Source organism: Magnolia sinica, chromosome 13, assembly GCF_029962835.1.
Source record: "Magnolia sinica isolate HGM2019 chromosome 13, MsV1, whole genome shotgun sequence".
Classification (NCBI taxonomy): Eukaryota; Viridiplantae; Streptophyta; class Magnoliopsida; order Magnoliales; family Magnoliaceae; genus Magnolia; species Magnolia sinica.
In genome coordinates this window covers 21,232,111-21,304,199 of record NC_080585.1, presented here as the reverse complement: position 1 = coordinate 21,304,199, position 72,089 = coordinate 21,232,111, and the positions used below count along the sequence as shown (strand labels likewise).

The window sequence follows — 72,089 nt, the reverse complement described above, 5'->3', positions numbered from 1 at the left end:
TATTTTCAAGTTTGCAAGTCAAAGCCCACATTTTTTGGATTTAGAAAAGAAGGCTTATTATATTCTGGAGACGGGTTTGCAATAACCCTATTATAAACTGGTTTAATCACCAGTTGAATGCAAATATTGTCTTAAGGATATTGACATTGTAACATGCCTTAAACCTATCTTTAAATATGTTTTCTTTATTTTCACCTTTTCGATATGCCTCCAATCTTTCAACAACTCCTACTACCTTGTTAAAATGATTTTGGCTTGAACAATATATGTTCGTGTTAGAAAGAAATAAATGTTGTATATTCTATTTACAGTGCTCCCTCAAGACACCATACTGTTTTCTTAATAAAATAGGTTAGGGACATCATTAGCTCCATAGCTATCAATTTTCCTAAATTCCCTTCTCATGCTCAAATTCACATTAACAGTTTGGAATAGGAGAGGTGTACAGTCTATATTGCTTCAATGCACTTCTTCAATTCCATCGAAGAAGATAAATAATGTATTCAATGGCTTAGATTCATTTGGGCTCAAGAACAGTAAAAAAAAAATATATCCCAAGTTTCTAGATTAACATAAGATCCCACTGAGAAAACAGGATAGCTATTAGCCGCAACGAACAACAGAGAACTGTTGTAGATATGAGTGGACCATTGATCATCCCTACAATGACATTAGCTTTTAATGACAAAGGATTTCTCAAAATGTGATCCAAGGAAATAAAGGAGGAAAATGCCATAACCTGAGGAGGAATTTCCAACAAGGGGAGTTTGATCCGCGTCATGCTAAAGGGATTGAATGAGAACACAAAATGAGATGGTGCGACGTTTGAAGATTTGTGATATTTGCTGTCATAGCGAGCAAGAGTCCATAAATTGGACAGATAGCATCAATATCATTACTGAGCCATGGGCCATTATTGGGGTTAGCATGTATTGCCAGGTCACCTCAATATGGCCACTGGTTCTAGAATAGCATAAATTCTTCTTGAACAACTCTTGGCAAAAACAAAGATAGAAGAACACAGGATCAAGGAATATAGCCCAAGGTACATTGAAATTGAGAAGTATTTACAGCGAACTAGATCCAAGTTGCTTGTCACACAACTCACTAAGAGGTCATTTGGATTCCTGAAAATTCTTTAAAGGGTTTACAAGTAAAGACATCTCAGGGGCTGTTTGGATGCATGTAATTGCCTATAAACCCTTTACAAACTATAAACACTTTACAGGTTATATGAACTTTTAGAATCCTAACATTTTGGTTTGTTTCAGATTATAGATAACACGATTGTAGGACCAACAATCTTTTTTTAAAAAAAAATTCTTCAAGAGAGGTAAACAGTTTCAGGTGTAAAGTGTTTACAACAACTTAAAATTTTACAGGCATCCAATCAATCCCTAAGCTGTGGCATCTCATCGAACATACATCCAAGGATAAACCATTGAGACTGTCATGGGAAGAAAATCCCTGAAAAGAGATTTCTCATATCATGTTTGGATGAGTGGGAAGATAGTTCATGTTTGGATGACAAGTTTCTATAACTCTTCTAAAAATAACCAGCATGCACAAGAGGAAATATTGAAAGGGAGAATCATGGCAACTGTGTCAACATGGCATCAGTGTGCAAGATACTAAGACACTCATCAGGAGGGGCCCAGGTGAGAAAGGAATGAATAGGAGAGGAGAGAGCTATCGGAAGGAGGATGTGTTGGAGAGAAGCGCAACTTGGAAGGGGCTTCAAAACCCCAAAAATGAGTTGTTGGGGAGGAGTCACTTCCTTGGAATGTGCATCCTTTCAGCAATGAAAGCAAAAAAGAAGGCTAAAAATGCAGAAAGAGAAGACAGGGAAACGCAATCTACAGCTTTCAGCACTGCCAAACAAGATACAGATGCAGAAACTAAGATAATTAAATTAGTGAATTGCATTTTCAGGCAAATCCACAGTTATGATCATCAAGTTGGTGGCCATTAAATAGTTGGTAAAAAAATGGTCAACTTGCCTAATTCAATGGGGCAAGCAGATAACTAAGATCATGAAATTAGTGAAACTTTCAAGCTATGATCCATTCCCAATGGGCACACAGTGGCATGCATCCATTCCTCATGTACGGTGGATAACTTGCCACCAATTACTACGTTAAGAGTATTGTGACAAATGTGTGGAAAATCAATAGAAATGCTCAACTCTCTATTATGCAAGGAAAGAAAAGAAAGCTGGAGGGCTAACCTAATATTTATGGGTCTGAATGCTTCTCAGGCAAGCTGCACCCCACATAAGGTGCAGCAATTCATTCACCGTACATGTAGTATACACACACATCCTTTCTAGATAGTCTATATTGTGGGCCCAACAAAGTGTTTACAACCGCCTAAAAACGAACTGATTGGATGATCTAAACCATCTGATTTCATCTGTTAAATTTGTACAAAGCCTTAAAGATGCAAATGAATCTCTTTCACATATGCAACCATAACCATGTTGTGCACCAGCATCTAAGTACAAATGCACATACATACATACATACTTCAAAGGCACTTAATGTCTCAATCTTACTCTCACAACATTAGCAATTCTTCACAGTTATCACTGCTGTTTCCTCTCAACTAAAGATAATAACAGAGGGAAGGTCAGGAATGAGGGTGATTTTGGCCTTGAACTTCCCACTCCTTGGAGCTGTCAAGGATGTGTGACAGGCAGATTGCTACCTTGGACATGTCCGGTCGCTGGTTCCGATCGTCATCCACGCAGTCCTTGGCTAAGAGAGCCATCTTTTTTTTTACAAGAAAGTCAAAGAAGTTAGGGAAAGAAGAAGAATGCCGAATTTGAAATTTACATGCTCAAAATCTTATTCCTTTTCTCTTGAGAAAAAAGTGCTTTTGGAGGTAGGTAAGCAAAGGCAACATTTACAAATCATATTGACAGATGTTTACCTACCAAATGAACAGTCCATATCACAGGTGAGCTCACTAAAATGAGCAAATCACAAACTATTCTCATGGAATCTGATGCAGGATGCATGCATGTGGATTAACAGTGAAGTAAAATCAATTGAAAAATTAAATTAAATAATCAAAATCACAAATCACGCCAAAATTATCAAATATCTCAAGAATCCAATATGAAACTATGAATAGTTTAGAACACAATCAAGAAACTACACCATGCATGATCATTAAATACTAGAAATTAGGATCTAATGGATGTAAGAACACCCAATTACCATATGAATAAGTCTATTTCAAAAGGGAATGGCCATTACTACCTAGGGTTTGCTCGATAAGAATGTAGGCTAACCTAGGGTTTGAGGAATTTGGGGGAAAAAGGTAAAATTAGGGTTTAAACGGTTTATATGACTAAGGGATTTTGGGGCATGTGTATTACTTGAGGGAAATTAAGGATTTAAGTGGTTGGAGGTTTGAGTGATTTTCTAGGGTTTGGGAATTTGGAATTAGGGTTTCTAGAGATTAGGAAAAATATAAAATTGGGGATATAGGATTTATGGTAGGGTAAGGGATGAGGAATCAAGGGGCTTTGATGGGGAAATCAAGGGATTGAGGGGTTGTTCGTATGGTCAGCCTAAGGGCTAGCACGTGTGGCTGTACGGTCACACATGTGGGGTCATCGGCTAGGGTTTTGGGGTCCTCAATGGTTGGGTTCGGTTGGGGTTGAAGTTGGATGATTAAAAGTAGAAGAAAAAGATTATTTGGATGGGAAGGGAAGAAAAAGATGAAGTTTTGAGAAAATATCTCTTTTGGATAGAAAGAAAGAGAGAATGAAAATGATAAATGGGAAGCCTCGCACCTCCGTTGAATGGGGAATGGAATCACACCACACCCAAGCTCCAAATCACATTAAGAAGAGAAAACACAAAGCTTTTTTTTGGGTCCTTAGTCTTGCCCGGGTGGCAGACTCACAAGAGTTTCAACACCAGGTCACGGGTTTGAGTACCCATAGGTGGTGAAATCCCACTACGGCATGCGTGTGTGTGGGAAAAAAGTTCTTTTTTCGAAATAATGGCATTAGGGCTCTAACCAACCACCCCCCCCCCCCCCCCCCCCCAACCCTCTCGGTCTTTTTTGTCTCAAAAAGAGACTTTTAGAAAGAAAAAAAAAACCTCTCAAGAAAAAATTCTAATTTAAAAAAACTTTATCTCAAGTAAAATATAAAATAGTCTAAATATAATAAAATAAATGACAAAAACTGCTCAAAACAAATAAATCTAAAGTATGTGTCGCCAATGGGGTGGTCCAAAGGCCCATTGTGCACGATCCAACAGTCCGATCAATGTGAGCACTCAATCCAATGGTCCAAGACTCCTCAAGAATGCAGCCCACATGCATTTCCTTAGTGTAGGGTCTTCGAAGATGTATCAAATGCATGTTGGGTCTTCAAAACAAGCCACTCGGGTCCACATAGTGGTCATCCATCCAAAGGAAAACTAGTAATGATCTCCTCCTCCTCTGGTAGACCATGAATGGTACTCTGATGTCCTCATCAAAATCATTCCACTAACTTAAAATGTTTCAGCTTTTGGCAAATTAGAAAATACATATGAATATATCTCCCCTAGAATGAAGAAAAAACCCTGAAATTTTTCATATTATCAGCAAACATAACTTTTCAAACAAATGTGGGTGTTTCATTTTGGGTCCTTTATTTGGGGCTGTTTTTACATTATTTTTCAAGAAGAATGTGAATCTTTAGTGAGAAGTTACATCTAAAAACAACGGTGTTTAGTGCCCAAGAAAGTTGAGGAGATTCAACTTGTCTTAAGAAATGCCAAAAGGGGAATTTTAGTTACAAGAAAAAGAAAGAGAAATCAATAAGAGCACACGAGAAATCAAGTACTCAAAAACTTGATCTTGTCTTTGAAAGTTGAGAAAATCAGATCGTATAAAAGCTTTCAAAACTCAATAAATTCGATCAAGGACTCAAAATGACTTGAAGAAAGAGATATAATAAGATTGTCAAACCAGAAAGTCAATTGAGCATGCAGAAACTTGGAATTTTATGTTATTAACCTTAGCAGTCTAGTTGTATCAGAACATGGTCACTTTGGACTTCTGCTCCCATCAAGTCCGTGATGAAAGACTAATTATCTTTGTCATAAATATTGTATCAGAAAATTTTTTTAAAGCAAACAAAGATGTTCCATGACTCAAATAGTGTTTCTTCAATCAAGATTTGAAACAGGAATTCTCATGACTGCTTGACAAAACTTCAGGCCAGCTACCTACATGACATCAACCCTCCTTTTACCTGGTCCAGGTACCGGCTGGCGCCTTGCACCAGGCATATTTATTTGAACAGTGAATCTGTACAATTCATGTGACATCGGTTCTTAAAAACAATTTTATTACCATCCTTTTATGGATTTCCTTCGGTGGGCCCCACCTGAGTTTTGAATCAGCCTGATTTTTGGGGTGTCTTACCCTCATGATGGGTCACACCTGATGCATGGTTTGGATGCCATGCCCACAAATAGCTTGACATGCTGGCATGCGCATGAGCTACTGTTTCCAAGGTATTTGGTATTGGGCTGCGAGTCTAATAAAATGAGGGTGAACACTGAACAGCGGCAGAGTTATTTGATACTCTGGTAGAGTATGACGCTGAACGCGCAGCCACCCCGAAATCATACATACGGCATATCCAGTCTTGTTTTTTTTTTTTTTTTGGGTTAGCTTGTTAGTGCACACCCATGTCGGTACACACACTCCATGTTAGCCACCCCCACTAGGGATCGATACCAAGACCTCAAGGGTTGAAACGAGGTATCCACACTCAGTCTACCAGTTGAGCTATGGATCTGGGTGTAGCATATCCAGTCTTGTTGAGTCACAGTCCCAAAATTGGATTGGTTGAAGAATTCTAACCTCTGATACAAGAATACTTCTTTGTTGAAATAGGACTATTGGATACATGTGATTCGTCGTTCTCATATATGGCACTCACATACACCCATCAGAACCATCCAAATTTGTGGGACACATTGTGGATGGAGCATATTTCTAGGATCACAATGACCAAGAAATGCTAACCATCTAAGTTGGAGGTTAAGAGCCCAGATGGATCGTATCGGCCTGTATCAATACACATCTGTTTTTGTGGTGTGACTGATACAGTACACCAAAAGCGATTTTTAATCCTAGCTTTCATACTGTGCAAGGAAAACGGATCTTACTAGAAACAATATCATAATACATTATCAGATATTACTGTAGAGTACTTGATGACTACTATTATAATATATCACCACATTGATCATCTAAAAAAAAGAAGTGAAGAGAACACTTAGTACCTGAACAAGAGAATTTTTATGGTAGTGAGTGAGATTGGGGTCAATGCATTGCAACAACTTGGCCGCTGGATCTTCGTTGTCTTCTAAAGCAGATAGCATCTGAAGAAAATCAGGTCCTGTTGAGCATGAAGCATAATAAAAGCAGTACGATTTATTTGGTATACAGTATTATTTCATCTAGAAACTGCAATAGATACTAAGGCCCCGTTTAGTTAACACCTAAAAATGGGCTCATCTCATTTTTCTTAACAGTAATTATGTATTAGAGATCTTATATTCTCATTATGTCTCAGAGATCAAGATCTCTAATATGTGATTACTGTTAACAAAAATGAGATTAACTCATTTTAGTTGTCTACCAAACAGGGCCTAAGAGAATCACTCTAGCAAAGTTTAAAAAATAGAACCAAGCTTGGACTTGGTGAACACCTGATGCCAAATTGAAGCAAAACTTGACTGACCACTTTATCTGGTTCTTCAAGTGCGAAAAAAGCTCGATTTTCAAGGGCTTGAAATATTGGAATACTGAAGCATTTTCCGGGTTTTAAGTAAGTGGAAATATACAAGTTCAACCGAGCATTTTGCCAACAAGGCTCACCTTTTGGTGATCCAAATTGTTCAAATGTTTAACCCCCATAATGGATGGAAAATACCTCAGAAAGCTTCCTCATCAGACGATCCTAACCATTCGATTGAGTCCGCACTAAAATGTGGGGCATTGTTTGTAATTCTACAGTTTCATCATATGGTGGGGACTAACTGATGGGAGAGAGTGGAGCATGGCTCATCCCATGATGGTATTGGTACCTACAAAACAATGGCCTATGCTACTGAAAGGTGGGCACGACATTCACCAGTACGGGTTCGGACAACAAAACTATGTTTCTATCAGTCAAGCAATCTGAAATACCATTCAAGAAAACTACTCCCAACTCAACCTGAGTAGAGCATGGAATCAGAAGTTTTTTTTTTTTTTTCAGTAATGAATTATGTTTCTAAATACAAAGCAGATGTGTCTAAATTAATTTATTCATTTGTATGCTAAAGTTTATCACTTTAATACGTAATGCTTTTATAGATTGAGAATATGACAATTACAAAGTCCATGGATACTTACAAAACCTATGACAGATCGATGTTCAGAATATAAATTATTTTCAGTACATAAGCTTCTACTAAGTGCCGGCCTGCCAGTGATAAGCTCCATAAGAACTACTCCATAAGCATAAACATCGCTCTTTGTCGTCACGCATCCATCTCGAACATACCTGATTGCCAAGGTAAAAATCATAAAACTGGCAGGGTGGGAAGAACATAATCATGGAATTGCCTAGCAGTGTCAGAGTGTGATTCATCCAAGGACCAAAGCCAGTATGATTCATTCCAACTAGACCAATAGTAGACTCAACTGAGTCAGCTCAATATCGAACAATGCGTAAAACCATGAAGATAAAATAGACAAACATAGCACAAGATGCGGGATTTGATGCTAGCACTGCTATTCTAAATCGAAAAGATACTGAACAAAAATAATGAACTTTTCCCACTCACTCTGGAGCAAGATAACCAAATGTTCCAACAATTTTAGATGTTGCAGTTCCAATTTCTGGTGAATGCTCAAGTAATTTAACCAGCCCAAAATCTGCAATCTGCAGACACAAATTTGGAATTAATAATAATAGTCGCCATTGCCATGTTCAAGTAATTTCCTATGGCTTTAGGAATAAAATAAATGTTTTTTTATAAGGCTCGGATGGTGCAATAAATAGCCCTCACAAAATCAACACCATAATCAATAAAAAATAGCCCTCACGAGAATACAGTGCTGGGGAAAATTGGATTGTTCATGCATATTATACACCCCACAAGTGTGGCAAAATTGAGGAAATTAGAACTCCAGCTGTAAAATCTCCAATGCATACAAAAGTAACAAAACATGCACAAAAATCCCTTTACTCAATGTAATCATAAAAAAGATACTAATCAAATTGGTTGATCTGTTATACATGAGTAAAGGTGTAGATGTATTGTATAGTCAGGTTGGTGATTTGTCTCAAATACATTTGCATTTGTTAATTTCCAAGATACTGTCCTTTTCTAGAGGTTTTCTGGCCCCACATGCAGCACGCACCCCAACCTCACAAGTGTGTGTAACATCTTAGAAGTGCATAAGGTGGCCCCACAGTGAAGATGACATACACACAAATCAGGCCAGTCTACTGAATATGGACGGCTATGTATTTCTTAAAATTGTCCATTCTTTTTGTAAAGGGATGGAGCAGCCTATTTTTGTATATTGTCCTCTTCATGGTAGGAGCTCCCTTATGCACCAGTCATCCCACAAAGCTGGCTGCATGTAAATGTGGTGGTACTAGGAAACCTTTCTTTTATTGATGCATTTCTCTATATTTCAGGCTTAAATAATTAATATTTACATAATAGTATTCTTTCAAGAAAATATAGAATTGCACATACATCATATTGTCAGATCATTAGGGATGTTACAACCAATACACTATGTTGTAGTGCCTAACTTAAATAGGATGCATACCTTTGCTCGAAAACTAGAATCTAAGAGAATATTGCTCGTCTTCACATCTCTGTGGACATAATATGGTTTTGTGTGCACATGTATATACTCAAGACCTTTCGCTGCATCAAGAGCGATCTGAACTCTGGCAGTCCATGAAAGAGGCGCATGCCCTGTAATAGTATTTTGACCCACAATGTAAGCCATAAGTGGCCGTAATTTTGCACAGAATCATGGTTGGCAATTGGCATATCAAATAAGAGATTCCAGCAATATCAAGTAACTGATATCCTGAATCCCAATTTAGCAATAAACAAGAATTTTCTAAATAAGGAAATCAAGATAAGAGAAGGAACCTGACAACCCTATCAATTGAAGATTCTAGAAATCCATACCTTTTATAGAAGGGCAATGCAAATGCTCACTTAGTGCACCATTTTCCGCAAATTCATATACAAGAAACAGATAATCCCCGCCAGCCGCATATCCAATGAGCTCAATCTATGTAAATAAAAGGAAATGCATTTAATAGATTGAGAGAATTTAAATTTAAGGGATATTTGCCACATAATGCCTGATTTAAGGGAACCATCCAATACTCAAGTGTTCCATCCTCAGAGCCATAAATGCAGGCAATTTCAAATACCAACACCTCTAAACAACTATATGATAAAAGGGGAAATTTTGTTTTGTATATTAATACCAGTCGTAAAAGCATGAAATGGCATGAAACATTCCTAGATAAATAGAGATACAATAATACCATTAAATGTTCCAAAAAAAAAAAAAAAAACTAAGACGTGTTGTGTTTCTTACATGAACCCAACCCAGAAATTTTTTTTAAGTGGATTGTCCTTGTACTTAGAGCTGGAGATGATTAAAGGACAGTGATCCATGAGGAGTACTTAATGGTATAGAAAACAGTACATTTTGCAATAGGCAGATGCTAAATCATTTTCCTTACATTTACAATGCATGCCATGCAAGTCTCATTAATTTAGACATTGAGGTTCCTAACTCGATTTAAGTCAATAAAATCATAGATCCTCGCATTTATGAACCAAACATTGAACCATGGATTGTAAGCAAACAGGATTGATTTGATTGGTTCCTCAAATTATATGCAACTAGAAGAATACCGGTTCCAAGCACGGGATTATTCCCCTAACTACACAAGATATTGCCAAACATCTGTAGCGAGACATTCCTTTGTGTTTCTAACTGAGACAAACTGGTCCATACAGACAATGATGCTATTTTACTTCTTTAGTTGGCATCGGGCAATGATTTTTGAAATGACGGTGTTTCCTCATTGAAATGGATATGGATAGAATCCTATTTTTAAGTAAGAATTTCTATATAAGAGGATCACCTGAAGTGGATAAAAGTAAAAAGATCATCTGCTACTAGAAAACAAAACCATACCAAGTTCTTATGATGAACTTTACAGAGGATGTTCAGCTCTGCCAAGAACTCTTTTGACTTCGTATTCTTCATCTGCTTGACAGCCACTTCCTACATAAATATAAAGACACATCATCATCACCATCATTATCATCATATCCTCACAACTATTTGGGGTTGGCTTTACCATTCCTGTTTCACTAATCAATACTATGTAAGGCCCTATAAGTGGCAAATATACACAAACACGAACATACATATATATATTGAACACATTAAATGAAAATATACTATGATGCAGAATGAATCAATGACAGAAAAATAACCAGCGTACTTACAGTGCCTTTTAATCTTCCAAGATAGACAGACCCATAGGATCCCTGACCAAGCTTGCGTGATGCACTAAAGTTTGAAGTGGCATCACAAACTTCATAGTATTGAAAAACAGTTGCTTTATCTGAACTGAACATGCTAATGGCACTAGTTCCAGATTCTGTAAAGGAAAAAAAAAAAACTTGAAAATTCATTTACAATGTAAAGAAATTATAGGGCCTGAGAATAAATCTGGAAATCAAGCTCTGGTTTGTTAACTAAGAAATAAGAAGCATCAAAATGCAATGAACCTTTGGATGAAGAATGAAGATCTTGCAGAGAAATGCTTGCACTTGTGTTGAAAATGGAAGAAGCAAAGAAAAATGGCGAGCATTTGATTCCACCAGCAGATGCATCCGATCGTCCAGTTTCCTTCCTCTTATAGCAGTATAGCCAGACAAGTAATGCAGTTAATGCAGTTAAGACAAACATGATTGCCACAACAGCTCCAATGATTACCACAACCAAATGGCTATGAGGTTTTAATGTTTTGCTGAATTTTGGATCTGGCAGTTGGGAAAAAAAAAAAATCCATTATGCCAGTATAGCCATAGGACACCAAGTAAAAGGGCTTTGCAAGAAAACGGAACCATACAACATAATGGGACCATTGACATAAAAAAATAATCAATTAGAGGAATGCCCAGTACATCTCTGCACCACCATATTCATCCTACCGGACATGTTAATGGTCTGATTGTCATACTGGACCATCCAATCGATAGCACCTTAGATTGCTCATGGCCAAAAAACAATGATGATCAGATCAGACAAATCCTAAACGTACAAAATAGAATTTATGGACTTTATATCTTTCTTTCAGGATCTTGATTGCATAGTCGTGAATTTATGATCATCTGAATAAGTCATTTTTGGACCCCGAGTAATCCATGACTGACCCACTAGGTGGACATTCCAGTGGCATCATATCCTGCCTGTGCAAGCAATTTCAGACTTCCACTAAGATGATCTTATGATGCAACTAGTTCTTCAACCTCTACGATCACTACTCTGCATACCATATAACTAAACTATTGTGTATTGCATTCTCCTGTCAAATGGAACTGCAACAAAATTACGGTCAAACACAAACCCAAAAACAAAGAGGTGATTATGTAGTTTCAGTGTTTCACTCTAGTCCTAGAGAAGGCAATTCCTTTTGGTCATCTGTCTATTGAAATGTCCAACAATGCTCCTTCCATCTAGATGTAATAATCATTATGTTTGAAGGAAAAAATAAAGGTGCACCAACGCCATGGCTTTTTGGGTGTACAAAAGGAATGTCTAAAACCCACTCCCCTTTCATGCGCACCCACCATGGGTTTTTCAGATTTTATGCATGGACGTGTGAAAAGAATGTCTTAAACTACCCCCTTCCCAACACATGGGCATGTGCACAGACACGCACGGTCTAGTTGGTAAACAACCCGTATGATTTTAGGGACTACATGCAAAATCCTGGAGATTTAGACAAATCTTATTGAAGTTGCAATTATTAATACAATGCCCCCGTCTCACATATCTAATGGCATCCACTAGTGAAATGGCATAAATCAAATGTCTACTGATAAAAGCCTATACTAAATCTTTTATGGCAACAGGAATATAGTATGACAATCAGATTGCAACAGATATGGTGTCTAATGAAATAACACTCACAACTCACAAGTTTCCTACCATTCAAGAGAGAAGGTTTGATTGGCATCATGAAGGCATTCTACCATGACCAAGAAAAATTGTTCTGCTACTGATCAGTAAACAAAGGTCCCATATTTCTAGTAGCTAGTGGAGAACAATAAGCATTCTTTGGCTTGAGGGGGATACATACAGTTGGATCTGTAAATTTCTCCCCATCTTTCAAATCACTTGCAACTTGCAAGCAACATGGCTAATAATAATTACAATTTATTGTGTTCAGCATGGTCATTTACGTATAGGACTCTTTGTAATATTATCAGAGTTCTTTCTTTCAGTCAAACATGCAGTTAAATTGAACATTGCCACTTGCATGTTTTTTACTTTGGGAATCATGGTTCCAATCATGTATTGATAATTAGCAAAAAGAATTTTCGATCAAGCAAAAGTCCCACTTGAAAGAAACAACTGAATGCAAAGACAAAGTTCTATGAGATGGTTACATTACATGTCCAAGGTTAAAATTATCTGGAAGAATCGTGGAAAGAGAAGATGATGAAAGGAATGGTTGGACTGACCTTTATCATCGAGAAGAATGTGTCCAAGGTCTTCATGAATACATTATTTGCATGCAAAATAGAAAAGAAAATTATTAGCATAGAGAATTTACACCTTTAAAGTTTCAATAGCTACAAATTCATAATCAATATCAGAACTGTGTATATGGCCTCAGTGATGAAACTACAACAGTTACTACAATCAAACATTCACAAAAATAACACATAATACTTCAAAGTGACTAAGGGTATGACAAAAGTTGAATTTTGCAAAGAAATGCAGAAGGCAGAGATTATGTTATTAGTTTCAGTGGACTGACTAAAACATTAGTTTAAGCAAATAAAGCTCGAAGGGAGGGAACAAAGGAAGGAAGAAGAAGAAGAAGAAGAAGAAGCAGTTTCTTGGTTTCATCTTGAAAGGCAGTCACTAAGACACCCAAGATACACAAGAACCACCCTCTCATGGATAAATTCTAAAACAAGCTTGCCCCCCATGTAAATTCAAATCTGGGAAGCACAAACAATAGCACCTAGTAGAAACTAATTGAGATTGATGAATACATGCTAGAAGATGGAAGCCAATAATATAAACCAAGCCTAGTACAAGGCATCTCATAGGGAGGTAAAGAGAAGAACGTGAACTATACAATGTTCGACTAGACTAAACAGCATTTGTTTTGACAAGCAACCATACAGGCAGACTGATCTTTCTACAATCCAGGATGCTTATCAAATATGACTCATCTTGAATGAGCATATCCCAAATATCCCATCCATCATGGGAAGCAAAAAAAAAAAAACTTATCCATATGCTAGATAGTTTTTTTTTTCTTTTTCTTTTTCTTTTTTTTTTTTGGTCATTGAAGGTGAACCATTAGCTGAACCACCATTTCCATGTCACTAATTAGACTTCCAAAGCATCGTCTATCAATGATGGGCCCAACAAATGAACTTTCTAGATCACCATAAGGGCCCCACCCATATAGTTTCTTGGCCGAGCAAAAAAAAAGTTGTGTTCAATGGGGCATCATATCATACCTTCAAAAATATATCCAACAATAGTAGCTTGGATCCTCAACTAGCATCTTTTGGATAGAATATTAAAAAACTGTACATGGAATACCCTAAGGAATCGTCAGCAAATGGAAAACTGCGGAATCCAACAGTAAATTCATTGTTTTGTTTGGAGTGTAGTTTTCTATGGAAATTTTAAAAGATCAATAGTTAAAGGGAGAGAGTCTGTCATCATCATCTAAACCTTATCACAACTAACTGGGGTTGGCTACATAATCCTACTCCACCATTCCACTCTATTGAGGGTCAGACCTTTAGTTAGACCATAAGTCATGGAGTCTTTTCATACTACCTCCATCCAAGTCCTTATTAGGTCTTCCCCTTGCCCTTTTAGAGCCTTCAACTTGTACCAATCACTCCTAAGTGGTGTGGTTCTTGGTCTCTGGTGCACATGGCCAAACCATCTAAGTCTGTTTTCCCTCATCTTATTACCTATTGGTCCAATGGTACTACTTCTAAGTTCCCTTGAATGCATTCATTTCTAATCCTAGCCTTCCTCATCTTGCCACTCATCCATCTCAACATGCTCATTTCAGCTACACTCATCCCTATGAACATGTTGTTCTTTAACTGCCAACACTCTGTCCCATATAGCATGGCTGCTTATAGCTATACTATAAAATTTCCCTTTTAGTTGGAGTCAAGGTATTCCATAATGGTAATGGTGGCCATAAGTCGTAACAACCTTTTTTATTAAAAAAAAAAAAAAATTAAATAAAAAAAAAACTTTTTTTCAGCCTTGTAATGAACTATTACGGGCCATTATGGGTCATTTTTCACGTAACGGCCACGGCCCCATAACGGTTACCACCATTGCCGTACGTAACGGCCATCACAACCATTACATAAACGCCCTAGAATACCTTGTTTTGAGTAGTACATGACAATTACATGAAACTCCAAAGGCATAGCCGTATTTCTTCCACTTGGCTTGAATTCTATGGGCAACATCCTTTTCAATCTCTCCACTCTCATGAATTATTAACCCAAGGTATCGAGAAAGTGATCATTTTGGAAAACTTCTTAGTCAACAATCTTAACTAATTCCTTCTTTTCACTCCTATTATTACTAAAATTGCACTTCATGTACTCTAGGTTAGTCCGATTAACTTTAAATTCTTTAGATTCTAAAGCATCCCTCCATATATCTAGCTTTGTGTCAAAGGGAGAGAGTTTTGTCTTGTAAATCGACATTTAACATGTTTTCTAGAGAAACCAGTATCCATGTTTTTTGAGTAAAACCTTGGAAATGGAAATTGATTTCCATTACCTACTCTTTTCTTTCACAAACAGCAGAAAAATAAAATTCCATGGAAATTGAATTCATTTCTAGAGTAATCAACAGATGCAAAGGCACTTAGGAAAACAGCAGTAAATCCCTACCTGTGGTTGGGATGAAAAGTATGTCTCCAACATGGATAAGTGCAGAATCATCCACCTTATTCAGCATTTTTGTCTTCTCCACATCGCATCCAAAATTGTTACATATTGTAAAGAGCGTATCCCCCGCTTCAACCACATATGTCACCATCCGTACCCCATCCGAACAACCACATAGAAGATCTAACATCACGGTCTGCGACACAATCAACTGTTTCGCTGGCCTTTCCAACACCATCGAACCAAATACCATTGAGATGTTCTCCCATGTATCCCCAGGTTGGATCAAATAATTTGTGTGCCATACGAACTCGTCGTGATCAGCAGGACAGCTGCAATTAATCGAGATCAAGAAACCGTCACCTGCCTTAGTAACTACATTGGGATTCACATGGAACAAAGAGGTTGTTTCTTCAATGGTTTTTGGTTTTGAAGGGATGAAATACAGGGAAGCAGGACATGTGTCGGTTAGAGATACATTGCACGGCATCGGCGCCAAGTGGAAGCAATGGCAAACACACATCAGAGTTGTGAATGCTAAGATAACCATCCGGAATTCCTCCATTTTCACCAAAAAGCAGGTGCATATCGCTTTCTATGGAGACAAGAAAAAGATGAAAATTGGAAAGATCGAAATCCTATAAAGGTCAAATCTTCACAGAGAAAACGGATTCAGTCCCCAGATACAAGTACAAATCTAAAAAGATTTTTAAAAAATCAAATACAAATTATGTCCTACTGCTGTAAATAAATGAAAAACTCAAAAATGGGAAGGACAGAAAAATTGGATTCAATTACAAGGCAATAAAAAATCAAATGCACATCATAATCCACAGATGGTGAGATTAATCAAAAACAGAAAAATAAAAATAAAAAATGTAAAACAAACCAATTTTAGCAGAATTAAAATTACTGCAATTCCTTCCACCAATGAAGAGCATTCAAGATTTACCCAATAAGACAAATCCAATAAATCAGTCTAAATTCTTCCAAACAGAAATGGTGAAAATATCAAAAGCCGGGAACACAATACGTTTCCTACATTTCTTGTGACGACTACTGAAAAGAAAAGAAAAGAAAAGGAGAAAGAAACTCAAAAAAGCTAAGCACGCGAATTGGAGGTGGATGGAATATTTCAGCAGAAGAATAGATTTTACAGATGCTTATCCAAAATCTCAGCGTTTTCCACCCCAAATCACCAATACGTTTTGGGTAGGATTTGAAGATGTTGATGTGAATTAAAATTCGTGCGTGCAAGGAAAATGAGTTTCTTCTTCAGAGAATTGAAATACGATGGGAGCTGAGAAGGGAATTGGAAGACAGGGGAGACGAAAATCCGAGCCGAATGAAAACGAATCTCGATTTGAATTTTCTTCCTTTTTTCTCTCTCTTCTGAGGAGATGAAAGAGGAAGCAGAGAAAATGAAATGCAGGAAAAAGGAGAGAGAGAGAGAGAGAGAGAGAGAGAGAGAGAGAGAGAAGCATTACCCGGCTGTCGTTTTCGAATCCGATTTGAAAGGAGAGTGTAATGGAGGCAAGACAATCGAGAAATTCCAAAAGAATGAATTGAGAGAGAGAGAGAGAGAGAGAGAGAGAGAGAGAGAGTTGAAATTGAAGGACGCGGTTTCCTTCACTTGGTTTCGAATCCGATTTAGACGCCGTTTGGCTGCTTACCACAACACCATTCGGCTAGCTGATGTCAAAGCTCGGTGGACCCCACCGTGATGTAAGTATTTTATCCACGCCGCCCATCCATTTTTAAGCTCATCTTAGGGCATGAACCCAAAAACGAGACAGATCCAACGCTGAAATGGACCACACCATAGGAAACGGTGAGGATTGAACTCTTACCATTGAAAACTTCTTGTGGGCCCCAGAAGTTTTAGATCAATCTGATATTTGTTTTTTCCCTTCATCCAGGTGTTTTTGACCTTATGAACAGGTTGGATGACAAATAAAAATCACTTTGGACCGTAGGAAGGTTTCAACGGTGAGTCCCCACTGTTTTCTGTGGTGTGGCCCATTTCAGCTTTGGATCTGCATTATTTTTTGCTCCATGCACTAAAATAACCTGGAAAAATAGATGGACGGCGTGGATAAAACACATACATCATGGAGGGACCCACAGTGCTTTGACATCAGCAGGCTGGTTGGTGTTGGGGTCAGCAGCCAAACCGCGTTCGGTTTGGACTCTTCCTCGTCGTTTCTGTCTATCACTTGTTGTTGAACATGGTCGCGGCCGGCTCTCTCTCTCTCTCTCTAAGCGGGAAGAGTTCATTTTTATATAGGCAGCAGCTTCTGTACATCCGAATGCACTGTATTTTCGTGCATCCAGATTACGTTTCATACGTGTGGCACGTGCGTATGATGATCCAATTAAGGCATCCTACTTTCAACGGCTCTGATTATCCATTGGACAAGGTTTTCTTTGATTTTGATATTTTAACCTTCTAATGTGAATGACTTTTTCTCACTTAATGTAAACCGTTGCTGAACGAAAGTCGTTGTTTGATTTGTATGCCACCAGATAAAAGGCTAGGATATCCCAAACGTTGTGATTTTTGGACCAAGATCCGTTTACTATTGGAAATAATAGATGAACTGTCTCGATTTTATTTACGTGTGGCAAGTGTGCGAAAATTACATGGAGTTACGGAAATGATGTGTTTTGCTTCCTTTGGAGTTGAAAGACACGTGTGCAAGATCCACCCCATCTATCAGGTACACCCCTCTGTTTCACCTTGATACATAAAATCAGACTCAGTCAACACTTATACAGCTTAAAGTTATATAAAAAGCCTAAATTCTAATGGCAAGGCGCATCTAGGTTTTGGAATATTCGGTAATCCTTTCGTCCTCGTGTTACATTAAGGAGGCATTTGGATGATAGGTTACTGAGTCACGGGTGACTCGAACCAAGTCAGCTCGGCTCAAGCACTGGCTGACCTCAGCTTGAACTTGACTCGGCTTGGTCCTCGAGCCTGGCTGGCCAGTTCGGCTTAATTCGATCAGCTGCTCGGGCCAGCTTGGGCCGAGTTCGAGCCAAGACCGAGTTGAGTTCGCCATTGAGGCATTTCCACAAACACTTAAATTGCACTTCAAAACCCCACTATTTTACAAACAAAGGCAATGGTTTTACAAGTATTTTCTCAAACACTTTTTAAATAACATAAAAAACCAAAAAAAAAAAAAAGCACAAAGAGGAGAGATATTAGTTTCATGTACATACCTTCCTTGCCACCAGCCAAACCTTCCTTGTCACCAGCCACATTTCGTTGAGTCATTTTATCAAACGGTTGGTGAGCAACATCAATGGCAAAGTAACCGAGTCACTGAACTAGTTCGATTCGAGCTGGTTTCGAGCCAAGTCGAGTCAAGTTAGGGCCTACTCGAACTCATTTTTGAGTTCAAAAAATCAGATCAGCTTGGCTCAAACTCAACTTTGAACCGAGTCGAATCGAGCGAGCTAACCAAGCTAGCTCAGCTCATGTACACCCCTAGTCACAAGTAGTTTATCTCTCTCTTTTATTTTTCTTTTTTCATGCCTACTCACATCTCGTATGCGCCCACACACTCACATCACAGTGAATTTTTACTGTAATAGATGCTCAAATCAGGATTTTGTATTGAAACTCTTGTAAGTCTACCACTAGCTATACCTAACTTATCTTAGTTTCTTCTTAATCATGAGATAAGTATGTTCCAATTGTAGAAAAGTATATTTGGTTCCAAACGTTATAAGTAATTATCCCAAAAGTCTTTTTGGCCCCCCTCACATCCATCGTCCATCATGTGAGGCCAAACATTGATGTGGATCATTCATTGTGTGGGCCTCACCTTTGATGTGAGTTATCCATCATGCAGGGCCCACCTTAGTTGTGGGTCATTCATCATTAGGCCTCGACCTTCAATGTGAATGGTTCATTAGTTAAGGCCCACCTTTTATGTTAGTCATCCATCATGTACAGCCCACTATCAATGTTATTGTACATCATGAGGGACCCATCTTCAATACCCATTGCATATCTATAAATAAATAAATATATATATATATATATATATATATATATATATATATATATATATATATATATATATATATATATATATATATATATATATATCATGTGGAGCCCACCTTTGATGTGGACTGTCCATCATGTAGGCTCACCTTTGATGTGGGTCATTCATCATGTAGGACCCGCCTTGGATATAGGACTCATCATTAGGCTGACCTTTGACATGGACTATCCATCATGTAGGACCCGCCTTAGATATAGGACTCATCATTAAGCTGACCTTTGACATGGACTATCCATCATGTAGGGCCCACCTTGATGTGAATCATCCATCATATGGGGCCCACCATTATTAATTTCCCATCATGTGGAGCCCACCTTTGATGTAGGTTGCCCATCATGTGGATCCCACCTTCAATGTGGGTTACCCATCATGGGGGGCTTGCCTTGGATGTGGCCCATACATCATTAGGGGCAAACCTTCAATGTGGACCGTCCATCATGTGGGGTCACCTCGATATAAGTCATCATCCTGTGGGGCCCACTAGATCATTTATAAATTCATTGGTGGATTTTTCAATTTCATTAACTTAGAAAGGGTTCATGCCCACAGGGCGTATATTTCCTTAAATAATTTTTTAAGTTGTTGTGCCACCAATAAAAATGAAGAAAATAAGTCATTTTTGAAAGTTGAAAAGCAATAAAAAAATAATAATAATAATAATAATGAAAATAAGTTACTTTTTTCCTAAAAAGTTAGTTAAGTTTAATGACCAAATTAACATATTTAAGAAAAGTAAAAAAAAAAAGCTACTTATTTGGTAGTATCCAACTGGCCTTAAGGGTGCCTTTGGATGTAAGTTACTTTAGATAAGTTACTTATGTCATAAGTAGCTTATTTTCGTTTTTACTTGAATTAGGAGATCTAAAAGGTTTTTTTTTCTTTTTTCTTTTTTTTTTTTTAAAACATATTTGGTTTCTAACATCATTTGGTCCCCCTCACATCCATCATCAATCATGTGGGGCCAATTTTTTATGTGAATCATTCATTGTGTGGGCCCCACTTTTGATGTAGTTAGTCCTTCATGTAGGGCCCACCTTTGATGTGGGTCATCCATTATGCAGGGGCCCACCTTTCATCCATTATGCAGGGGCCCACCCTTTTTTTTTTCCTGTTAACTTGTTAGTACACTCACTGTCAAATCACACTTCACTGTTAGCCAGCCCCACTAGGGAATTGATGCCAAGACCTCAGTGTTGAAACGAGGTGTCTTCCACTCAATCTACCAATTGAGCTATCGATGCAAGGGCCCACCTTGGTTGAGGGCCATTCATCATTAAGGGTCAACCTTTAATGTGCACAATTCCTTAGGTAGGGCCCACCTTTGATGTTATTCGTCCATCATGTGGGGCCCACCACTAATGTTATTGTCTATCATGTGGGGTCTGCCTTCAATATCCACTGACTATCATGTGGAGCCCACCCTTGATGTGGACCGTCCATCATGTGGACCCACCTCCAATGTGGGTCGTCCATCATGTGGAACCCGCTTTGGATATGGGCCACTTGTCATTAGGCCGAACTTTGACGTGGACTATCCCTCATGTGGGGCCCACCTTGATATGGATCATCCATCATGTGGAGCCCACCATTATTAATTGCCCATCACTAGAGCTGTACACGAACAGAATTAGCTTTGCTAACTTGCTCGAGTCGACTCGAAAAAGCTCAATTTGACTCCGTTCGAAAATGAGTTCTAGTGGAGTCGAGTTGGTTTTTGGAGCTCGAAAAATTTTCAAGCCAAGTTCAAGCTTGGCCGAGCTCGAATCAACTCGGATCGAACCTTGACTCGAATCAAACTCGATCGAACTAGTTCAGTGACTCAGTTATTTTGATATTGATGTTGCTCACCAAGTGTTTGATAAAATGACTCAATGAAAGTGTTGTTTCATGTAGATACATTCTCCATGGGATCGGCCAGTGGCAAGGAAGGTATGGATATGAAACAAATCACTACAAAAAAAAAAAAAACATTACATGATAAAACTTATCTTAATTTTGATGTGGCCTACTGATTGTTTGATGAAATATATATAAATTGTTGTTGTTGTTTTGCAAACTGTAATAAATTGAAGGTGCACTTCATGTGTTTGAGAAAATGCCACACGGGCTCAAATTGGCCCGAGCCGAGCTGGCCAGTCAGGCTTGAGGACCGAGCCGAGCCAAGTTCGAGCCGGTCGGCTAGTGGCCGAGCCGAGTTGAGCCTTGCCAAGCTCGACTATTTCAACTCGTGTACAGCTCTACCCATCATATGAAGCCCACCTTTGACATGGGTTGCCCATTATGTGGGCCCCACCTTCAATTTGGGTTGACCATCACGTGGGGCTCACCTTGGATGTGGATCATTCATCATTAGGGGTAAACCTTTGATGTGGATCGTCCATCAAGTGGGGCCACCTTGATATGGGTATCATCATGTGGGGCCCACTAGATTATCTACCTATTCATTGGTTGATTTTCCAATCTCATGAACTTAAGAGGGGTTCACGGCCAATTCATGGCCACGAGAGCATATTCCCTTAAACAATTTCCCAAGATGTGTCAGCGGTGAAAATAAAGGAAGTGAGTAACTATTGGAAGTTGAAAAGCAATAAATAATAATAATAATAATAATAACTAATAAAAACAAGTTACTCTTTCTATAAAGCTACTTATTTAAGTTTAATAATCAAATTGATTTATTTAAGAAAAGTAATTAACTTTAAACTACTTATTTGATAGTATCTAAATGGGCCTGAGGGGCCTATTTAGATCATAAGTTACTTAAGCTATTTATGTCTCTAAGTAGCTTATCTTAGTTTTTACTTATTAAGTAGATAAGTATTTTTAGTAAACAACATACTTATCAACTTCTCCTTAGTCTCTCTTGATGCCTCTCTTTAGCAACTTATGAAAAGTAGAAAAACTAAAAAAATAACTGAAGTGATCGAGTAATTTTAAGTAAAAGGTTACTTGTAACTAATCATAAACCAAACTTTTCTGAAGTAATTTACTTATCTACTGCTGAAAGTAGAAAAGTAACTTATTTGGTGGTATGAAATGAGCCTTGAATGTCCACCAATTCTACAACCAAATAATCAAATAAGCCTAACTTTTTGTTAATGATATATTTAATTTGTATGGTTTAATTTAAATTACTTATGTTATGTTTGCAATTTCTCAACAATAAAATCTAAATGTACCATCATCTATTTTCAATCACTTTAAATGTGCCAAGTGAGTTTTTTTTATTATTATTATGCCCCACACATGCTACTATGCTACATGTGCCACCATCCATCCTCTTGCACCCGACATTTGCAAAGCATCCACATATGCTAATATGCCACATGTGACACCATCCAACTTCTCTTGTACCTCACATGAGCTAATGTGACACATGTACCACCATTTCTCTAGTGTGCAAACCTATCAACACCATCAACATCTCACTGACTCAAAACATGTACGCAAGAATAGACCCTTGAATGTTAACATAAACCCATGGCTCAAGCTCTGTTGCGTCCCATTGTCTTCATAATCTTAATATTTAGATCCATGCTACATAGATGGTTAAGAAGAGAGTGTGACAAACATGCAATAGTCAGAACCATTGATCTAGGCAGCCATCACATGGATATAAAATCAAGGGAAGGGGACTGATTCAAGTGATAAGTGATAAAGGGCACGCTTACAATAGTGATCCACATGGAACCGTTAAAATGATCATTGTTTAATCATTGCTCCCCCTTTTATTATCACTTTGACCCGCTGGTCCAATTGTGGATGGACCATGAATAGAAAAATAATGGATGTACAGAATCTTTAGTTTGCGAGATCTTTCAGTTTGGTCCATGCATATGGATGGCTAGGAGCTCAATGATATGAACTTGTACACACCCCATTCCAAGCTGATAAGTTGATTGATTTTGAACTTATGGATGGACAACTAAACCCCAATTGGCAATTGTAAAAATTAATACACAATTAACGACGGACTTGGTCCGTCACATGATCCGTTGCTGTTTAAAGGGTCAGAAAATTAACTTCGACGGTTTTAGTCCGTCGCAAATATACGACGGATCCTATCCGTCGCAGACATTTACAATCCGTCACTGAACTACGATATAACCCACCTGAATCTTTATAAAATTTGGTGACGGACACCATCGGTTGCTATTCATAGAAGAAGCGACGGATTTGGTCTGTCGGTAAAATTTCTGCAAATAAGAATAAAGCAGCATTATATTTATTGTTTTTTAAATCTATTACACCTAATAGACATCAAATGTTTTTATAAGATTCTTTAATAAGAACTCCATTCACAAAATCAAAAGATTGGCCTAAATAAGAAATTGGACTAGATGTCATTTTGCCTGTTTGGATGCTCGGTCAACTTGAATAGCAAACTAAACTAAATATATAGTAAATAGCCAAAATTGAAGTGTGGCAGCATTGCCATCTTATCATGAAGATGATCTACCAATGAGAACCTACACAAAAATTCCATGTTTCCTTGGAGCTCATATCCATCCAATTATTTTATTTTATTTTTATACCCCACCTAAAAATAGGCTAAAGAAATAGACGGGCAGGATGATTTTCAACTTCTTCATTAATAAGGATTTATCCCAATTGTTTTAATTTAGCCATCTATTAAGCATCCATCAACTAATTAGTTAAAAAAAAATTAAATCAAATCACTATATATTTAAGTTTAACATCCATCTAAAATAAAGCTCAATAGTGTACAATTTATTTTAAGTTTATGAAATTTCACTTGTGTAATTTCTTAGCCTTGAAGTACGAATCATCTTCCTCTTTTAAAGTATAAGAAAACTAACCGATACAACAAAGAAAACCAAACACAGAAAACATAGGATTTTCATGGTACGGCATTATGCCTACTCCATGGATGAGCCCATGCCGAAAACATTAATTCTCAAAATGATTATAGTTCTAATAATAATCTATCCCTAAAAACTAAAAAAGAATTTCTTGCATAACCCTAATTCAACCCAATAAATAATATTTATATCCCATACATGGAAATACACAAAATACCTTAGTTTGGCCAGATAACTTTCCCTGCACTATTTTGCATAATACAAGACATCTATCATGAGTATAAAAGTTTCTCAGGTTTAAAAAGCATTAGAGCTTCGATGTCTATCCCTAGCTCTCCGATGAGTTTGTAGATATATTTTCACGAGGGAATGATCCGAGTTTCGAGATCTTACTTCTAGCACCTTGGAAGTTCCCACTTACATGCCCACTAGAGAAAAAAGAAAGAAAGACAACAAAAGACGCCAACCATACTCAACTAACAAAATGACTTAAATATCCTTTCTCGGGCTAATCCCTTCTCATGTCCTTCAACTAGTTACAGTTTTGGCTCTCCATAAGGCTAATTATGTGGGTAAAATTGTCCAAAGGTACTTTTATATATATATATATATATATATTGTAAGACCCGTATCTAGCCTATACTGTTCCGACGACTCCCACGATCCTTCTCATCAAATTCCAGCAACCTGCGACGTATAATCGATGTTTGCGCATGACCCTAAGTTGTATCCCGTAAATTTAAGTCGGCTTAGTCCAAGACTTATATCATAACGATCGCGCCGTCGCCGCGATTCCGATGCCGCGACTCGCACGCCGAGGCGATACCCTGGTCGGGAGATGTGGGCCAGCGTTCGGTGCGAGAAAAACGCCGCACGTCACAAATCTCGAGAAAATCCATCACATCAATCACCTCATTCTTCAAAAGTACACCCATTACTCTCCCCATTCCTAAGTACAAAAGGTAATCCCAAAAGTCAACTTCCCATTACCTCACCATTCTCTCTCCCATCACTTCTCTTACACCTCTTTCTCTCTCTCATTTTTCAAGCTCCTCTCTTCAAGCAACCTACGTCCATGGCTTCTAAGAGGAGAAGCTAGTGTGGCCCACCTTCCTTACTCCCATCTCCACCATTCATGATCCAATCTCGACCGTTGAAGTTCGTCCATTGATGCTCTAGGATACTTTGGCGAAAGAAGGAGGAGAAGATCATATGTGGGTGTCTCTATTCTCCTCTCTCTCTCTTTCACTTTTATTGTGTGTGACGATGTGGCGGTGTGGCCCACCCGGATGTACCCCACTTGATGTATGTTTTATCCAACCATCTAAACCATTTGGACCCTACCTTAGGGAGATGGGAAAAACACAAATATCAAGTTGGTCCAAATCAAGTGGGCCATGTCCACGTGTGACCCACCAACCATCCCATGGTTCCCACACGTGGGACCCACCTTACTCATATGTTGTATGCAACGTCCAGCGTCCCTGGACGCTGGACGTGTGTGAGAAGTGAAGAAGTGAAGAGTGAAGTGAAAAAAAAAAAATAATAATAATAAATAAATAAAAATGTGTTGGTTTCGTATAAAACCAAAAAAACAAAAAAAAGACCTTGGAAGGACCACTCATACAAGCCCTGCCTCAATGTATGAGTTTAATCTACGCCGTCCATCCTATCTCTTAGATCATTTTAAGCGTTAAGCTGAAAAATGAGATTAATCTGACTCTCAGACGGGCCCTGTCATAGCAAACAATGTGTATACCACTGAAATCCACCATGTTGCTTTGATGCACTAAAAATATAGTGAATATTGTACTTGTTTGGTCCGTCTCGGGCCATGGGATACAATGGGTGGTGTGGATCTACTTGATGCGGGCTCCACACATAAAAAACCTTCGAAAAACAGATTTTCTACAAAATTGAATAAACCAAATGCTAAGGTGTTGCTGCTGGCAGACCTCAGGACGCCACCGCACGCGCTGACGTCCTGCGCTGGACGTTAGCTGGCAGTGACGTGGGTCCCTGCTGTGGGCCCCACCATGATGTGTGTCACGTCATCAACACCGTGCATTTAGGCGAGCCCTTAAGGAAGTGGGCCACCTCGAAAATCAGCCTTATACGTGGCTCTGACGGCCCACATCTTTGGAAACAGCGGATTGAACGTCAGCCATTGAAACCCTGTTTGGGTATCACGGAAGTTTTGGATTAATATGAAATTTGTTTCTCCTTTTCATTCAGGCCCGTGTGATCATATTAACGGGTTGGATTGCAAATAGACATTACAGTGGGCCCCACGGGAAACCCACCTAAATTATATGTTTTATCCACACCGTCCATGGCTGTGGACGGTGGAGCATTGATTTATGTGTTTTATTTACACCGTCCAGCAGCTACTGGACGGTGGGGCCCCATCTTAGCCTACGTGTTCTATCCGCACCGTCCACCCCTGGACGGTGGGACCACCCCACGTGTGGGGCTGATGTGTGTGCGTGTGTGTCTATATATATATATATATTATTGTATATATATTATATGTATATTATATATAGATTTTATATATATATATATATATATATATATATATGATGGTGGGCCTTCATGAGACCCACCATAATGCATGTGTTGTATCCAAGCTGTCCATCCATTTTGGAAACTCCTTTCTTTGCGTGAGCTAAAGAATGAGTCAGATCCGTAGCTCATGTGGACCCCGCCCTTGATGCATGTGTTGCATCCAAACCGTCCAACCATTTGGCAAGCTTGTCTTAACAGGCTTGAGAAAAAAAAAAGAAAAAAAAAAAGAAAAAAAAAAATAATAAGTCAGATCTAAAGTTCAAGTGGACCCCACCATTTAAGGTAGTGGACAATGATGTCCACCGTTCAAAATTTCTAAGGGCTATGGGAGTTTCCTATTAAGCTGATATTTGTTCCACTTCATCTATCATTACGTTAATTTATGAACATGTTGGGTAGGAAACATATATTATGGTGGGCCTTAGGAACTTAAATGGTGGAAATCATTATCACCACTTTTATTGGGGTGTGACCCATTAGATATACATGGGGGCCATTGGTGTGGCTCATTTGATGTATGTATGACCATGTGAGAGGGCCCACTTTGATGTATTTTGTGGCCCATTTGTCGGGCCCACTTTGATGTATTTTGGGGCCCATTTGTGGGGCCCACTTTGATGCATTTTGTGGTCCATTCGAGGTGCCCACCTTGATGCATGCACTCTATATTCACACCGTCCAACAGCTACTGGATGGTGGGGCCCTCCTTATTATATGTTATTATATGTGTTGAATAAGCATACCGTCCATATGCAGTGTGGGCCAGTATGATGTATTTATTTATCCTTACCGCCCAATCTCTGGCCGTGGGTGTGGAACCCATGTGACATATGAATCCATCCCATGCAGTCCATCTGTGTGAGGCCCACCTTGATGCATCCATTGTGCACATGGATTCCACACAATATATATGTTTTTATATCCATACTGTCCAACTATTTGGATGGGATGCACCATGATGTATTTTTTTTATCCACGCCATCGAGGGCAGGTACCCCATTATGATATATATCAGCGTCCATCGGTTGAGGCCCATTAAGATGTATTTAAGCCCAATTGGTAAGGCCCATTGTAATGTATTTGGAACCCGTGAGCAGAGCCCACCACACATGTTCCACCCTAACCGTCCAGGTTATATAGGGCCAGCCTCGATGTATGTTTTATTCACGCCGTTCGTGGGATGTGTGACCCGCTAGATGTATGCATCCTATATCCACACTAACCATCTAGTGGGGCCCACCTGCTGCATGTGCAGGGTCTACCTATTGTGCATTTGTGCGGCCCATTGATGCAACCCACTTAATGTGCATGAGCCCCATTAGTGCGGCCCATTAATGCAAGGCCCGTTATGATATGTTAGGGGCTCATGGTTGAGGCCCATTAGGATGTGTTTATGACCCATTTGGTAAGGCCCATAGAGATGTATTTTCGGCCCATGGGTCGAGGCCCATTGCAACGTATTTCTGGCCCATATGTCGTGTCCCATTGTCGTGTCCCATTATGACACGTTTCCAGCCCAGTTATCGAGGCCCAACTTGATGTGTGTAAGGCCCATTAGTGTGGCTCATTGATGCGGCCCATTTGTTAGACTGACGCCCATTGATGCGGCCTAATGATGCGACCACCGTGATGTACATATTAGGCTAATGGTGCAGCCCAATATATATCGACCCACCGTGATGTGTAAGCCCACATGCTGCATGTGTAAGGCCCACCTGTGTAAGACCCGTGTTCTAATCCTTTCTGTTCCGTTGGCTTCCGCGGTCCTTCCGGTCAAATTCCGTCAACCTTCGTACCATATCCGGTGTTTGCACACGATCCTAGGCCAGGTTCCGCGCACCGATGACGGCTTGATCTGAAAGTTGTATCATAGCGACCGCTCCGTCGCTGCGGTTCCAACGCCGCGTCTTGTGCGTCAAACCGACGCTTAGATCATAAGTTGGGGACTATGCATTATAATGGCCGTGGACCGCGTATTGCGGGGCCCACCTATTCCATGTGGCACTAATCTCTAGGAAATTATGAGAACGATGACATTACCCTACCCTAGCTATAGCCACCCTACCCTAGCTATAGCCACCCTACCTACCCCTATCCTTTCTTACAAGCATTTAATGCTAGCCACCCTCTCTTACAAGTCATTATTACCTACCTAAGCTACTCTCCCTCTCTCTTATCTCTCCCTCTCTCCTTTATTTTTTTTTCATTCCTTCATTTTTTTTTTCAAAGCAACAAACCCATACGTATGAGACCCTCTCCCATTTCTCCCAAGCTACTTGTGTGGCCCACCTTTCCTACCCCTTCATCTCTCATCTCAACCATCCATTTTTCATCTTCCTCCATCAAAGAGTAGCACAAGGAGCTAAGGAAGCCAAGGGAGCAAGAAGATCAAGTGGTGGGTGCCTTGATAGGGTAGATTTTCATATTTTTAAGATGGACCAAGTGAGGCCAACCGATCAATGGTTTGGATCTCACTTTGGACCCTAAAATGTGGCCGATGGCCCACTTGGATCATCATGATCATTCCATGATGGGGCCATTCTCCATGGACCCCATCATGATGTTTACTTTCTTGCATATTTAGGGTCATCTAGACCATCTAATTTAGTGGAGAAGGGATCTCCACCGTTGGATCTAACTTTAATGGGCCCACATGTAATGAGACCCACTTGATGTATGATTTAGTGCAAGGGAGGGCCCATAGTGCCGGGGCCCCTCCATCACGCGGATCTCACCCTCTATCTCTCTATCCCTCTCTCTTTTATTTTATTTTCTTTTATTTATTTATTTTTTTTTGTAATGATAATGAGTTTGTGTGGCCCACTTGAATGGACCCCACCATGAGGTAGGTATACTATCCAAACCATTTATAAGTGGGGCCCATCTTATATGTATAGCACCTATGACTTGGTGGCCCACCTAAGCAGGGCCCACCTCCAACATTTGTGCCAAGTCCAGCGTCCAGGGACGCTGGACGTTTGCTGGAAAAGAAACACAAATGAGCTTTTTCCCAAGCTTGGAATGGTCCACTCGTATGGGTCCCACTTTGATGTATATATTAAATCCATGCCGTCCATTCCTTTCCTAAGTTTGTTTTAGGCGTTGAGCCAAAAGATGTGATCAATCAGACCTTCGGACGGGCCATGCCATACCAAAAGGTGGTTTTCACCATTGAAACCTCCCCTGATGGGTTGTACACTGGAATATGTCCAATATTGGACTTGTTTTGCTCGTAGTGAGCCATAGAAGGACACTGGACGGTGTGGATTCACTGGATGTGGATCCCACCTATAAAATCTGTGGATTTTCAAAAAAATTAAAAAAAAAATATTATGAAAGAGCCGCAGCAGGCGCTGCCTGCGCTCACCGGGCGGGCGGACTGGCCGCCGTACAGCCACCCACGGCTGCAGCCGTGGGCCCCACGTTGATGTTTATATGGCATCTAATCCGTTCATCAGGTGGCCCACTCTCTAAAGTGGGCCCATCTCAAAAATCAGCCTGCTCCAAGACTCAGGTGGCCCACATCGTGTGAAACAGTGGAATTGAACATTTACCTTTGAAACCCTTTTTGGGTCCACAGAAGATTTGGATCAGGGTGAAAATTTTTGTCCCCCTTCATCTAAGTCTGCTTGACCTTACCAGTGGTTTGGATGGAATATAAACATTATGGTGGGCCCCACATAGAGTCCACAATGATGTATGTGTTTCACCGTCCGCTGGACAGTGGAGGTGGAGCCCACTGAACGTGGAGCCCACTGTGTGGGTGGGTGCTCGTGTGCATGTGTGTGGGTGCGTGTGTGTTGGTATGTATATATATATATATATATATATATATATATATATATATAATATTATATTATATATAATGTTATATGTTATATGTATATATACAATATTATATTATATATAATATTATATGTTACATATATATATATATGTATATATATTATATTATATATATAATTGATGGTGGGAGGCCCATTTCAATTACTTATGGCCCATGATTGAGGCCCACTTTGATGTATATGCAAGGCCCATGGGTCGAGGCCCATTTGATGTATTATGGGCCCATGGTTTAAGGCCCATTAAGACATATTGGGGCCTATGAGTTGAGGCCCATTTGATGTGCATTTGGGGCCCATTGGTGTGGCCCATTTGATACACATAAGGCCCATAAGATTAGGCCCATTTGATACATTCTAAAGCCCACAGTTTATAGTCCATTGCAATGCACATAAGGCCCATTGGTGCGGTCCAATGATGTGGCCCACTTGATGAATACAAGGCCCATAAGATATGGCCCATTTGACGTATTTAAGGCCCAATGGGACGTGCCTAAGGTCCATTGCAATGTACGATCCCAACATGATTTATGTAATGATGTTTACGTCAAGGCTATGCCTTGGGAGCAATGGTGGTTTGACGTCCACATTGCAAGTATAGTGTGGTTAAATGTCCGCATTATGACATTCCCTAAGGCCCATTGTTAGGCTCGTGCGTGTTATGTGTAGGCCGTCTAGGCCCATCTTCATTATGAACATCATCCACCCCATATAACATATTTAATTCCATGATTCATGATCATATGCATCATACGTATGCTTGATATGAGAAATGACTGATCATAGCATAGCCTTCGGGCAGATTGTTTAGGGGCTCCCGTACAGGGGGTGTTGCCCTACATGAGCGCACGATACGCGCAGGAATTGCTGCATGACTGAATAGTGTGATTCATGCATTCGCATTGTGTGGTATAGTTCGTACGCCCTAGCGACATCAGTCAGTAGCCTCCACACACGTATCGTGGTTGGCGGGATTGGATACGAAATCTTGTTCTACATGGGGTGCGATAGATATCCCTCGGGTGAAAGTCCCTAAACCCTTATGGTACCGGAGGTTGCTCCAACGTCTAGACCGAGTGGGTGCATGAGCGCTGGTGCCGATTACCGACGGTTGCGCTTTCCACTGTGTCGTGGTCGGTTGGAAGGGGGTGTGGCCTTACCCGCCCGAGAGTAGGGGGCAATGCTAGGCTGAGTCTGACCAACTCGAGGAATGGGTCCGCTATTGACGAGCCGAGCCCGATATTGGCAGGCGGATAGTGAGGTCTTTTCCACTCACCTTATTGCGCGCGATGGGGCGGCAATCTGGCTTGGAGTGTATTAGACCCCGGTGATATTCCAGATTTGAGTCGTATTGACATGTGGACTTAGATGAGGATTTGTATGCTTGACTTGCATTTCGCCTTGCATGGCCTTGGTATGGCCGACATCATTCCTTGCACCGCATGGCCTGGGCACGGCTAATGGGATTCTTAGCATTCATCAGCATGTTCCACATTACTCTGATACTGCATAGCTACATTATCACCTTGAGCATACACTTTCACCACCTTCTAAGCTTTCTATAAGCTTATGCACGACCGTTGCGTGCAGGTGACATTGGATCGCAGCAGCGCTGAGGCTTGGACGCGTGGCTGATCTTCTTTTGGAGTTTTGGTCTATCTTCATTGTATTTCCCTTATGCTCATTGTACTTGTAAAGTTTTTGATTATAGTGGAAATGTGATGGAGTTTTTGGTTGTTGTTTGTGGGTTATGCCTTTGGCTATGCTTATTACGAATCAAACTGATGTACAAAATCCTCCTTGTGGCATCCCAGGATCGGAACCTGGCGAATGGGCGCTGGGAGCCGAGAATGGGGTTCTACGGAGGCTGTCGGCGCCAGATTCGGCGATCGGGAATTTTGTGAGCCCGGTTTCCGAGTTTGGGGCGTGACAACCTGTGATGATTATTTGGGGCCAATTGTTGGATATTTGGGCCCACCTTATGATTAACTCTATGCGGACCACTGCTTGGGAGCAGTGTTGGTTGAATGTCCACATTTTTGGGTAATGATGGTTAAACGCCCACATGGTGACCTTTCCTTAAACCTAGTTAGACCCATTCTCATCGATACTTATTGTATAGGCCGATTTATTGAGGCCGATTCTGATTGCCAAGGCCGAGTATCGAGGCCAGTTCCGAGTGTCAAATCCGATTATTAAGGCCGATTTCGTTTGTCGAGACTTATTTGATGTATATGCGACCCGTAGTTGAGGCCCAATGAGATGTGTATTCGGTCTGCGTAATGTATATGCAGCCCGTGTTTAAGGCCTAATATGAATAGGAGGTCTATGTAATAAGGCCCATTGAGATGTGTATTAGGCCTATGATGCATGACCTATTTGATGTATTCAAGACTCATGTCCAGGGCCCATATGTCATGTATTTGAGGCCCATGAGCAGGGCCCACTTATTACGTATATGTGACCCTTGACTAATGCTCATTGTGTTGTATATTAGGCCTTTATGTTAAGGCTGTGGGCCCATTATATGTTTAGTTTTATGTGGGCCATACCTTGGGGGATAATGTTGTTAAAATGTCCACATTGTTGTGATTGGTTATTGATACCGATTATGAGTATGTGTCAGCATAGCATCATGATACATGCCCATATGCATCATCTGCATGTTTGTTATGAGATGTGGTTGATCATTGCATATGTCATCGAGCATGTTATGAGACTCCCTGATAGGCGGAGGTTATCTCACATGAGCACGCGGTGTGCACAGGATTGATGCATGACTGGATTGTATGACTCATGCATCTCGCATTATGATTACTTTACGCCCTAGCGACATCAGGGTCGTAGCCTCCACAAGCATATCGTGGATGGCCAAATGGGACACCGGAAATGTTTGGTTCTAGCATACGGGCGTCATAGATGTCCCTGGGTGAAAATCCCTAAACCTCCGTGGCCAGGAGACGCCCCAACGTCGAGACCGAGTGGATGCATGAGCGCCCGAGTGCCGAATACCAGGAGGCCGCGTCTCCCACTGTGTCGTGGTCGGTTGGGAGGGGGTGTGGCCTTACCCGCCCGAGGGTAGGGGGCATTACTAGGCTGAGTTTGACCAGCTCGTAAATGGGTCCGCTATCGACGTGCCGGATAGGTATTGGCAGACTATTGGCTAGGTGGATAGTGAGGTTTCTTACGCTCACTTGGATTGTGCTGCTGGGAGAGAGACAGTGCCATTTGGAGTGTACTAAACCCCGGTGACGATCCCAGAGATGAACTGTACTGATATGTGGATTTAGTGAGCAGGAGTTACATATTCATTCATGCATTCATTCATTCACTATCTACTCGGGTTGGTGGTACACAACTAGTTGTTACGTGTGCCTTCGCAATGGCCAGATTTCGGTTAGGGCGCGCGACTAACCTGAGATCAGGAGTTTACCACATTGAGTCTGACTATCCAAATTTAGGTATGGGACTGGTTTGGATAGAAGTCCCTTGTGATGGACCCCATAGCCTGCGATACTACATACTACCATCCCGACTTCACACTCCAGCATGGTCATTCCATTCACACCGCATATTGCATTACATCCGCGGCATACGACATCTTGGGTTACTGTGCTTCTGCATTTATATGGTCTAGATATGGCTGACGTATTTGTGAACACATAAGGAATTATATACTTAATTGCATTCTCGACATTTGATATTTGGCTCTTTATGACTCCTCGTTTGCGTAGCTGTTATATATTGCGTATTCTGATATTGATTGGCTCATGGACTTGCTCGTATTTCCGCTTACTCTGTTATCGTATGATCTATGATCTTGTGAGTATTTCTGTTTACTCTGATAATTCCTGCTCTTGTCAGTATTTCTGCTTACTTAGATAATTCATGATCTTGCTAGTATCTTTGCTCGTTCCGATATTGTACGATTTATGGATTACCAGTACTCCCAGTTTGCATGATAATGGCATTGTATTGAATACTTGGCACTTACCTTGTGCACACACTTACACCACCCCCTAAGCTTTCTATAAGCTTATGCACGATAGATGCGTGCAGGTGTTATTAGGTTGCAGCAGCGTTGAGCTTGGAGCATACAGTTGTATTCTGGAGTTTTGATTTCGATATATGTATTTTCCCTTTTAGCGTTGTACTCAAATGATTATATTAGTGGATATGTGATGATGATGTTGCCTTTGTCAATTGGGTAATCTTGTGGTTATGCTTATTATGAGTTAAATGTACAAAAAAAAAAAAAATCCCCCTTGTAGGATCCCAGGATCGGAATCTGGCGTATGAATGCTATGAGCCGAGAATGGGGTTCTACGGAGGTTGACCTGAAATTTTGAGTCGGGTTAGGCCAACTCAGGTATCGAATTTTGGGGCGTGACATATATATATATATATATATATATATATATATATATATATATATATATATAAGACAAGTCAAGGAAAATCTCGTGGATGACTAGGATTGAAAGAAATCAACTTAGAAAGTATGGTCCAAAGGCCTAGCACACATCATAACTTTAGATGGTCATAACATTACAATCAACTATCAGTAATATATTGTTAGAAAGCTATCGATGAGATCTATATGCTGATTAATGCCAAACACTATTGGCCCTTGAAATAATTTTTTTTTAAATGTCATTTTAGGGGTTAATTTTAAGTTAAGTTAATTTAAATATTTTAAATTATTTTTTTACTACTTTTAGAGTATTTTAGGGTTTAGAGAGTCCTAGAATAGCTGTGGGGGTGTTTGTTTTCTTATTTACAATTGTAAATAAAAGTAAATAAACAATTATTATTTTCCATTAGAAATACATGATAGCCGCCCATACACAGTGATTGACACTAATATTAAGGAAAATTTTCAAAATTTTACAGGGCCCGCCATGATATGTGTCTGATCCAAGCCGTCCATTCATTGTAACAACTCGTTTTAGGACATAAACTGAAAATTGAGGCAAATCCAAAGTTCAAGTGGACCACAACACAAGAAACACGGGGATTAAACCCACACCATTGAAAACCTCTTGTGAGCCACAGGTGTTTTGTATCGAGCTGATATTTGTGTTTTCCCTTCATCCATGTTTGTGTGATCATATGAACAGGTTGGATCACAGAAAAAATCAGTGTGGGAGCCACGGATGGCTTCACATTTCAATGATGGATGTCAATATCCCCTTGTTTTTTGTGGTATGGTCCACTTGAGCTTATAATCTATCTAATTTTTTGGCACAAACCCTAAAATGATATGATAAAATAGATAGATGGCATGGATTGATCACATACGTCATGTTGAGATTCACAAATTTGACTCGGTCATTTCCACCCATTTTTTCAAAAAGTAAATTCCGAAAATAGATGTGTAACTACCCTTTGTATTTCATCTCTTCCTGACAATAGAAATAGGTTATAATTACCTATTTACCACCATTTACAATGGTAAATAGGAAAACAAACATGCCCTTAAATTCTTATTTGTGTCATGTTCAAGAATTTCAGTAAGTTTAGAAGTCATTTATTATTTTAGAAATGGATTTTATTTTTAAAAAGTAATAAATTTAGGGTTTAAGGCTTATATAAATCATATTAAGGAAGTTTATAGATCAACTTTATACAGAAGTCTTATAATTAAGGGTCTCTTTAAACAAACTTTTCATCAACAACACTTTTTTTTAAAAAAAAATTTTAAGAGTTCTCTCTCTTTTTGTGAATTGAAGAGCTATTCTTGAGAAGAAGATATCTACCTTTTATCCACACATTCATTACGATTATTAAGTTTCAGATCGAGTTTTTTTTTTCCTCGAATCATGGTGTTCAATAGCATATCAGGCAACGACAATCATATGGGCGGTGTCTCGGTGAATCAACTAGTGATCAGTATAGAATCTTTAGCCTTTCAAGTGAAATTTCTCCAATCAATTCGGGAGATGATAGCGTCTATTAATCAATTGATTGAGACCATCGAAAGCAACTGTATTCATGGAAACAATTCATAGATATAAAAACAAATAACCATAAATGTTGATTAATTTGTACTTCAGTAATCGGGCCAAACCATAGGCTGCAACCCTATGCATGTGAGTTTAAGGGAACTTATGCTTTTCAACTAATCATATGTTGAAGAAGACGACTGTCAAAGTCTCCAAAATGAAGAAGAACAGTGGACCTACGAAGACGCAATGCCTTTTTTAGGACGAAAAAGAAGAGTAGACATATGGAAATGAAGTGACCCTTAATAAATCCATCATTGGATTGCTTGATGAATCCACGTATGGATCAAGCCGGTGAGCTCACACAGCCTAATAAGACCTTATATATATATATATATATATATATATATATATATATATATATATGTGTGTGTGTGTGTGTGTGTGTGTGTGTGTGTGTGTGTGTGTGTGTGTGTGCAGGGAAATGGTTCTATGCGGTCGAGCTCATGAGAACTTCCCATGAGGTCGAGCTGTGTGGGTCCCACCGTGATGTGTGTCAAATATCAACACCATTAGTCATATGCACCATTCCATGGTGGGCCTCGGGCTTAAAAATCAAGTCAATTGATGACTTTTGTGGGCCACACCATGTACAAAAGTTGAGAGGGGTTACCATCCCATTAAAATATTCATAATCAATTCTTGAGCCCACCGAGGTGTGGTTCACAAATCCAAGCCATCCATTATGTGTGTCCCACTTGGATGAGGGATTAGACCAAGTTTCAGATGCATCCAAATTTTAGGTGGCCCCACCAAGTGCTTTTATATGTTTTAGGCATGTCTTGACATGATTTTAGATGGTATGGCCCACCTAAATACCATACACGGATGATTTTTGGGATATCCCACAGCATAAAGGGGACCTATCAGATGCACCGTGGTGATGTTCGACACACATCACGGTGGGGCCCACAAAGCTTGACCTCATGGGTGGACCTTATATTACCATTCTCATATATATATATATATATATATATATATATATATATATATGGAGAAGGTTCTATGCAGTCGAGCTCATGGGAACTTCCCATGACCTCGAGCTATTTGGGTCTCACCATAATGTATGTCGAACATCAACACCATGCATTTGGTGAGTCCCCTTTAAATTATGGGATGTCCCAAAAATCAGCCGTATACGGAACTCAGGTGGGCCATACCATCTAAAATCATGTGAAGACATGCCTAAAACATATGAAAGCACTTGGTGGGGCCTACTTGAAATTTGGATGCGCCTGAAACTTATCATTACCATCTAAAATCATGTGAAGACATGCCTAAAACATATAAAATCACTTGGTGGGGCCCACTTGAAATTTGGATGTGGCTAAAACTTGGTCTGACCCCTCATCCAAGTGGGACACACACAATGGATGGGCTAGATCTGTGAACCAGATTTCGGTGGACCCGATAAGTGATCATGAATGTTTTAATGGGAGGACAATACCTCTCAACTCTTGTATGTGGTCTGGCCCACCCAAGTCATCAATTGACTTGATTTTTAAGCCCATGACCCACTATGAAATGGTGCATCTTACTGATGAGGTTGATGTTCGACACACGTCACAGTGGGGCCCACACAGCCCGACCTCGTAGTACCATTCCCTCTCTCTCTCTCTCTCTCTCTCTCTCTCTCTCTCTCTCTATATATATATATATATATATATATATATATCCCATGGGGTCGAGCTGTGTGGGTCCTACCGTTAAATATTTTTAGGGCCCACCGTGATATTTATTTAACATCCAACCTGTAGATTAGATCATACAGACCTGGATGATGAAAAAAACAAATTCAGCTTGAACCAAAAATTTAGTAATCCCAGGAAGTTTTTAATGGTGAGAGTTCAATCAACACTATGTGGCCCACTTGAGATTTTGATCTACCTTAGTTTTGGGTTCAATACTATAAATTTATTTTAAAAAATGTATAGATGGCGTGGATTTATCATTAACATCTCAATGGGACCCACTTAGCATCCCAACGAAGAATTTCACGTGAAAAGGCTTCCGCGCATCCTTCGGGGTGAAGAGGCGTGTGATAGAAGGAAACTCGCTTTTTCATGCTCGTTACGTGCGCCTTCATCCAAACCGTCAGTTTTATCTGACGATTGATAGGAAGGTTTCGCATGTAATGACGTGCGAAGGTGCATAGCTGAGCGTTCCTCTCTCTCTCTCTCTCTCTCTCTCTCTCTCTCTCTCTCTCTCTCTATATATATATATATATATATATATATTCTATGGGCCTGAGATGAAAAGTTGGGCCCAACGCTTTGCAATGATCAATGGAAGGTGCTGTTCAAGGCTGTTCATATTTGCAAGGATGCTCTAGGCCTGACAAACCGGTCTGGTTAAACTAAAAAGGGCCCAATGCATAAAGCCTAGCACCAGGCCCAACTAGAATTAAACCATATGCCCTAATATGAATGTTTGTCATCTACAATCACTCGTACCCCATTCTTCGGTCTGGATGAATTTTTCAGTTTCTTGGATGATTGTCAACGTTAAGATAGCCTTATGGCTTATCAGTCGAAAATTACGACGCTTAGAGAATAGAGAATACTAGCCATCCAATTTGCGATAATAAATTGGATGGTCGAAAAGTAAGATTATCAGCATTCAAATTCAATGGGTCAAATCAGATTACTAGGATATCCATCCACAGCGGGACCCTAACTCGAGGTTCCCGTATATTATGCCACGTGCATGGTGGACAAGTCACCACCATTTTAAAATTAGTGGTGCACCATCACCATGATTTAACCTCAAGGGCATTTTTGAGAGAACATCAAAGCAACCAACCATCATGGCCGCCCGTGTGTTAAATTGGCCCACCAGGTAGGCCCATCTGGCCCGGACCTATGTGAGCAAAATCGAAATTTGAATGAGGCTAGCCTGATGACCCTGTCCCATTAAAAGGGACGGGGATTATCTACTGACAGGTTGACAGGTTGAGTAGCCAAACTGGCTATTAAAGTGACGTCACCAAGTTTTGTGGGCCCCACCATGATGTATGTGTTGTATCCACACCGTTCATCCATTTGGAGAGAGAATTTTTAGGGCATGATTTAAAGAATGAGGGAAATCCAAATCTTGAGTGGAGCCACCACAGAAAACAGTAGGGAGAGTGACGCCCACCATTGAAACCTTCCTAAGGTCCACCATAATGCTTATTTGAGATCCGACCTGTTCATTTGTTAATGCAAACATGAAAGAAGGGGAAGACAAATATTAGCTTGATCGAAAACTTTTGTGACCCTTGGAAGTTTTTAATGGTGAGTGTCACTCTCTCACTGTTTTCCGTGGTAGAGTCCACTAGAGCTTTGATCTAACTCATTCTTTGAATCATGACCTAATATGATCTCTCCAAATGAGTAGATGGTGTGAATACAAAACATACATCATCATAATGGGGTTCTTGGTAACGTAACTTCAGTGGCCAGTCTTGCTATTCAACTTGTCAGAAGGTAATCTGCGTCCCGTTAAAAGTCCACATAAGCGGACGCGGATTAGAAACTGACAAGTTGAGCAGCAAACTACTGGCTACTGAAGTGACGCTATCAAGTACTTTGGCCCCGCCATGAGGTATTTATTTTATCCACACTGCCCATTCATTTAGAGAGATCATTTTAAGGTATCATTGAAAGAATGAAACAGATCCAAAGCTGGAGTGGACCCCACCACATAAAACAGTAGAGAAAGTGATGCCCACATAAGCAAGGCTGCTGGATGGTAATGACAAATGAGAACAGCATCCCTATCGCCTGTTGATATGATCGGTCCACCTGCTGTGAATGGGCTCATGCAGGCCGTTCAACGTCAAAACAGTTCAAGGCCCATCTGACCATTTCAAAATCTGGGCCCAAAGAAACACAGGCCTGGCCCAGCCGTAGCTTTATCTAACAGTCGTGATTAGTTCCGCCCTTAGTATGGACCCATCAGTGCACGATTGGGATGCTTTTTAGCATGGCTGTGGTAGAAATTTGATAGTCCACATGCACGTCTGGTAAATAGTACACGCTGCATGCATACGATTCAAATTGAACCGTCCAAAAAGGTGGTCCAAAAATAGATGGTTGGTGGACATCTAATGGACGGTTAAATGAGAACTGATCACATACAGCAGACTATCGATGGAGCCAACGTGTATCGATGGAGGAAAAGTGCACCGCATGGAGCAATCCTAACCGTCTAATTGGGCTTGATTGTGGGCCATCGACCAATGTCTTTTATGTTCTTAGGTTCGATACTTGGTGCATCATACAAACCCATCCAAATGGTTGGATTGGTGCGTATGATGATGGATTCAGAGCGTCCAATCAATAGGCACCTGTTGGATAGCCCATAGCTAGAAAATCTCGACAAATTGAAAACCATAACAGTTTAACCCATTAGCTCTTTTTGAATGGTTAAAGAGGGAATGAATAAATGGCCCATTTGCAAGAAAAAATGGACGGTTAAGATCATCTTGCGAGTAATTTTTAAGCTATAGTATTGTAGACACTCCACCCAAAAACATGAGATTAAAACAATTGTCCGACTTCAGCCAAATCTTTAGGCTCGATACCTGTCGAGCGACCATGTGAGTTGGATAGGCCGGCCAATTTGATTCTGACCAAATTGCTAGGGTCCTCTAAGAGTTTAAAACGCACATCATTCCGATATGGCAACCTCTGATTAGCCTATAAAATGATTAGCGGATTGGATTGGCAGGCCATAACCCGTTTAAAACAGATATCAACCGATTGATCAAGACATTTGCGACTTACACATCAACACAAATTTAATCAAATCATAATTGTCAAACTTCAACAGTACCAAAAGTCTATAAAAGTCAAGTAGGAAGGATCGTAGGTGTTAGACCGAGTGAAAGATACCTCGTTTCAATACCGAGATCTGGGTATCGATTCCGAGTGGGGGTGGCTAAAAGTGAAGTGTGAACTGACGGTACTTGCACTAACAAGCTGACAAAAAAAATGTCGAAAGGGTCCTTAGCACCTCCGGGGGCTCTTCTAGACATCGATTTTTGTGCCAGAAGGACACAACTTCCACGAGTCCCTCCTGCTTAGCTCAAAAAGGGCCTGACTATTATAATACATTGCCCAACTAAAAAAGCATGAATAATTAAAGCAGAAGAAGCTGCTCAAGTCACATAGTACAGTGGGAATAGTCAGGTTTTTCTTTTCATTTTCACATCTTAGGTCAATCCATACTTATTATATACATTTATATTCACATGCAAGCACTAGAATCCAATTATGACTTATATAGTGATATTGGGACATGGATTTCTCACTAAAGCTTTTCACATGAAGTTCCTGCACTGGAACCAAGGGAGGGCCTATTGTCATGTTTTTGAGAATTCCATTATATTCATCTGTTTTGTGAGCTCATTTTAGAACTTGAGACCAAAAGTGAGCATGATCCAATACTTAAGTGAGCCGAAAACGTGAGGATTGGACATCTACAATTGAAATATTCATGGGCCACAAAAGTTTTGAATCAATGTATTATTGTTCTCAGTTTAGTATGGATGGCATGTAAATATTATTGTAGACCCTCGGGATTTTTCAATGGTAATAATTTTTCTACCCATGATTTCCTTGAAAAAGGTCATCATTACCTTTTCCGTTGTTTAAAATTTCAAATGCATTTTTGTCTCGAAAATTAGTCCAAAAAAGCTGACTTGCATTTGTGAACCCTACTGTGATGTGCATGACATATCCACACCGTCTATCTATTTTATAAGAATATTTTAGGGCCTAAGTCCAAAATTAAGACAAATGCAATACTAAGTGGCCCATATCATAAGAAACAATGGCCTTAAACATCCGCCATTAAAAGTTATTTTACTTATTGGGCCCACATTAATATTTATTAATCATCTAACCTGTTCATGAGGCCATTAAAACATTAATAAGAGATAAATACAAATATCAGCTTTGGCCAAAACTTCTAAGGGCCACATAAATTTTTATATGGCAAGCATTCAATTTCCATTGTTTCCTGTAGTGTGGTATACCGGAGCTTTGGATCTGCCTCAATTTTGGATTCATGGCCTAAATGAGGCTGATGTATAGAATGAATGTTGTTGATACATCACATATATTATAGTGAGCCTTATATTCATTTCGCAGTCATTCTTGATTTTAATACCAAAAAGCTAAGCCATCAATATGGGGACAAGAAACGATAGAATAATTTCCTGATAAGTAATTATTACTTGTTTACCAGCTAATTATCATTTGCTTTAAAAATCAAATAGACCCTTAGTGTAGCTAACTTGACTCTTGGATATTGCTCACTTTTTTTCTCAAGTCTCAAAAGAAGGTCACAAAACCAATGAACACGGTGGATTTCTCAAAAACATGATGGTGGACCCCACCTTAGTTTCCAGCGCAAGAACTCTCCGCTGGAGGCTTTTGCAATAAATCCGTTGTATTGTGTGAGGTATTAAGCCCGGTTAAATTAAAATTTTAAAAAAATATAAAAAAAAAATCATTTAAAATAGAGATTACATATTGTGGGGTGGAAAAGAGTACATAATCTCTTTCTTTTTCATTTCTTAAAATCTAACGTGTAAATCAATTAAAAAATCATGCAAGTGAAAAACCTTATAATTCTTGGGCTCGCAGTAGATTGGCTGTTTCCAGCCGCCTTGTAAGGCTTTATCTGAGTCAGGTCTAAATATATTTAATATCTAAGTCAACATCACATCCCATTCCCTCGCAACAAACAAAAGAAGAGTGGGGTCGCACTATGCCTGCTTCACAGGATCTCCTCAACCTGGGCCCACCCACCTACTGTTATGGTGACATGGCATAGGCGAGCTCAATCAAATGTCTCACAACTCTGGTCCACGTGGGAAGATCCTAAGGTCAAGAAAATTCACACCATCCTCGAGCATTGGATTGGACGTTCCAGTTATCTAACCATTGATCTGATGGTTCCGGCACGGATGCACCATGCCCCATCAGATCAACAATCTGGGTGACCCAGGCATGGATCGCATCAGATGATCCTAGCCATTGGTCCACATCAACTGAGCGTAGCATAGGTTGACGGTAGGCAAAAATCACACCCATTGTACTAGGGGCCGTTTGGCCGGTCGGATTGGCAGGGATTGGAAGTTAAATCCCGGGAATGGCTGGGCGTGCCCAATAAAGTCGGTGATCCGATCCCAATCCCATGGATCTTAAGACAATCCACGGACAACACCATCATTACCTTTAAATCTCATCTAATCCACCCTAATCCGTTCAAATTTGCCTGAGACGTATTTGGTTCAAGAGATTGGAAGGGATGGGAAGGTTTAATCCCGAGATTGGCCGAGCGTGCCAAACAGACTGGATATAGCAATCCAGGTATAGAGCAATCCCATCTCAACACAATCCACTGACAACACCATCATTACCTAGAAATCCATGCCATCCACCCTAGTACTATTCAATCCCTACCAATCCACCCGGCCAAACGGACCCCTATGGTGGGATCATTTCGGTAGACGACCATGGTAGGGCACACAATATGAACGGTCAGGATCATGCATATGTTACGTCTACATGGTAGCAGTCCAGCATCTATCGTATCCTCACGTCGTACTATATTGTGGGAACTTATACTGCAGACGGAGCATAGCCGGAGAATGTACGGACCATCTCAAGTGCCCAAAACATAAAGATGGAGGAAGCGGATTGCGTACTGAGTAACTCAGCACGCTTTACCGTACTGAGTAAACTCTTTGAGGTTCACCATGATTTGTGTAATTTATCTCCTCCGTTCATCCATTTTATTAGATAATTTTAGTACTTGAGCCGAAAAATGAATCATATCCAAAGCTTAAATGGAGCACATCACAGAAACCGTGTGAATTGAATGTCTACCATTGAAAAATTCTTCGGGCAACAGTAGTTTTGGATCAAGCTTATATTTGTGTTTACCCTTTATCCATATCTGTATGCTCTTTCTAACAGGTTGGATGACAAGTAAACATCAATGTGGGGCTAGAAATGTTTCAACGGTGGAAATCATTATTCCCACTGCTTCCTGTGGTATGATCCACTTGAGCCTTCTATATGATTAAATTTTGGGATCAACCCCTTAAATGAGCTGAAAAATTGGATAGACGGCGTGGATAAACCACATATATTAAAGGTGGGCCTAACTGAATTTACTCAGTATGATAAGAGGTGCTAAGTATCTTAGTACGCAATCCGATTTCGAAAATGAACAGCTGAAATGAAAGTAGTCCGCGGTCCAAATTCAGTGGATGAGATCGATCATGTTACACTTCATTGACAACGCCGCCCATGTTTTCTTTGGCCTGGATTCATGGGTATGTGTGCCAAGATTACATTAGAAGTTGCCTCAAGAGGATACTTAGGAAGCGGATAGCATTCTGAGTAAAGTCTGTGGGCCCCAATATCAATTTATGTGTGTTATCCACGCCGTTCATCCTTTTTTCCCGATCTTTGTATGTCATAACCCAAAATTGAAGCATATCTAAATCTAAAGTGGACCACACCACATGAAATAGTGGGGATAGACATTCACCTTTGAAATCTTCCTAGGGTCCACAGTGATGTTTATTCGTCATCAAACCTGTTTATAAGTTTATGAAGATAAGGATGAATTTACAACACAAAAATCAGCTTCATCCAAAACTTCCTTGGACCTCAAGAAGTTTTCAACGGTAGCCATTTGATTCACAGTGCTTCCTGTGGTGTAGTCCATTTGAGCTTTGGATATGCTTCAATTTTAGTTTATGCATTAAAATGATCTGTAAAAATGTATGGGCGGCGCGGATAAGACACATATATCACGGTGGGCCCAAAAGAGTTTACTCAATACGCCTACTGTACTTAGTTACTCAGTACGCGGTTGGTACGCAAAATCCGCTTACGATACTTTTCCTCGCGGAGGGATCGTTGTACAAGACTTTCCTGTATCCAAGGGTTCCAAGAATCCCCTGCAACTCTGAGCTATTTGGGGCCCACAATGGTTCCTGTTTCATATCCAATCTGTTCATCCTATTTTCTATCTCATTTTATTATATGAGTACAAAAACGGATAGACAAAATCTCAATCTGGATGGACTCTCAATATTTTCCATTTTCAACTGTCTTAAATAAATATCCAACGATCTTCATTTAAAAATTTTGAGCAATATGAATTTTATTCTGGAATCCATCTGTATGAGTTCCCACTATTTGGACGGTTTATATTGAGTTATTTATTGAAAATCATACAATTTATATATGCCTTCTTATCACCTATCAATCTCCGCCAGAGTATCGAATTTTTCATCGGCGCTGGAGTCCAAACGTCTGGACAAGGTTTCATCGCAAAGGTACTCGATGCACATTGCTCCCTTTGTCCACTTCCACACGTGCTGCACACTGTTCTCATTGGTCTCTATCGTGCGCTCACCCGTCTTCTACGCACCCTCTTTTCCTCTGTCCTCATCTCTTTCAGCTGTCATTAGGTGGGCCACAAAGTATGAAAAATGAATGGCTTAAAACAATTTACATTTATTTTTCAAGAAACCGGTTTTCTTTGTCGTTGTCGTGCATATATGGCCCACGTGATCACCGGACTATTTGATTTTTGGGTCAAGGTATGTAAAATGGTGGGACCCACTTGATGGATATCCCAGATCTCGCGCACGCCACTCATGTATGAACGTGTGAAGAGATGCGGGAATAGGATTCCGTGCAGCAAACAAATCCAGTTCGAATTGTGTGGTAAGGCCCCACCACCCTTTACCATGGTGTGGCCCACTTAAAGTATTTGTCTTATCCACGTTGTCTATCTATTTTTCCATCTCATTTTAGTGAAGTATACTAAAATTAGAATATATCCAGAGCACAGGTAGAAAACATCAAGGGAAACAGTGTAAAGTGAATGTCTCGCGTTGAAAACATTTTGAGCCCGCTGGGAGCTTTGGATCAAACTAATATTTGTTTTTTTTACCTTCGTGCATATCTAAGTCTATGGACCTAATAAACAAGTGATGAAATATAAACATCAATGTCGGCTTTTATAAGGTTCCCACGGTGGACATCACTATCTCCCAGTGTTTTCTTCGGTGCAGTACATTAAAACTCTATATATACTTGAATTTTAAGAATATTTCATATAATGATTTTAATAAAGAGATAGAATGCGTGTGGATAAAACGCATGTATCAAAGTTGGCTACAGAGAGTCGGCACACCCAAGACACTGCGGCCCTTATGTGAGGCCCACTTTGATTTATCTATTTTGTAACCATACCATTCATCCTTTTTCTTATATCATTTTAGTGCAAAATGCCAAAAATAAAGTAAATATGATTATTAGGTTAAGATACTGTAGGAAACCTTGATAATTGGCCATTAATGGGGCAACAAAAATTTTAAATTAAGCTAATATTTATTTTTTTTTCCTTAATTTAGGCTTACATGAACTAACCAGTGTATTGGATGACAAATAAACACTATGGAACTATTGAGGTGGCACCCAACTGTTTCTTAGAATATGGTCCACCTAAGAGTTGGATCTTCTTCAGTTTTGGGGCCATGTCCAAAATGATCTTGAATACATCAAGGTGGGCCCCACAGCAAGGGTTGCACCGTCTTGGGTGAGGCCGGTGTCTCACCTAATCTGCTCCCTCGAGATTGATGACACGAAAGACTCCGCATTACGCATGACACCATAGTTTTCAACGGTGAAAGATTCTTGGTTGATCTGGACGGAAGCGGATTTGCATGGACCTTTGCGGTGGGTTGCCGTCACCAAGTTTGGTGGGCCAATCATAATGTATGCGTCATATCCGTACCATTCATCCTATTTTTGAGATCATTTTAAGATATGAGCCCAAAAATGAGTGAGATCCAAAGCTAAATGGGACAACACCACGTAAAGCATTGGGGATTGAATGCCTACCATTGAAATTTTCCTGGGGACCATGGAAGTTTTGGATCAAGCTGATATTTGTGTTTCTCTTCATCTAGGTCTCCTTTACCTATGAACAGGTTGGATGGAAAATAAACATTATGGTAAGCCTCGGGAAGGTTTCAACTGTGGGCGTTATTGTCCCTACCACTTTTTGTAGTGTGGTCCACTTTAGCTCTATATCTGCCTTGTTTTTAGACCCATATCCTAAAATAACCTCACAAAATGAATGGACGGTGTTGATATAATATATAATCATTGTGGGGCCCGCAGAACTTAGGTGATGTCAAGACACTGCCGAAGTAGCGGTGCGTGGCACACCACGCAATTCGCTTCCGATCTCAAGGGACGCGGATTTCCTGCGAAAGCCTTTCGCAGGAAGTTCCTGCGTAAGATTCTGTGTGGGGTCCACTACGATGTTTGTGAGAAAGCCACTCCGTCCATCCGTTTTTCGAGTTCATTTTAGGATGTGTCACCAAAAACGAGGAGGATCAAACACTCAAGTGGACCACACGAGAGGAAACAGTGGGGATTTAGTGACCATCGTTGAAACATTTATATCGCCACAAAAGTTTTGTATCGGTTTAGTTTCTTGGTCTTTTCACTTCATCTCAGTGAAAATGACCTTATAAACGGTTTGGATGGAATATAAACATCAAGGTGGATCCTGGGAAGGTTTCAACGGTAGGAATTCCTTTCTTCACTGTTTCATCCAGTATGGCCCACTTGAGTTTTGGATCCTAATCATTTTCGGTATCATGTAATAAAATGAGTTCAAAAAACGTATGGACGGGTTGGATTTCTAATAAACATTACAGAGGGCCCCATCCAGAATCCTTGCGCAGGAACTTCCTGCGAAAGGCTTTCGCAGGAAATCCGCGTCCGATCTCAACACAGGGTAGTCAACGTTGGATGGCCCTTCCCGTCCATACTGGTAGAAGGTGGGAAGCGTACCAGACACCACAGATTGGTGTGTTGACGTCACCAAGTTCTGTGGGTCCCATCATGAGGTATGTGTTATATCCAAACCTTTCCTTCATTTGGTGAGCTCGTTGTAAGACTTAAACTGAAAAGTAAGATAGATCCAAGGATTAAGTGGACCACACTGCAAAAAGCATTGGGGAATTGAATGTCTACCATTGAAACTATTTTGGGGATCACAAAAGTTTTGGTCAATATGATGTTTGGTTTTCCTCTTAATCCAAGTCTGGGTGACCTTATAAACAGATTCGATGGAAAATAATCATTATGGAGGGCCCCACAAATGTTTTAACGGTAAGAATCATTGTCCATGTTATTTATGGTGTGGTCCACCTGAGTTTTGGATAAGACTTATTTTTTAGATCATGCCCTAAGATGATCTCACCAAATGCATAAACCGTGTAAAGATAATATATGCGTCATTATGGGGCCTATATAACGTTGATTTACTTTGAACCGTTCAGAACAGGTGGAGCCTTCAGGGGTTTTTTGGCACTGTAGACTTAGGGGATTCGACGTGATTTCAGTTTGAAATCCTCGGTATGAGTAGGTTTTTTAATTTTTTTTTTCAAACACGCGCGCACACACCCATCCTTTTTTTTCAAACACGCGCGCGACTCCCCCACGCCATGGTGGGATTTCACCGAGGGATACCTGACCCCTGAGTGTCCACCACCGTAGAAAGAGCTTGAATTACATCTAAAATGTTTCCAAAAGTTGCACGAGTAATATGTGTCACTGGACTATTATATGCTAGTCTTTCTCAGTCCACGTACTCAGGCTAGCCGAGCAAGGTGGCGTACGGTACACAGGCTAATCTACTTCCTAAAAACGGGATCTTCTACTTCCTTGGGACAAATAAAGATTTTATGCTTTCTTGCCTTGTGATTGGCCCATGTTATTATGGTCCAGTCAACAATGTGGCATTAAATATAGCATGCGATAATGTAGCCTAATCACATGACAACAAACATAAATCCTTACCTGTGGCAATGACAGACTCATTCGGGAATATATTTCAATAGCTAATGAATCAACGATCACCTGGGTTATTACTCTTGCCTCATGGTAGACTCGCAAGAGTTTCAACACCAGGTGAAGGTTTGTAATACCCATAGGTGGTGAAATCCTACTAAGCCGTGTGTGTGTGTACACGTGTGAAAGAAAAAAATATTGTGTGCATGTGCGTGTACTTATACGCGCTAGAAAGAAAAAATATCAACGATCACACGAAAAGGATGTCCCATATCAACTAGACATGCCCACAGTCGAAACCCGGAGATTTAGCAACGCATGCGCAAAGAAGCCTAATATCACCTATAACCGTGCCAATCCATATATAATTTTTCTGGATCATTTTAGGAAGAAGTGGACCACATCAAACGAAAGTGTTGATTGCTTGCTCAACTTCCTAAGGCCCACTGTAAGATGATATGTAATGTTTATTTACCATCCAACCCCTTAATAAGGTTTATATATATATATATATATATATATATATATATATATGAATAAAGGGAAAGTAAAAAAATCACCTTGGTCCAGAACTTTTATGACTGATAAAAAGCTTTTAATTATCATTCATCACTGTTTATAGTGATGTGGTTCACTGGAGATTTGGATCTGTTTAAACTTTTTTCAATAATGTCATGAAATGATCTGAAACAAACGGACTGCATGGATATACAAAGAGTTATCAATATGGGCCCACACGGTAAGGATAACATACACTAAGTTGTTACTGCTCCCTCTGGCATACTGAAAATTCTGACGTGGCAGGCACTACTACCATTAGCCGGCGCACGCCGACAGCCTGTGCCCCCTTTCACCTCACATTTTCAATGCCCATCATCTAACGGGGAGCGGATTAGGCCTCACCCAACACGGTGCAGCTCTGACCGTAGGACTCACCTTGATGTATTAATATCACATCCACGTCGTCCATTTGTTTTCTAAGGATCATTACAGGGTATAGTGCCTAAAATGAAGAAGATAAAAGTCTCAGGTGGATTAAATTATAAGAAACAGTGGTGATTGAGCGCTACCATTACAAATTTCTGAGGGCGCACCGTCACTTTTGTTTTCAATCCAACAAGTTCAAGGTCACACAGACAGACTCGATGAAGGAAAAAAACAAAAAACAAAATACCAGCTTGATCCAAAAATATTTGGTGCCCGCCAGTAGCTTTTAATAGTCAATCACCATTGTTTCATGTAATGTTGTCTACTTGAGATTTGAATCTTATTAATTTTTTGTGTCATGCGTTAGAATGAAATTACATGAAAAAACAGATGGATGGCGTAGATATACAAAAGATGCGTTGAGATGCATAGTGGGGATGGCTAACATGGAGTGTGTGTACTGACTTGGGCGTGTACTAACAAGCTAACCCAAAAGTTCAAAAAAAAAAAAATTAAAGAAAAGAAAAAAAAGAAACTAAGTATGCATTGAGATGGGCCCCATGTCTAGGGCTGCACCGTGTTGTTTAAGTCACGGCAGCAAAAGTATTAGAATTCTAATTCTAGAATTTAAATCATTAACGGTGAAACATAAGCAAGCCACGACCGCAAATAAAATGGGACATGTGCAAGGAATATGAGTAGATCATACGGTGGTCCCCCCAAAATATATATCAAAATTACCAAAGGTCCTTTTACAAGTGTTGCCCTCGGTGTGTTTTCAGTCACGCGTGGTTTGTGCAGGCATACCAAAATCAATAAAGAAACTTAATCTAAGTTGATTAACTTTTGACCTCAAGCGTCGAAATAAGTAGATGTATTCTATGTAAACATATATGACAAGATTATGAGAAAATTATTAACTTAGTTACTTAGTACAATTTTGTAATGATTAGGTGATAATCAAAAAGTGTGATTTTTACTTTGAAAGTGATTGCTTATTGTCTTCCACAATAAATGACTCTTCAAAATACCAATACAATCAAACAAAAGTAAAAATTTACAATTGATCACTAAATATGTTTGCAAGAATGTCTCTCTTAGAGTCAAACTAATTATTTGAAGCTCCAGTTGAGTTTGAGTTGAGTTCGACTGGGGGGCATTTCAACTCACTCGAGCTCGACTCGGCTCGATTAATATATATATATATATATATATATATATATATATATAAGTTTTAAGTTTTAACTTTTTTAAAAAAAAATCCTAGAGTTTTTACTCGACTGCACGCACCTCCTTTCCCTTTTTTCTCTTTCTTTACCCGCTGTCAGCCGCATGCCCGCTCGGACCACCACTACCAATTTTCATTTCAACTCCACAATAGTATAATTTCAATTTCTTGAGATCTACTTCTTGGGCAAGAAACCCAAGAAATCCGAGATCGGTTCTTCTCAAATTTGTTAAAGCTTCAAGGAAATCCAATGATCTAATTGGCTAGAGCTCTTTACTTGGATTTCTGATATGAGTTTTGCTATATTTCTTTTTTAGTACTTGAATTTCTGCTGGTGAAAGAAGATCAAGAATAGATCGGTTCTTAAAGGTTTCCTCATCCGATTTGAAGCTTTATTTGGTTTTTTCATCGGGTTTTGCTTTGGTTCTCCTAAGATTTTTGAATTTTTCATTAATGGAGAAGGATCAATAACAGAATCCATTACTTTCTCACCCAACAAGCTCGAGCTCGACTCAAGGTAAACTTGTCTCGACTGGAACCACTAGCTCGACTTGACAGCTTTGGCAAACAAGCCAAGCTTTAATGTTGAGCTCGAGGCTGAGCTTGAGCTCGCGCTCGAACTTGAGAATAGAATGGACAAGCCGAGCCGAGCTTGGCCCACCTCGACTCGACTCGGCTCGATGCCCACCTCTAATCGGTGCAATCAAATAAAAGGAAAAATTTACAATCGACTACTAAGCATGATTGCAAGAATGCATCTCTTGAAAGAACTGTGTGATATTAAATAAAAGACAAATTCAATACATGAGTATAGATTTAGATTACAACTAAAAACCATAGTTAAGAATTACCGTTAATGGGTTATTGTTACTCCTAGGACAATTTGAAATAAAGTAAATTAATAGATTTGTTTGGTAATCGATTAGATTGTCTTATATTCTTTGTGAATTTTTTCTTATTTATAGATTTTTATTATATGGCTTATTTTTCTAGATATTTTTATCATTATTCAAATGCTTACAATTGTTGAAGGCCTCCCTCTAGGTCCTATTTATAGTTAAGGCTGTACATCAGGTCAAGTTGGCCTCAGCTTGGCTCGGCTTGGTCACTAGGCTAACCCAACTCGAACTCGGCTCGATGACCAAGCCAACATCTTTGACATGATTCGGTTCAGTCAGCAATCGAACTAGTTCGAGCCGAGTTCAAGCTTTTGAGCTGAGTTGCTCTGCTTTAGATCTTGTGGCACAAAATTAGGTCGTTGCTTTGCTTAGGTTAAGTGAGTTATAGCATACAAAACAAAGATAGGGAGTTGCGGCTCACCGACAGTCGGACTGGCGAGTTGCGACAAGGGCAGGGGCAAGCTGAGCAGGCGACGATGAGAGGGAGAGCTCAGGGGTCGGGGCCTCGGGCGAGCAGCGCAACCTCACAATTGGTTGACAGGCTGAGAGAGGAAGAGGGAGAGAGGTAGAGGTGAAGAGCTCCGGTGAGCGGTGCCGGTGCAGCAGGTGGCTGATAGGCTAGAGAGAGAGAGAGAGAGAGAGAGAGAGAGAGAGAGAGAGAGAGAGATAGAGGAAGATTGGAAGAGGGAGAGGTTAGAGAAGGAGTGGTCGGGCGTAGGTTCGTTCGAGTAAGGGTTTAGGGGCATTGGGCGTGGGTTCGTTCGGGTAAGGTAAATGGATTTAGGTTTTTTTTTTTTTAAAGGGTTTATATACCCCTGCATCGAGTCAAGTCGAGTCAAATCGAGTTGAGTCGAGTTCGAGCTGGATTTTGATCCGAGTTGAGCCAAACTAGGGCCAGCTCGAAGCGGAGTTTGAGTGAGTCGAGCTAGCTCGATTCATGTACACCTCTATTTATAATTTTGATTACACTTTTCTCCTTGCTCGTTGGATAACTCAGTTACATTCCTTCATCCATTATCCAATGATGTGTAGCATGAGTTCACACCAGCTCCGATTTCATAAAAAGCTTTTCAATTATCTTAAAGATTTTTTTTATATTCATCTCTTATATCGCTTATGATGTCATGTGTCATTTTCTTATCAGCTTTTATCACAACAGCCAAAAAATAGTCACATACATGCACAGGAAATGGATGGTCATGATTTGGTACCAAAAGATCTACATCATATGTGAAAGTTTCACGCAAATGAATAATACGATTTTTCATGTCAACTCATGAACCTTTAGACCGTCAGGGCGAACCTTCCGGATCCTTAAAAAATGGCTCGTGTTGGCTAGAATGATGCGGTTCTTTTCGGCACTTGACAATATTTGCATCCGTAATTAGTATTGCACCGGGAGCAATGATATCAACACCACGCAATGCGTTTTAATTCCCCTCTCGCGACTCAAGATCGGTCGTGTCTCCGCCAAATGGGGCCCACATGATGAGTAATATAATGATCAGAACCGTCAATATTGTAAAACATGTCCCAAGGATCAAATTAAGAAAATTACACTGAACAGAAAACTTAAAATAATGTAAAGAAAACTTTCAACAACTGGGATTTAAATTCAAAAAACCGAAAGTTAGGATCGCCTCTAAAGCTTGATTATCTCTTATTTATGGTAATAAATAGATTATGAACAACGATTTATCATCAGACCATTCATAATATGGGCCCCAGTTGGGGGCTACACGCGCTGTATCCCGAGACTCGCAGACACCACACCAAACAAAAATCGCGTCACAATCAATGCCTCCGATTCCCAGTCGTTTTTCCCAACTTTTACTGTTCGTTCCGTACAACGTGCCACGCGGAGACTGTGCCCCCGGCTCGGCTGCCCGATCGAAGCAATCGGGGGATCGAAAATGGCACTTTGTTCGCTGGAGTACCTGTGATGGTAGCTCGCGCAAGCTACCTTATCCGCAGCCACTCTCGTTGGTAATGAATATTCATGAATCGAGTGCACTGTGGATGGCCATTGATTGTATTACCAATCTGGGCCAACTTTCATATCCTTCCCTCAAAATAATTACAGCTCATTAAATGGACGAATCTGATCAGTTGCTAATTTAAAGATGAGCCATCCATAATGTTCCCCTTGGATGAACGCTTGCGATCACCTTATACGGACACTACGTTATAGCAAAGCTTCTCGTGCTATCATATTGTTTGCAGTCCCGCGGATTACCGAACCAATCCTCTTTCCTTCCGTCTGGACAGGCTCATTTCGGCTAAAAGAGAAATCTATGTACTCGGGCAGAGTGGTGGATGATACGCAGGCACTTAGAAATTAAATTGAAAGTGCATTCGTGCAACACAATTAATTCAGATCAGACTGTTCAAATTACGGGTCCCACACCTTGTCAGCCAAAATTACACTTATTTCAACATCCGACAATTGAATTGGTGGACATTTATTGGACGGTTGAAATTAAATATCCGACATAACAATTTCTAATAAACACGTATCCACGAATAGGATTCTACAATTTCTCAAAAAATCTGATTTTGGTCATCTAAGTTGTAGTTAGTGTATGCCACGTATTCAATTCCTGAGTGCCTGTGTATCAAGCGTCATACGCTGCCGGAGCATCAAATACATCCCGGCTGCTTGCATCCAAGCTCGGTCGGTGCTCAGTTCACTCCATCGGACTACTCCCTCAAGCGGGGGTGCGCACACTCTCCTTCCCTCTCATTCACCATCACCCAACCAATCGCCTTTCAGCCGTTCAAATCCCTCAACGGTCACAGCTCGAAGCCTCTAACGATAAGGGAAAAACCCCAAACGCATGAAGCGGATGCAGAATTGTCTCAGCCAGATTATCGTCAGACTCGTCTCATCGATGGAAAATTCCAATATTGCCCCCAAGAAAATGAAGAAATGCCTCCTTCCATTAGCAGCTTCCCTCCTCCTCTCCACTCTCCTCATCTTCGCCTCCCTCTTCTCTAATTCCTCCTCCTCCTCCAAACCCTCTTACAAAATTCCAGAATTGCCCCTGTTCGTGGAATCGAAATTACACTCCCCGCCACCGTCTTCCCGCCCGGTCCCACGCCTGGCCTACCTCATCTCTGGATCTGTCGGCGATGGCGGCAGTCTCAAGAGGACCCTTAGAGCTCTCTACCACCCGCTCAACCAGTATGTTGTCCACCTAGACCTCGAGTCGCCGCCCGCCGAGCGAATGGAGCTCGCCGAGTTCGTGATGGGGGATCCAGTCTTCGCCGCGGTGGGGAATGTGCGGGTTGTCGTGCGGGCGAATCTCGTTACGTATAGGGGGCCCACGATGGTGGCGAACACGCTCCACGCTGCCGCGATCTTGCTGAAGGAAGGTGGGGATTGGGACTGGTTTATCAATCTCAGCGCGTCGGATTACCCGTTGGTCACGCAGGACGGTGAGTGAATTTGATCGGTGGGGCCCGCCGGGGGGTTTGTTCTTCTAGTTGGGTGGTTTTGGTTTGTGGGGTTTTTGTGATTTTGGATGAGAATTGGGTATTGGTTCTAGTTCTTGAACTGTTTATTGGATGATCTTGATTTGTTTTTTTTGTCGATGGTGAGAAAAAAAAATGGATGGTTTTGATTCTTCAGGAATTGGGTTTTTTTTTTTTTTTTTCATTTTTCTGTTTTTGTGATTTTGGATGAGAATTGGGTATTGGTTTTAGTTCGTGAACTGTTTATTGGATGATCTTGATTTATTTTTTCGTTGATGGTGAGGTAAAAAGGGATAGTTTTTGTGATTTTCGATGAGAATTGAGTATTGGTTCTAGTTCGTGAACTGTTTACTGGACGATCTTGATTTGTTTTTTCATCGATGGTGAGAAAAAAAAAAAATGGATGGTTTTGATTCTCCGATGTTATCAGCAATTGGGTCTGCCCCCCCCTCCTCTCCTTTTATGTTTGTTTTCATTTGCAATGAGAATCGGGTACTGGTTTATCTTTAGAATCTTTTTCTTTTTTTTTGAAAGTTCTTCTCTTTTGTACATTTGGGAGGGTTAATTGGGTGTGGATCTTGCTTCATTTCCATTTTTTTTTTTCAATTATCATGATCTTTAATGATGTTTTTGTATGATAATTGGATGCTGATTTCGCCTTACTAAGACTTTTCTTGTGCTTTTCATTGATGGATTGTGCGCGTATGTGTGTCAGGAACAGCAACTGAGTTTTTATTTTACTTCAGTCTTTGATGATTTTGATTTTGCTTCGTGCCCTTTTCTCAAATGCTTTTGATTTTGTTTTGTGCCCATTTCTCAAATGCTTTTGATTTGTGGGGTGTTTTTTTTTTCCTCTTCTATTCTTTTTAATGAGAAATGTGTTTGTTTTTCCCTGTTTGTGGGTGGTGCAGATCTGCTTCACACGCTGTCAAGTTTTCCCAGAGACCTGAACTTTCTTGAGCATACAAGCGACATTGGATGGAAAGAGTATGCATGCTACTTCTTCATTACTGGAAGACTCTCTTAGGGTGTGTTTGGATGCACTATCGAAATTAATTGCAATAATTATTGAAATAGAGTAGAAAAGAGTAAATCATAACTACCTTCCTCGAATTTATATTGAGGGAGCGGGCTCCAAAGTGCAATTTGAGGGTTACTCGTTATGTTAACTATGAAATGCTATAGATTTTTTTCCCTTTCATTTCCTCTTTTGATTAAACAAATTGTTTGCAATTCATTCCGCTTGTGCATCCAAATGCCACTTTAATCGCTGTATAGCATTTTTTAAGATTGGTTTTACGTTGCCAAGCTACATTTTTTGAAGCAGTTGTTTCCTTGATTCATAGGTTCCATAGAGCCAAGCCACTGATCATTGATCCTGGCTTGTATAGCTTGCAAAAATCGGATGTGTTCTGGGTTTCAGAGAAAAGGAGCTTGCCTACGGCATTTAAGCTCTTTACAGGTGAGATATACTATAAGGAGATTGAATTCTTCATTTGTTGATAGAATGTGGTTCTTGTTGCCTAATCTTAAAATCTTGTTGAGTTACTTCATAAAGAAAATAAAAAAGAAAATCAAGTCTAATGCTTTTGTGATTACAAATTGATTCTTTTTCTTTTTTTTTTTTAAAATGGAAAGGTGACTAACAGAACGAGTTCCAAGTGTAAGTTAGAGAAATCGATATAATCCTTAGTTGCATGATCCTTTTAATTGGGCGCCACTCCTACTTCGAATTGCACTTCAAACTCACTCCCACTTCCTACCGATTTGTACTTGCTATAATTTTAAAACAGATGCTTCCCTGCACCCCCACAAAAATCCATTGCAGCTTCTGTTCATGCTTCACGCAACTATAATATAATGCTTTAGATTAAGGTTAAGTTGTATGGACTATAACGGACATGGTGTTGGATAGAAAATTTTAGGCCAGGGAATTGCTTGATACTCCAGGAGTGTACAGCAATTCATATGCATGCACACAGTCACTGTTCATGTGGCATATATGTACCTTTCGCCAAAGTTCCAAACCGTCCAAATCCTGGGCCTCACCCGTGGACAGTCATAACCAAAAATCTCACTGAATGGATGGTCCCAACTGTTTGACCATGGCCGTCAAATGGACAGTTAAAATGAGAAACAGTCAACAGTCCAAATTCCACAAATAAATGTCCATTAACCAGAGGTTAGGATCATCCGCTGAATCTAATTTTAGGGCTACGGTCCATCTATAGAGGGTCTGTAATTTGGGTGGTCTGTATTTAGATATGTATGACACCGCATGTAGTAGATCTAGGCATGCCTCTGGATTGTCTTACTCTGCTAGAGTAGAGTATGAATTAAGTACACTTCTATGATCTAGGTTCTGTCTTCTTGGAGATTGTCATGAACTAAGTATTGATGGGAGGAAAGGAGAAAATCAGACAGGTTAGCTGCATAGGGTTTCTTTGCTTTGCAACTATGGCTGTCGCCCACGGGTACCCGATAGACCCTGACCAATTTTAACTGCAATATATTGGACCCATTAAGAAAATGTGTCATGTTTGGGTCTCACTCTTTCAACCCGTTTAAAAGCCGGGTTTGGTTGGTGTCTATGTGATGGACCCATTTACAGTTGGGTCCTGATCGGGTCTATTTAATTTTAATAATGAAATAATATATATTTGCAATATATATTGATTATTCTAGCAAAGGAAATGAGTTTCCTAAACCACTCATATGCAAGAGAGCCCATTTACACTCTGTGTACATGTCAAAGTGGCAATGTGTGTGTGATCTAATACTTTCCCAGGACCTATCCAAGCTTTTGTTCATCTTCTTTTGGCCTTTTGGCGCTGTACTTTTGATCTTTGAATCTTTCTTTAATAATATTTCTGTTATTAGCTCAAATATATATATATATATATATATATATATATATATATATATATATATATATATATATATATATATATATAATATTTCTGTTGGGTGGACCCAACCTAATGCACTTATTTGTCTTGAACCCAACTAGAAACCTAGATCGAAAGACAGAATGGGTACCCAATCTGATCCGTGTCCAGGTCTTGAAAAACTAGACCTTAGTCCGAAAGGACAGAGACCCAGGAAAACCTGAACCTGGTTAGCCCAGGTGAGTAGTACTATGGGATGAGACCTGAACCCTCTTTTAAGATTCATTATTAGGTCAACTGCAGACTGTTCTCTATTAAGGAGAGTATCAAAGCTTGAAAGAATTCTTTTCTAAGATTAACCAAAAATCAAGTGCATGCTATCCTTTAAAAGGTGGGTCCTAAAAAATGTGAACATGCTCACTCCAGAAATCTGGGACATGTAACGTTGGGTTGCATTTGCTGAAGTACAGTTGCTGTGTGGATGTGGGGGCAGAGAGCATTTATTAGAATCATTTGTCCATGGACAACTGCATTCCAGCCTCACCCTTGTACACTGTAATTTTCAATTTTGTGGACAGCCCTGTCCAATGGACAGTTGGATGCCTCTGTCTGAAGCAAATGCTGCATCCAAACACTACAAAGCTCCTTTGGATGTGGATGTACATGTTTTTTAGTAGCTTTCCATGCATCCAAACAACCCCTCTTTACTCACAGTTGCCATGCTAGAGTTCACGTTAGCTCAGATCCTGGAGTATTGAAAAAATCGTATTTGACTATTTTATCTTCATTCATCTCCTATGCTAGATTTCAAACCATACACTCAACAAAATGCGGAGTTTCCTTTACAGGTTCTGCCTGGATGATGCTTTCTCGTCCATTCATCGACTATTGTGTATGGGGATGGGATAATCTCCCACGAACAGTCCTGATGTACTACGCCAACTTCCTCTCCTCACCCGAGGGCTACTTCCATACAGTCATCTGCAATGCCCAAGAGTTCTGCAACACCACTGTCAACCACGACCTGCACTTCATATCTTGGGACAACCCTCCCAAGCAGCACCCACATTTCCTCACCGTCACAGACTTCCAGAGGATGGTAGACAGCAATGCCCCATTCGCGAGGAAGTTCCACGGGAATGACCCGGTGCTCGATAAGATTGATAAGGAGCTCTTGGGCCGGGATCCTGAAGGGTTCGTTCCAGGCGGATGGTTCAGAGGAAAAGAGATGAATGCCAGCGATATGCATTATGTTATAGACAATATAACTGAACTCAGACCTGGGCCAGGTGCGGAAAGGTTCAAACGCCTTATCACTGGCTTACTTTCGGAGAATGGTTTTGGCGAGAAGCATTGTATCTGACCAGTACACTCAACTGACACTGTAAGCTACTGAAATCAGAAGCTTACTCAACATGGTCAACTGCTCCCCATTGTTGCAGCCTCAAATGCCTTCTGGTTCAACAGTGACAGGTGGATGATCTGATTGGTTACGAGCCACTGGGGTGAAAGGAGCATGTCTCGACTACATGTATGTCATTGTTGTATGTGCCCTCTCTACATTTTCATCCATGCACAATCTGTGTGCTGTATTTTTGTGAAATGGCCCCATAGCATGGTTAATGTATGTATGTGAGGAAATGGGCATCCATTGCAGCTATTTTGATGCATTGATGTATTGACATTTAGGTTGCGTTTGGATATTTCATTGAACTGGATTGCAATTCGTTCAATTCATTTTCAAGGAAAGAACAAAGTGGGGCGGCACAGTTTCAATTCACTTTGACAACCAAACATCTAAATTATAATTCCATGCAATTTCAAGTTGGACTCAAACCAATAGTGATTGCAGTTTCGGTGCTAATCCCACTTTATAGTGGAGTGGTTCTGGCACCCTTTGTTTAATTACTCTTTATTGAATTGATTATTTCAGTTCGATTGGATTAAACATCCAAACGTTGCTTTAAGGCTTCATTTCTGGACATTGATGAGGCTCCAGATTGCAATCACATTACTTCCAAGTTGAAGATGAAAGGAAAGTAACTGGGATTTGAAGGCCACTTTCTCACTATGAACTGAATGTTTGTAATTCCATTCAGTTGTGCATCCAAACAAGCCTTATCAGGTTCAAAAGCACAACTCTCTCTCTCTCTCTCTCTCTCTCTCTCTCTCTCTCTCTCTCTCTCTATATATATATATATATATATATATATATATATATATATTGCCATTGTTTCATTCAGGAGGATTCTTTGGAGGTTTGAGTCTCATCTACTGCAAATTATGGAAATAAACTGGGGAAGAGAACGATTAGAAAGGCAAAGCAAATTGGGTTCTTTATTGGATTTTTCAATCATCTGATATCCTAACCAACGTCTTGCCGATGTTATGACCACGGAAGAGCCCTATGAATGCAGCAGGGACGCTGTCTAGACCCTGCGAGATTTCTTCAATCGCATGGATTCTAGAATTTCGGAGATGATCAGAGGTGGTGGAAATGAAATCAGCCATGGTGTTCATGTGATCAGGACATAGGAATCCTTGAATGGTGATCCGCTTGTAGATGACATTTAGCATGTCAGGTGTGGCCCGCCTTCCGGCATCAATGTATCCAAAGATTACACCACAGGCGGCGACTCTGCCAAATGTGTTCATGTTGGCAACTGCAGCTTCTAACATCTCTGATCAAAATATATGTCTATTCCGTCCGGAAAATACCTGCCATGATCAGGTGAAAGTTTTTAAAAGAGGTGGACCATGTGATCCTCCTATAAGCTCCCACCAAATTGGACACTTAATAGTCCATGATCATGACCTTTCACTGGATGGGTCCTACTGAGGAAAGTCTCAATGAGAGAGATTCTAACGGTTTGAGTGCGGATTTGAAATCAGGCTCATCCTTATAGTTGAAAGCATCGTCAAAACCAAGCTTCTCTTTAAGGACGTCGACCTAAAGCATGAGTTGTACATCAGAACATGATATTAAGGCTGTGTTTGGATGTGCAAGGGAATTGAATTAAGAAATGATAAGAACAGATGATACTTCCTAGCATTCATGATGAGTGAAGTTCCTTCAAATTGCATTTGCATATCTTTCATGTGCTTAGCTCAATCGAATCACTGAGTCAAGCACTCGTTATCTTTGTAAATTTTTCTCAACTTGGTGAGTGTTTGAGTCAGGCCCCAAGTTACAGTGATTCACCCATATCATGACAAGGTGAATAGAGAAAGCATGGTGATTACCTTTTGCTTGCTCCCAGCAGAGCCTACTACATAACAACCGGATAGCTTTGCCAATTGCCCGACGACATTACCGACAGATCCAGAAGCTGCAGACACAAACACGTCCTCTCCTTTTTTAGGTTTACAGATGTTGCAGAAACCGATGTACGCCGTGAGCCCGCTAAGCCCTGCAGGAGAAGATCATTTCAGAGCAAGCGAGACTTTGAGGAGGTCGATATTGTGTTAATCAAAGGGCGAACCGTTCTAAAATGACATGCAATATATACGTGAATATGCATCCACATGCACTTTAGTTGGTCATGTTAGACGGTCCACTCAAGCCAATGTGTGGGTCCCAATGCCCATGTGACCTTTTTTTTTTTTTTTTTTTTAACACACCCCCACACACTCATGCCGTAGTGGGATTTCACCACCTATGGATACTCGAACCGAGTGTTGAAACTCGGAAGAGTCTACCACCGGAGCAAGAGTAAGGATCCAACGCCCATGTGACCTAACTGAACTATGCTGTTTATGGGTTTAGGTGGAACTGCGACTGTAAACATAGGTCCATGCACAAAAGAAGAGGAGAGGTTCAGGTCATTAGCATAAAAAATTTAAAATAACTAAAATACTATAGACATTTAAATTACCTAAATACCCTTTTTACATTGAAATTGCTTTTACTATCTTTTTTAAAATACAAAGTTTAGCATGGGTAAATTTGTCCATAGCTACTTGCGTGATATACACGCAGAAAAATAATAATATTTATAGTACATTAAATACGATTGTTTTATTATTATTATATAATATACAGATATTTAGTTTTTTTTTTTCTTTCAAATATAAAAATGACCGCTCCATCATTGAAAAAAGTGGGTCACGCCGGGTTGACTTTCAGGCCAGACCATTATGATGTTGTAGCCCACCTTTTCATGGGCTGAAAAAAGCATATCTAACCAATGCAATCTCACAGCCAACGTTGTTCTTGCTTTATTTTGCATGATAAAGAGAAAATTAGGTTTGGCAATGGGCTGGGCCTGGGCCGGTGAAATCTATATTTTAAAAAGACCCGGGCCCAAACCAGAACGGCTGTATGTCTGGCCTAGAAAATGTATTGAGTACGTACCTAGAATTCCTAAATGGTATGACAATGGGAATTCCATGGAATTGATCTTCTTTAACCAGCTTCCGCCTCTCACGACACTGTACTCCTCCCACCCCAGTACCCCAGCAACGATATCGCCTTCAGTGAATTCTGAATTGTCCGTCGCAACAACTCTACCGATCGCAAGGGCGCCAATCACCTGTCAACCAATAAGTACATAAGTAATACTGAGTTTAGCTGAGCCCACATCCATCGATGTGCAACACCCATCAGGTGGGCCCCACTTGTGGGTGCCTAGGTGGCCTGATGGGAATATGGGTCGGTTGGCTCATTAGATTTCGTATATTTTGATATTTTTTTTCCGTCTATTGTTGTTGTCATCGATGCCTCCATAGGTGGCCCCTGTGCTGAGTCGACCGGCCTGGTTTCTGGTGACCACAGGACTTGGGTTTGGCCATGGCCAAGACTCACTTGTAAACAACCAACGCCTGCACCTGGGTCCATTTATGGCTTTCATGGGCCCATCTTCAGGGCTGATAATATAAACAAAATTGAGAATGGCTATGAAACATGACATCCCATGCTTAGATGGGCTTGGGCTCAATCAATTCCACAAGCATGAAAGCCTATTATCATGGTTAATAACATCCGTACAATGCTGGCCAGTCCTAAGTCCAGCCCATTTGATGCCCATTGGTTGTATCAGGCTTGCATTCAAGCCCAGTAATTGTATGGGCTTCTTACCCATTTGGAGGCCCAAAAACTAGCCCTAACACCAACCAACTCCTTTAACATTCAAAGGTTGTAATTATAGGGATGGCATTGGACCAGGTTGGCCCACAGCTCAACTGCCCTGACCCACTTCTGAGTTGTGTTTGGGGCAACCTAAATGGGTAGTGAGTTGGGCTTGGCTTAGAACTTGTGGCCCATTTAGAAAGTACCGTATCCAACCCAACTCAACCCAAAACCCAAAATATATAATAGAAGATAAACATCGATACATACACATGATGTGCAACTGATTGGGCTTGAATTTTGAAGTGGATCAGGTCGGGCTGCGGGGTATTCGGTCGCAGATTGAGCTTGGGCTGAAATGATGGGCCCGTAACCAGACCCATTGCCACCGCTAGTGGTTGACCCTGCCCACCCACGCCGGGCTAGGCCTGCACTCGGGCCTTTGTCTGGGACGTGGATTAGCTACAGAACACAGTATCGAGTTTGGCTACTGAAATGACGTCACCACATTTTTGGGCCTCACCATGATGTATGGTGTTGTATCCACACCATCCATCCACTTGGAGAGATCATTTTAGTTCATGATCCAAATAATGAGGCAAATCCAAAGCTCAAGTGGACCCCACCACAGAAAACAGTTGGGCAGTGACGCTCACCGTTGAAACCTTCATACGGCCCACCATGATGTTTATTTGACATCCAACCTGTTTATAAGTTAAAACAGACATGGAATAAAGTAAAACACAAATATCAGCTTGATCGAAAACATCTGTGGCCTAAAGAAGTTTTTAATGGTAGGCATTCAGTCACCACTCTTTTCTGTGGTGTGATCCATTTAAGCTTTGGATCTGTCTCATTCTTTGGCTCATACCCTAAAATGATCTCTTCAAATGTATGGACGGTGTGGATACAACACATACATCATTGTGGAGCTCACAGAACGTGGTGACGTCATTCAGTAGTTAGGTAGCTAATCCACGTCCCTTGGTCAACCCAGCCTATTGACATCCGATCCACAGCCCTCTATGAACCATTATCAAGCCTTTCAATTCAACCCAAGAAAAACCCAATCCCATTTTTTTTTTCTTCATCATCTTAGTAGAATCCGTGTGGCCTACCTCTCCAGGGACGATTCGGGTCGCGAAGTTACTCGACGTCTGAGAAGAGCTTTAGTTCTTCATGCGATTGATCTGGGGAAGGATCGATGGACACACAGAGATTCTTGACGATGACATCGCTCGATCCTTTGTCAACCTTCAACGCGCGAACGCCGATCCTGAGCTCGAAGTCCGACTCTGATGGTGGGCCATCCATGTAGCCTTTTATAGTCACGTACTTGTTCTGCACCTCCATTTTCTTCTTCTGAAACCTCAATTCATGTGTATTTTAGGAAGTTATGGCCTTATGGGGAATGGCTGTATTTCTAAGATTCGTCAGGGAAAAGAAGATGACTTTATTTATTTATTTATTTTCAGAAATGGTCCAGTGCTCTCAGAGAAATATAAATTATAGTGCTCCCTAGTTGCATCGATTGATTAGGACAGTTCATCAATCGATCTGAACTGTCCATTAAGTCCGGAACACATTTCATAGGCTATCAGACAAAAATTCTGCCGTTTGGATGATCCAATCCATCTTTGGTTCGGCTTTTTTTTTGAAACCATGGATGGGATGGTTACAATTGCCTAACAAAAGTGGTTCTAAAGAATCACAAGCAATCGATGATGGGTTTAAGATGATAGGAATCCTCCACAGCACCTGTTTTACCCGGCTCTTTGTGACCACCATGTTGTCTGTGTGAAATTCACTCCGTTCATCAGCTGATTTCATCCATGGTAGGACATGAAGGACAGACATCAGCCACATACGTAACTCAGGTGGGCCACACTACTGGGAAAAATAATTAGATGGGATTCTGACCATAAGTTTGTATGTGTGGCCACCATGGGGAGTGTATCCTTTGTAAACCCATTCACCAATATGCGGAATAGGTGGTGAGGCCGTGTCAACGGGCTGGGTTAGGGCCTCTATCAAAGCCCGGCCTGCATTTCAAACCCACTCAGGCCTGTGACTAGCTAAAATAGCCCAACCTGAAATCTTTGTAAGAGTCCTGGCCAAGCCCAATGTCATGTCCCAGAATTGGGGTACGGAATGTATACCCTCGTATTCTAGTTACAGCACATGATTCGTAAATCAATGCGTCATTTTATTTGATTAGAGGTATAGTAGCACATGATTCATAGATCGATGAGTCATTTTATTTGATTAGAGCTATAGGATTTTGTATTCTAAGTTCACGCTAACAACCACCATCTATACATATCAATCAACATTCATTACTAGTATTCAAAATAGTCATATTTATACATCTCTAGTATTTGTAACATACTAATTATTGCTTTAAGTCCACCCATTTGAGACCTCATGAAACCATTTCCACGACTATCCACTCAATAACCATTAAAAGACTTTAAACCATCCGTAACTCTAAATTTTTAAATAATAATGAACTTCCAAAAATAAATGAAGAAAATAATAGTAATTCTACTTCAATGTGCTATTGATTCACCGTATTCAGTTCATTTTCTTCAAGATAAGGTTATTGTCAGACGCGGATTGCGTCCTACCCCCGCCCATCTCTAGCTCCGAACAGACAGGTATGTCGATGGGCCCACCGTGATATATCTGTTTATCCAAGCCGTCCATCCCTTTTCTCAGATCATTATAAGGCATTAACACAAAAATGATGTAGATCCAATGCTCAAGTGGGCCACACCAAATAATAAGCTTGGTTGCATTAAATGCACAAAGCATTAAATGCCAGTTGTATTAAATGCAAGAGTCATCTATGGCATGGTCCATTTGAGCGTTGGATCTACGTCATTTTTGTGTCAATGCCTTATAATGATCTGAGAAAAGGGATGGACGGCTTGGATAAACGGATACATCACGGTGGGCCCACCCACAGAACTACCCATTTGGAGCTAGAGAAGGGCGAGGGTAGGACAGAATCCGCGTCCGTTATTGTCCTTGTGGATCATCCACTGGTTCAGTCTCATGTCCTAATATTTAAGATACAGTTTCAGCTTCAATAAAATTTGTACGATTTTTCCATCGATACAATGTCAGTTGTCCAGGCTAACTGAGTAAACCTATCATAATTTGTACACGTCATAATTAAAATAGGAAGTGCCTGAATGCATGAATACATCAAGTAGATTGATCCGTCCACTTACTTGAATTCGATATCCATCACCTTGCATTTATCCCTCTAGGTAGGCTTCCATAATCTTAATAGGCTTTCACACATCATGGGCATCTAGAGATGGTCCCTTAGGTCACCCGGTACCGTAAGTACCTATATGTCTTCTAGGGCATGCCCCCAAGAGTCAGCTCAAGAGTGCCAATGCATGACATGAATGATATGATAATAATCGATGCATCATATAAGCAATTTATCGCATGCATCATGAGGTGTTAGCGATAACATTTCAATCTTAGATAGATTCAGTAAAGCAATCAATATAAGAAATAATCATGATAATCAAACAACTACTTTAATCACTGCAGGAAAAAAAAAAAAAAAAAACATGTTGAGATTGCTCACTTGTACTTGGGTAAGCCTGTTTGATTTTCCGGCTCAAGTGTAATTACCATGTAAATGGGTAATAATTACTTACGTAGGTAATTACCACATCTTTCCCAATGCAAATGTAACAATTTACTTTTTTAACACTTTAATCGAGAAATTTACAATATTAATGTGGGGCCCATCGTAATGTATGTTACTTATCCACACCATTTGTTATGCCAGCTGAATTTATGGCATGAGCAAAAAATTGAGGCAAATCCAAAGGTCAAGTGGAGCACACCACAAGAAACAATGCGAATCGAATGCCTACCATTAAAATCTTCTTGGGGCCCTTAAAAGTTTTGGATCAAGCTGATATTTGTGTTTTCCCCTTATCCACGCCTATGTGACCCAATGAACGGGTTAGATGATGAAAAAAACCTCAATGTGGGTCTAGTGAAGAAAGTAACTTTCAATGGTGGACGAATTAAGGCCACTATTCCCTTTAGCGTGGGCCATTTGAGTGTTGGATCTGCCTCATTTTTTGGTTCATGTACTAAAATGTTCTAATAAAATAGATGGACGGTGTGGATATATCATATACACTACAGTGGAGTCCACATATTTAAGTCAACACTTTTGTTTCGATTTTCAAGGTGTAATTACTCTCATATTTTCAAAAATGGTGAAAAAGTAATAATTACTTGTTGACCTTGATTTACATGTATCATGGAAAATCAAATGGGCCTAATGTGAACTCTGATATATTACCCTAAATTCAATCAACTGACAATATCCTAAATACATGCCACAATCAAATCATATCTCCATTTAAGCAACCAGTATAATCAGTCCCCTTTTGGTTTATCAAGCCCCAATTTATAATTCATGGGAAAATATAACTACCGAACTTGAATTCCTTTTACTTTCATCCACAACATATGTGGGGCCCACTTGATTAAACCAAATTGATGTGATCTTTCCAATGTCTAGGACAATTAACTTTCATTATAACTTTATATTGCATAATTAAATTATCAAAAAATTTTGAACAAACGAAATCTTTCAGTGGATTGTCAATCAATCTAGATCAATTGAAATTAATTTGAATTTTCACCATAACTCTTTGAACACTTTTTGCTCCATTTGATTAATCGAGACAGTCTTGTCGATTGATCGAATCGTACCATCGATCGATAAAACTCACCTATCGATTGGTCGAACTTGATTCAAATTTCGAAATTTGGTCACTAGACATTTTTCACCACCTTCAATCAATTAAATCACCCAGTCAATCAGTCAAGCCGACGCTGTTACACTTAGTCCAGATGATTTGATTTTTACAACTTTTAGGGTTTTCTCTATTCTACCTACTTTTTATGCTTTATTGATCATTTGTTCAGATCTAAACCATCCAATGACTCCCATATTCCCAAATATGGATGGATCAATGATTGTTTAGATGCTGACCGTCCATGATTTCAAACTTTAAATCAATAAATGCTTTATACATTTCCTTCCATCTATTTATGGCCTACTAAACGGTCAAATCCTTTTTATATTTTGGATATCACCATAGATCTGATCAATTCTTTATATAGACGGTTCAGATTAAATCTAACATGCATCATGGTCAACCATATGATTTAATACATGAATTTATATCTACGATTAGATTTGTTTGTTGTGATCCATTTGATGATCGGATCAATTTGGAAATTAGGGCCCTTGTATATTTTGGCTTTAAAGATCATATGATCCGTACAGATCTAATCCGAAATAGCCAGATGACACAAAACATATATTTAAACTAGAGATTTCATTTAGTTCTAATAGTTCTATCTTTCTAACATAGATCTTCTATAGATTAGTAAGATGAACAGGTGACCGATTCACACTGTGTATTGCATAGATCTGGAAAAAATAATTTGAATGTATAAAAGAAAATTAAAAGGAACTAGGTTTTTTTTATCTTTTCTTTTAGGTTTTCTGCTTGAATCAGTCCTCCAACCTCACCCATAATTGAGAATCGTGGTAGAATGAGTCAATCTCTTAGCCCCTCTCCCAACCAAGAGTATCTGTCACGCCCCAAACTCGAAAACCGGACTCACAAAATTTTCGATCACCGAATTCGGTGCCGACAGCCTCCGTAGTACCCCATTCTCAGCTCCCAGCGCGCATGCGCCGAATTCCGATCCTGGGATCCTACAAGGAGGATTTTTCAATGTACATTTGTCTCATAAGAAGCATAACCACAAGTATACTAAAATCACAAGAACAACATCATCATCACATATCCACTAATATAAACATTTGAATACAATGCTGAAAGGAAAATACATATGTCAAAAATCAAAGCTCCAGAAATCCACTGCACGCTCCAAGCTCAACACTGCTGCAACCTAACGTCACCTGCACGCCTCTATCGTGTATAAGCTTATAGAAAGCTTAGTGGGTGGTAAAAGTGTGTGCACAAGGTAAGTGCCCAGTAAGCAATATCAGAGTAATCAGAGTAAGTGAAAATACTAACAAGCCCATAAAGCATACAATATCAGAAATACTAGCAAGTTTATAAATCATACGATATCAGAGTAATGCGAAAACATGCTAATAGGCCCATAAATACCATTAGCCTTATCTAGGCTATGTGATGCAAAAATATAATAAACCAATATCATATATTAATGAAGGAATGTAGATCAACTATGCAATGCAGAAGTAGTAAGCTAAATACTATGTATTGAGGATGCAATATAATATGCGATGTGAATGAAATGACCAAGCTGAACTGTGAAGTTGAAGTTGGGATAGTAGTACGTAGTATTGTAAGCTACGAGGTCCATCACAAAGGACTTCTATCCAAACCAGTCTCATACCTAAATTTGGATAGTCAGACTCAATGTGGTAAACTCTTGGTCTCAGGTTAGTCGCGCGCCCAACCGAAATCCTGGCCGTGCGAAGGTACACGTAACAAATAGTTACGCACCACCAGCCCGAGTGAATAGTGAATGAATAAATGAATGAATATGCAATTTATGCCCAATAAGTTCACATATCAATACGGTTCCTCTCTGGGAAATCACCAGGGTCTATTACACTCCAAACCAGATTGCTGTCCTATCGCGCTCAATAAGGTGAGTGGAAGAGACCTCATTATCCGCCTGCCAATATCGGGCCCGGCTCATCGATAGCGGACCCATTCCTCGAGCTGATCAGACTCAGCTTAGCATTGCCCCCTCCTCTCGGGCAAGTAAGGTCGTACCCCCTTCCAACCGACTACGAAACAGTGGGAGATGCGGTCTAACGGTATACGGCCCTCATGCGCTCATGCATCCACTCAGTCTAGACGTTGGAGCAACCTCTGGAACCAAGAGGGTTTAGGGACTTTTACCTAGGGATATCTATAGCACCCCATGTAGAACAAATTTTCAGTGTCCCATCTGGCCATCCACAAAATACCTGTGGAGGTTATGGCCCTAATGTCGCTAGGGCGTATGGTGGCCATGTCACACAAATGCGATATGCATGAGTCACACAGTCTAATCATGCATCAATCCTGCACATGTCGTGCTCTCATGTGGGGCAACTCCACCTATCAGGAAGCCCCATGAACAACCTATCATATAGCATATGCAATGGTCAATCACATCTCATAACAAACATGCAGATGATGCGTATGGGCATGTATCATGATGCTATGCTGTCATATACTCATAATCGGTATTAAGAACCGGCATCGACAATCGATCTCGACAATGTGGACATTTAACCAGCATTACCCTCAAGAAATGACCCACATAAAGCCTAATATATAGTAGACTCATGGCCTCACACAAAGACCTAATATATAACACCATGGGCCTTACTCAAGGGCCACATATACACAACAGGTGGGCCCTGCTCATGGGCTTCAAATATATGAAATGTGAGCCCTACACATAGGTCACGAATACATCAAATGCGTCATACATCATGGGCCTAATACAATCACAATGGCCTTGCCCATAGGCCACGAATACACCACAATGGGCCTTGCCCATGTGCCATGAATACATCACAGTAGGCCTCGACTACGATTCGCATATACATCATATAGGTCTCGACAATCGGAATTGACACTCAGAATCAACCTCAACAATCGGAGTCGGTCTATACAATCGACCTTGACAATCGAAATTGACTTCAATACTCGGCCTCGACAATCGGGATCGATCGATAATCAAAATCGGTAAATCGGTCACGATAATCAGCCTCGATCGCTAATCAGAATCGGTAAATTGGTCACGACAATCGGATCGATCAATAATTAGAATCGGTAAATCGGTCACGATAATCGGGATCGATCAATAATCAAAATCGACAAATCGGTCACGACAATCGGAGTAGATCAATAATCAGAGTCGGCAAATCGATCACGATAATCGGGATCGATAGATAATTACAGTCAGTAAATCGGTCATGACAATCGGGATCGATCAATAATCAGAGTCAAAAAATCGGTCACGACAATCGGATTGATCGATAATTAGAATCGGCAAATCAGTCACGACAATCGGATCGATCGATAATC

General features: G+C 40.2%; 2 protein-coding genes, 1 long non-coding RNA gene and 1 pseudogene across 4 annotated transcripts; 2 read left to right on the top strand and 2 right to left on the bottom strand.

Annotated features, from left to right (window-relative positions):
- Window positions 1-2,370: 2,370 nt before the first annotated feature.
- On the bottom strand, window positions 2,371-17,012 carry LOC131223178 (lysM domain receptor-like kinase 3). 2 transcript variants are annotated; one of them, XM_058218489.1, is made up of 12 exons: window positions 16,742-17,012; window positions 15,258-15,849; window positions 12,822-12,851; window positions 10,860-11,114; window positions 10,575-10,729; window positions 10,258-10,347; window positions 9,228-9,333; window positions 8,854-9,005; window positions 7,854-7,951; window positions 7,420-7,570; window positions 6,303-6,401; window positions 2,371-2,769 (listed from the first exon to the last, which is right to left on the bottom strand). In XM_058218489.1, the coding sequence occupies exons 2-12, from the start codon at window positions 15,817-15,819 to the stop codon at window positions 2,629-2,631; spliced, it is 1,839 nt and encodes a 612-aa protein (XP_058074472.1). In that variant the 5' UTR covers window positions 15,820-15,849; window positions 16,742-17,012; the 3' UTR covers window positions 2,371-2,628. The 2 variants fall into 2 exon arrangements, 1 of the variants encoding a protein (XP_058074472.1); XR_009160320.1 differs by lacking the exon at window positions 16,742-17,012 and having other exon boundaries at window positions 2,631-2,769; window positions 6,303-6,418; window positions 15,258-16,661.
- A 38,263-nt stretch (window positions 17,013-55,275) lies between these two features.
- Window positions 55,276-60,613, top strand: LOC131223174 (beta-glucuronosyltransferase GlcAT14B-like). Its single transcript, XM_058218487.1, has 4 exons — window positions 55,276-55,956; window positions 56,904-56,979; window positions 57,339-57,454; window positions 59,729-60,613. Exons 1-4 carry the CDS (start codon window positions 55,356-55,358, stop codon window positions 60,241-60,243), a joined length of 1,308 nt encoding a protein of 435 aa, XP_058074470.1. The 5' UTR covers window positions 55,276-55,355; the 3' UTR covers window positions 60,244-60,613.
- Window positions 60,614-61,141: 528 nt separating this feature from the next.
- Window positions 61,142-66,525, bottom strand: LOC131223176 (2-alkenal reductase (NADP(+)-dependent)-like; annotated as a pseudogene).
- Window positions 62,147-63,564, top strand: LOC131223177 (uncharacterized). The gene is made up of 2 exons (XR_009160319.1): window positions 62,147-62,274; window positions 63,228-63,564. It is a non-coding gene; the product is annotated as an uncharacterized LOC131223177 (long non-coding RNA).
- Window positions 66,526-72,089: the final 5,564 nt, after the last annotated feature.

Bases quoted from the DNA above. Each gene is read 5' to 3' on its own strand.
- LOC131223178 (XM_058218489.1), bottom strand. From the start codon at position 15,819: ATGGAGGAATTCCGGATGGTTATCTTAGCATTCACAACTCTGATGTGT. The intron at 7,952-8,853 runs GTATGCATCCTA...TTGTGTCTGCAG, and splicing joins ATTCTAGTTTTCGAGCAAAG to ATTGCAGATTTTGGGCTGGT. The intron at 7,571-7,853 runs GTGAGTGGGAAA...CTTGGCAATCAG, and splicing joins TTTGGTTATCTTGCTCCAGA to GTATGTTCGAGATGGATGCG.
- LOC131223174 (XM_058218487.1), top strand. From the start codon at position 55,356: ATGAAGCGGATGCAGAATTGTCTCAGCCAGATTATCGTCAGACTCGTC. The intron at 56,980-57,338 runs GTATGCATGCTA...CTTGATTCATAG, and splicing joins AGCGACATTGGATGGAAAGA to GTTCCATAGAGCCAAGCCAC. The intron at 57,455-59,728 runs GTGAGATATACT...TTTCCTTTACAG, and splicing joins GGCATTTAAGCTCTTTACAG to GTTCTGCCTGGATGATGCTT.